The 69,874-nt window shown below is 39.9% G+C and overlaps 4 protein-coding genes across 6 annotated transcripts in view; 3 read left to right on the top strand and 1 right to left on the bottom strand.

The window, feature by feature from the left end:
* Positions 1 to 11,149: 11,149 nt before the first annotated feature.
* arvcfa (ARVCF delta catenin family member a) lies at positions 11,150 to 34,787 on the top strand. 3 transcript variants are annotated; one of them, XM_084935227.1, is made up of 16 exons: positions 11,150 to 11,558; positions 17,954 to 18,130; positions 18,748 to 19,364; positions 22,297 to 22,775; positions 22,848 to 23,031; positions 23,131 to 23,248; positions 24,822 to 24,987; positions 25,776 to 25,793; positions 25,920 to 25,991; positions 26,811 to 26,938; positions 28,244 to 28,394; positions 28,480 to 28,672; positions 28,942 to 29,053; positions 29,384 to 29,471; positions 32,118 to 32,197; positions 33,851 to 34,787. In XM_084935227.1, exons 1-16 carry the CDS (start codon positions 11,538 to 11,540, stop codon positions 33,941 to 33,943), a joined length of 2,697 nt encoding a protein of 898 aa, XP_084791353.1. In that variant the 5' UTR covers positions 11,150 to 11,537; the 3' UTR covers positions 33,944 to 34,787. The 3 variants fall into 3 exon arrangements, with proteins under 3 accessions (XP_084791353.1, XP_084791351.1, XP_084791354.1); XM_084935225.1 differs by lacking the exon at positions 11,150 to 11,558 and adding an exon at positions 11,683 to 11,784; XM_084935228.1 differs by lacking the exons at positions 11,150 to 11,558; positions 25,920 to 25,991 and adding an exon at positions 11,683 to 11,784.
* A 1,597-nt stretch (positions 34,788 to 36,384) lies between these two features.
* Positions 36,385 to 39,098, top strand: LOC146383780 (bone morphogenetic protein 10-like). Its single transcript, XM_084935229.1, has 2 exons — positions 36,385 to 36,756; positions 37,023 to 39,098. Exons 1-2 carry the CDS (start codon positions 36,429 to 36,431, stop codon positions 38,063 to 38,065), a joined length of 1,371 nt encoding a protein of 456 aa, XP_084791355.1. The 5' UTR covers positions 36,385 to 36,428; the 3' UTR covers positions 38,066 to 39,098.
* A 6,776-nt stretch (positions 39,099 to 45,874) lies between these two features.
* smad4a (SMAD family member 4a) lies at positions 45,875 to 53,156 on the top strand. The gene is made up of 11 exons (XM_084935224.1): positions 45,875 to 46,244; positions 47,576 to 47,868; positions 47,974 to 48,148; positions 48,381 to 48,410; positions 48,490 to 48,693; positions 48,925 to 49,032; positions 49,493 to 49,543; positions 49,656 to 49,839; positions 49,940 to 50,108; positions 50,270 to 50,408; positions 51,182 to 53,156. The coding sequence occupies exons 2-11, from the start codon at positions 47,629 to 47,631 to the stop codon at positions 51,391 to 51,393; spliced, it is 1,512 nt and encodes a 503-aa protein (XP_084791350.1). The 5' UTR covers positions 45,875 to 46,244; positions 47,576 to 47,628; the 3' UTR covers positions 51,394 to 53,156.
* A 4,145-nt stretch (positions 53,157 to 57,301) lies between these two features.
* Positions 57,302 to 69,874, bottom strand: part of rfx3 (regulatory factor X, 3 (influences HLA class II expression)) — a 16,253-nt gene continuing 3,680 nt past the window's right edge. The window contains exons 2-17 of the mRNA XM_084935223.1: positions 66,751 to 66,863; positions 66,543 to 66,631; positions 65,103 to 65,361; positions 62,730 to 62,804; positions 62,239 to 62,420; positions 61,982 to 62,101; positions 61,732 to 61,856; positions 61,504 to 61,619; positions 60,128 to 60,243; positions 59,829 to 59,983; positions 59,617 to 59,714; positions 59,013 to 59,162; positions 58,693 to 58,901; positions 58,434 to 58,587; positions 58,228 to 58,270; positions 57,302 to 58,091 (exon numbers count right to left, since the gene is read on the bottom strand). Of these exons, the coding sequence (XP_084791349.1) occupies positions 57,811 to 58,091; positions 58,228 to 58,270; positions 58,434 to 58,587; positions 58,693 to 58,901; positions 59,013 to 59,162; positions 59,617 to 59,714; positions 59,829 to 59,983; positions 60,128 to 60,243; positions 61,504 to 61,619; positions 61,732 to 61,856; positions 61,982 to 62,101; positions 62,239 to 62,420; positions 62,730 to 62,804; positions 65,103 to 65,361; positions 66,543 to 66,631; positions 66,751 to 66,858 (2,280 nt within the window). The 5' untranslated portion in view covers positions 66,859 to 66,863 and the 3' untranslated portion in view covers positions 57,302 to 57,810. The remainder of the gene's footprint in view (positions 58,092 to 58,227; positions 58,271 to 58,433; positions 58,588 to 58,692; positions 58,902 to 59,012; positions 59,163 to 59,616; positions 59,715 to 59,828; positions 59,984 to 60,127; positions 60,244 to 61,503; positions 61,620 to 61,731; positions 61,857 to 61,981; positions 62,102 to 62,238; positions 62,421 to 62,729; positions 62,805 to 65,102; positions 65,362 to 66,542; positions 66,632 to 66,750; positions 66,864 to 69,874) is intronic.

Here is a 69,874-nt window from a genome sequence, read left to right as displayed (position 1 = left end):
AGTTTTCAGGTGAGTTATTGTTGCGTTTGACCTCAGGGCGGACAGAAGTGCAAAGATGACAGAAAGTCTTGAAAGGCCTGAATGATTTAAAGTGCTGGCAGGAACTTCCAGCACTGCTGACAGATCTCTCACCAGTGTGGTAAATTCAAAAAAGCTCACGCTTCGCAGCTTAGTTAAAGACCTGACAACAAAAGACGTGAAACATAACACATACACACACAAAAAGGAAGCCTCTCCATTACGGTGCCAGAGTGCAACAATTAAAATGTAAACAACATTGTTAGGCAGTCATCAGAGTGCTTGTTATTGGCAAAAATGTCTAACACGTTTACAGATTGCATTACACAGCCTTTTCTGTGAAGACTGTGAAGATGACAGTGAGAAACTCAGAGGGGGGAGGATGACAGACAATGTCGGGACCTTAAAAGCAATGCGAGAATCCAGGAGGAATATGAATAAGCTGCAAATTATACGAGTCACTGACATATTCTTGTCAAGGATCTGCGAACCAGTGCTCCATGCCACTTTTTAGAAGTGCGCTTTTATTTATTTGCAGTAGCAACAAATGTGCAGCAGTGAAACGTTGCAAAACTCAACACAACAGTCGTAAAAAGCCATAAAAGACTCAATCAGGTCAATCGTGACGAGGCATTTCCGATTCCTCTTTAAAAGCCTTTTCAGCTTAAATGTAAAAGGATCGGGTTATTAAATATCACTTTTTTAAGATAACAGGCACATTTCTTCTCTAAAGCTCTGATTCGGGTTTATACTTGCTGTTTCCTTGGCTACTAATGTAAGAGCTAGTAGGCAGCGCTCCTTTAATATGTAAACACTGAGCTGGCTAAAGTTTAAAAAGGTGAAGCTTCAGAGTATGTAAAGTAAAACAACCCAGTGAGGACTGGTTGGATGTGTAGCAGTTGGAAAAAAAGAGCTTCCTTGGCAGAACCTCAAAGCAGTTAAAGATGTAGACATGATCAAGACGACCTGCTGAAGTTCAAACAGAGCATCAGAATGGGGAAGAAATGTGGTTTAAGTGACTTTGAACATAGCATAGTCGTTGATGTCAGACGGGCTGGTGTGAGTGTTTCAGATTTTCCCACACAACCACCTCTAGGGTTTACAGAGAATGATCTGAAAAAGAGGAAAATATCCAGCGAGCAGCAGTTCTCTGGGTGAAAATGTCTCGCTGATAGCAGAGGAAAACGATCAGACTGCTTTGAGCCGTAAGGAAGGGAACAGTAAATCAGGTAACCACGTGTTACAATCGCAGTATGCAGAAGAGCATCTCTTGAAGCATCTTGAAGGCTACAGCAAGTAAAGACCACACAGATCCCACTGATGTCAGCTAAGAACAGGAAACAGAGGCTACAATTTGCGCCGGTTCACCAAAATTGGACAATTGTTCAGCTAAGACTTGGTTTCTGCTGTGATATTTGGATCATAGGGCCAGAATCTGGTGTAAACAACATCAAAGCATGGATCCATCCTGCCTTGTATCAACAACACAAATTTCAGGTTGCTGGTGGCGTAATGGTACGGAGGATAGTTTCTTGCAACACTTTGGGCCCAACTGAGCCTCGTTTTAATGCCACAGCCTACCTGAGTGTTGTTGCTGACCACGTCCATCCTTTTATGACAACAGTTGGTTGAGGAATGTTTTTAGCACCTTGTTGAATCGGTCCCATGAAAAATTAGCCAAAAAGTAAGGTACAAGTTGTACCTAATAAAGTGGCCAGTGAGTGTAGACTTTAATTGGATAATGTCAAGATTTTTAAAATGACAGTAATTGAGTTGCTGCCTTGTCTGTTCCAGATGTAGGCTGTGATGCATAGTTTTGTTTGCCAAATGAAAAGAAGATGAAAACAAATAAAATTTTTGTGGCTGAATTGAGATTTTTCGTTCCACTCTGGACAGATGTCGTTATGAAAATGTCTGGGAAACAGCGTGGGCAAACATCACGTTTTTAAAAAATAAGACAGCTCAGCGCTGAGACGGATGCCACGGGCTTAAAAGGGAGAAAACGTTTCTGTTTCTGCTCCATTGAAACTTAAAACAATGGCATCAATCAACACACGAACAAATCTCGACCACGATTTTCACACTTGGTCAGGTTTTCTTCATAAGGATGGTTTAATTTAAAGCGCTAATGCCTTGTACTTGTTCAAATGTACATCAGGGACACAATGAAGCATCACAATCCCATTGTGACAGATGAGCACACAACACATCACATGCATGTGCTATGCATTTCATTTGAGGCTACATATCCAGAAGCATACATCATTGTTGTGGTTTTCATATTTTCCACTTTTCACCCTTTCGACTTCAAATCTTACTCATGCGTGTGCTGTAGAAATCACTCACTTTAATGAAATGCATTTGGATGCCATGATGTGATGTTTTTTCCTCCTTCGCTCTGTTGTTTTCTTGCTGTCTCGCCCTCCTCCCCCGTCTCCCCATCTCCAGCCTCCTTTTTTTTTCTAGCCGGGGGTAAAGTGATAATGACGGTAATGACAGGGATGCTGTGCAAAGACGGGATTGCAGGTCGTTGAGTTAGAGGAAAGGGATCAAAAGTATTCTGTGCAGGCTGTGTTGTCTGGAAAGCCCTCCATCTTACATCATGCTATTTTTACCGTCCATTACAAACATGTCTGTCTAATCTACATTGTCTCAGCTTTAATCTCAAAGTGCGAAACTATTGCAGCTTGGTTGCTGTGCAAAAAAATAAAAACATAAACCCCAAGTATGCATGCTGGCGGATTTAAATGACACATCCAACTTTAAACAGTCATTAAAGGGTTTGTGTGCACGTTGAACGAGTTATTTGTTTCTGTAATTGTTTCCCCAGTAGAGTGAAGAGACGCACAACCCACCATGCGGGGTTTTTGAGCGCAGGCTTTTTCTCCTTTGTGCTTCCTCGGCTTTCTTATCAGAAATGTTTCGGTCTTATTTTTGTGTCAGTCAAAGCAGCAGTAGCTTCACTTTTTAGTGTCCCGAGCACTGCTTCTGCGTTAATCAAAAGAAAAACCCTAATTATATAACAATTAATATTCAGTACTTAAACTATTGAGCTGTACTCTGTAATATATGCTTTGTGCCTCTGGATAAATGCTTCTTTTCTGCAGTGCTGCTGGTCTTCTTACATACATGTTATGGGGAAAAAAAGGAAATCGCTTGCTGGACTCGTGCTAACCTCTTTACATGATCTGATTTGAGCCCAATCAATCCGGAAGTCGCCTAAATCTTTGATGAAACTTCTTCAATTGCAGCTGACTGACCTACATTCGTGCCAATGACTGTGGAGCTGTATCTTCCTCCCTCTCTCTCTATTTCTTTCCACCTCATTGATATGCCTGATGATCAGAGGCATCGCTGAACTAGCTGATTGTCATTTTCAGCTGCAGTGGCACTGATGCATTTCATTTCCCTCCCCGGGCTCTCTGTTGGTGTGATTAAGAAGTCGCTGCAGTGACACTCGACAAGGAGGATTTGGATTAATAGCAGCACTTGCTCTTTTTCTTCGTCAGACGGGGGCACATTTTATAATATTTAAATTTTTTATAAAGTCACTGGGAAGGGGATGCCACGTAGCACCGCTTGAAGCAAAGTTGCTCTCCGTGCAGGTGATGCTGGGAGGCAGCTATTGCTGTTTCTACAGGCTGCCAACGGGGCGCAGCATTTAGTCAAAGTGAAAAGTCAGGACACAAGGTAAAGCTTTGCCATCTATAGTCTGAAGACAGAGTCTCAGTCTGACAGGAGCCCCTCTAGAAGCAGCAGGATTTGCACAGATTTTTTCTTCTTCTTATGTTTCACTAGCTGAAAATAAATGTGTAGATCATCTTTAAATATTTGAATATGAAAATGAAAGCTGACCTTTCTCTCCTGGAGCCGAATCGGTGACCTTTTCTGGTATTTCCAGCGTTATTATGCGCTCTGGGTGGCACCACCATCTGAAATATGAGCAGCATTCAACACTGCTGGCACCAATTTCCCGTGCTTTTTTTTCTTTTTTGTAAACTCTTATAGATGTTTTGTCTCGGTATTGAAATGAATTAGCCTCAGCTGCACATGCCAGCTGAACAGAGCAGAGGTGGGTAGTGTGGGGGTTTAATTAGGACAGAAGTCTGCATTGAACGTGTGCCTCTGTGTGGCTGCAGGAAAAGGTTGTGAAATGCCCCGCTGAGCACCAAAGACTGTGTGGGCATTTCATTGCAATTAATGTATCACAATACACAGTGTAATGTAATATGTTTTCTTCTCTGTGGGTGTTTGTCAGCAGACCCTTCTTGCTGCACTGTACTGCTCAGCCTCAGTGTGTTTGTGTGTATAGATTATGGGCAGCAATAATTACATTCATCTCTGCCATACTGTAGAAGCAATTTAGTAGCCTTCATCACATGCACAGCAGCCACAAACGGCATTATTGAAACTTAAAGGTGGTGTGTGTGACCGCAGAAGTGTGCGGAGTGAACAGTGCAGAACAGGGTTACTATTCACTCTTTACTTTAGAAAACATAGTTTCATGTGCATATTTGCGTAAATGTGTGGGAAATTAATAAAAGATGTGAGAAAATCTATGAGATGAAGATATTTTCTGGTATAACAGTTGGTCGGAGTCTTGGCAAATGCTCATATATTAATAGATTCTAAGCACTCAACAATGACCTTAACTGATACTTTGTATTCGCCACAAAGGGTCCCGGCTTTCTGAGTTTCAAGGAAAGTCTTGTAATTCATCAGTTTGTGACAAAAGAATAAATTGCACTTGTTAGACTATTAAACTATCATAAAAGGCGTGAAAAAAAATCTTTAAACCTTGAATCTGTGGAAAGTTTTAACCCTTTCATGTTGCGATTCTCAAAGAGGGACTTGTTTGAATGGCCTGTTTGTGCACAAAGCTGCAAAGGGTAGAATTAAAAAGGTTTCTGATTTGTCATAGTGCAGTGGTAGTGTTATAAAACAATGCAGCTCAGTACAAACATCTATTTATCTGACCCGAGTATGTAAAATAACGCATTTACCTATAAACACAGATTGCCCCAGTTTTCAGTGATTTGTCTTTGTCTGATAGATGTGCAAACTGGATACAAATTTCTGCATATAGTGCTGGCTGTTGTATTTTTAGCAACAATAGAGTCCAGTTTTACATTCTGTTCCCAATTGCACTCATTGAATAAAGAAATATTGGAGACCATGGAAACAAAGAAGAGAGAAATCTCCTATTTATCAGAAAGTCAGTTCTCACATTTCTAAACAACACAGCAAAATGATGGATTATTTAAACTCTCATAAATGTACTGCAGTCTTTCTATTATGATCTGAGATGTGCTTCAGGTTTAAGAGCAGTGTATCCCTTGGAAACTAAAGTAGAGTCACTGAATACAAAACCACACTGATAGCTGAATTCTTGTCTAGATGCATGGTGCAGTTTTCCACCATGATCCACAGACCCTGAGGGGATACTGCGAGACAGGTTGATGAACGTTAAAATAATGCGGCTGTTTTTGCATTAATCAGGGTCACTGAATAAAGAAGTATAAACATAAAACATGGGAAAAAATGCAAAAAGCATTTGCAAAGTACCAAAGACACATGAATAAATATGGCGAGGGAGGACAGTGAAAATTTCAATCTAGTCCATGCACTAACACAGTATTCAATTTTTTTGTATATAAATATATACCTGTGTAAGGCATATGCAATGTTTATGGAAGTCTATGGAAAATGGGGGATTATAGTTATAATTTTATTTTAGCACAATAACCTACTTTTCCCTCCTTTTTTGACTTTTTGTTTGCATAATATCTAATATAAATACACTGACCTGTCAATAAAAGTTGTACACTTGAATATTTCATTGGACAGGCTTTAGCTTTCATGGTGGCACACATTCGCTGTGGCATCGTTTCAATTAGCTGATGCAATGTCACAAGCTTGTTTTACCAAGATCTGCCATCGACGATTGGAGAATTGGGCCGCTGTGTAAAGTCTTCTCCAGCACATCCCAGATATTCTCAAATTTCCAATCCTCTGAGTCTCTTCGCTTGGCTGTGACTTCGCTGTGATTTTTACAGTTGACTTTTTACAATTTCAAGATTTTTTTCCAGACCACATCTCTTCTTTGAATCTGCCAGTTCAAAATGATTCTTCCAAGTTTTAATAATGCACTGATAAGCTCTTAATCCAATATTTAGTTCTGCACCCTCCTTCAATTTTCCATTTACTTGATGCAGGCTAATAATGTGGCCCTCCTGAAATCGAGTAAAATCTTTTTCAACCCACCAGGTATGCATTCAAACATAATTAAATAATCTGTTGTCAGCAACGTATATTAATAACTCCAGTCATTATTCAGTGGTATACTTTCACTTGCTTAGTTAATTCCAGGCGGTGGTTTTACCACACAACACAAAACAAACCCACCCATTGATGGGTGTGTCTAAAACCCTTGACGATACTGTATATCTATTGAATAATAAGTAAAACAATGAATCATCACTCAAATCATGAGATGCAGGATTGTATATTATTAATGCTTTTCAAAAATAATACCAAATAAGCAACAGGAATGGAAACAACACTAGTAAGCTGTTGATTCAGGTTGTGCTTAACTGGTTCACGTCCTCTCTGATTAAATGAAAAATGTTTATTTAAGCAAAAAATGATCAGTCCAAGCTGGCCAGAGTGAGGCACTAATTAGGGGCAGCTCTGCTATGCTGATGACACCCAGGTTTATATCTATTTAAAGCCAAATGCTGCTCTCCTCTCTCTACCAGCTGTTTTCAAGCAAATTGTAAGTCTTGATGTCATTTTTGACAGTACAGTCTCCTTTGATGGTGTCACACCCCATCTTTATACACCTGTGCCCCTGTTGATCAGACCTTGATTTCTTTTTTTCTTGTCACAAATAAAAGTCTTGAATAAAAGTACCCAAGAAAAAACATAATATTAACATAAAATTTCTTTAAAAACTGACAAATTGAAAGTATTTTCTTCAAAAATCAGCAAGCAGTCTTAGGTGTGCTGGACTTTGCTGTCTGGGTCAAAGCAGAGAAAACTAATTTATTTAGCTCATATTGCTTATTTATTACATCCTCATCCTCATCCTCTTTTTTTTTTTTTTTTTTTTTTTGCTGCTACTGTCATTATGTTTTGCTGTAGTACTGGATATTTATTTGGTGCTTATTTTTAAATGAATGCCATGGTAGATGAATGACACCTGATGATTAAACATGTGGCAAACCCAGCGGAGGAAGGTCTCCAAACACTGAAAATGTCTATGGTAGTTGGTGTGCTGAGGCTCACATGGGTGAGAGAGGGTAAATGGTCACTTGGGGTTTGAATCCAGAAAGGCCACTTAAGTGGATGGACTGAGTAATGAGTTCACTGTAGGAGGGTTAATTCAGGCTGAAGTTAACGGCTGGAAGTTAAAAGCAGTTCAGTAAAAATGAAGGAGCCTGCAGGCAACACATGCTGTCACACTGAAAAGATGTGTGTATATCAGGTGGGTACAGACTCTTTGTGCCACAGCAGCTCTTACTGTCATTCAGCAGTGAAGCAATTTCTCTATTCAGCCTGTAGACAAAATAAAGAAAAAACTCCTTGCGTGAAATTTGCGGTTTAGACTTATTTAATGCTTATGCGCAATCTGTTGCAAGTTTAAGATCTGAAATATGGAAAGAAGCCCACAGAAAAAGACAGATTAGTCTTGGCTCACAGATTAATACAGCTGGCATTCTGTACCCTTAAGTGTAGTAAAGTCAAAGTAATTTCCCCAAATTCACAACCTTGTAAATGTCAATAAATGTCATCAAATTCATTTTAAAAATTAAAAGGCCTCATCCATCATAATTCACATTTAAAGAGCTCAGCAGCGTCATTCTCTCACACTAACTCAAATTCATCTGTCAGTATCAAATATTAAATCTGGTCACTTATAACTTGAAATAGGCCTGAATATATTCATGTTTTTTTTTAAACAAACTGGAACAAATTGAGACAAGGTTTGGTCAAGATGTAAGATTAAGATTTAATAGGTGTTTGGTTTAAAGAGCACTCTCTAGGTTTGTGAGCTTTTAAAAAAATCCATCTCCGTCCCATTCACAAAGTTTTGCGCCATCTGCTAACTGACTAATAATCATGTTTGGATTTGTGACCAAATCCTCTCTGAAATCCTGCACCACACTTTTCTTTGTCATGATCCCTGACGTGGTACCAGGATCTTGTGTTTTTATGGCTTGAATTTTTGTTTACTATTTGGTTCTTAGTTTTGTTTAATATTTTGATTCTGATTCTCATTCATTCCTTAGTATTTCAATTCCTTGATTATCTCATGTGTATAAATAGTCCTTCCCCTGAGAATTTGTCTTGTCATATGGTTACCATTCTGTTTGCTCACTTGGTTTTATGTTCTTTACTTTATTAAACTGTGTGTAGGACTTCATTAGTTTTGTTCATGGATTTTGCAAAATCCACATTGATTGACTTGTACGTTTATATCAGTCTGCCTCTTTGCACTCCTATCCAGACTCAACAGCTGTAATAGTTTTCATATCTACAGTGGATAGTGATAGTGAAGATTATTTTAGGGGGAAAAAAATTGGCAACAAGGCCATGGAGTTCACTAGAGCTTCACAGGGTGCCACTGGAATCCTCTTCCACTCCTCCCTGATGACATCATGGAGCTGGTGGATGTTAGAGACCTTGCGCTCCCCCACTTTCCATTTGAGGATGCCCCACAGATGCTCAATAGGGTTTAAGTCTGGAGACATGCTTGGGCAGTCAAGTACCTTTACCCTCAGTTTATTTAGCAAGACACTGGTCTTTATGGAGGCGTGTTTGGGGTCGTTATCATGTTGGAATACTGTCCCGTGGCCAGGTTTCTGAAGGGAGGGGATCATGCTCTGCTTCAATATGTCACAGTACATGTTGCCATCCACAAATCCATTCCCTCAATTTACTGTAGCTCCCCGGTGCCAGCAGCACTCATGCAGTCCAAACAATGACATCCTACCACCGTGCTTGACTGTAGGCAAGACACACTTGTCTTTGTACTCCTCACCTGGTTGCTGCCACACACCCCTGACCCATCTGAACCAAATAGGTTTGTCTTGGTCTCATCAGACCACAGGTAATCCATGTCCTTAGTCTGCTTGTCTTCAGCAAACTGTTTGCAGGCTTTCTTCTGCATTATCTTTAGAAGAGGCTTCCTTCTTGGAGGACAGCCATGTGATGCAGTGAGTGGCGTACGGTCTGAGCACTGACAGGCTGACCCTCCACATCTCCAACCTCTGCAGCAATGCTGGCAGCACTCATACATCTTTTTTTAAAAGACAACTTCTGGATATGACACTGAGCACGTGCACTCAACTTCTTTGGTCCATCATGGCGAGGTTTGTTCTGAGTGGAACCTGTCCTGTTAAACTGCTGTATGGTCTCGACCACCGTGCTGCAGCTCAGTTTCAGGGTGTTGGCAAACTTCTTATAGCCTAGGCCATCTTTTTTTTCAGATCCTCGGAGAATTCTTTGCCATGATGTGCCATGTTAGACTTCCAGAGACCAGTATGAGAGTGTGTGAGAGCAATAACACCAAATTCAACACACCTGTTCCCCATTTACACCTGAGACCTTGTAAAACTAACTTGTCACATGACACCAAGGAGGGAAAATGGCTAATTGGGCACAATTTGGGCATTTTCACTAAGGGGTGTACTCACTTTTGTTGACAGCGGTTTAGGCAGGAATGGCTGTGTGTTGAGTTATTTAGAGGGGACACCAAATTTACACTGTTATACAAGCTGCACACTGACTGCTTTACATTGTATCAAAGTGTCATATCTTCAATATTGTCCCATTAAAAGATATAACAAAATATTTACAAAAATGAGAGGGATATATATATATGTATGTATATATATATATATATATATATATATATATGGATGTTGCTTTGATTTTTCTTTTGCATTTTTTTTTTTTTAAATTTCATGAAAATGTTGTATTAAGCATAATCTGTTGATCTCTGAGACATGAAAACGAAGGCTCCTTTGGAAGAGCCACATGAGTGATTTTAGTAGATACTCCACTGATGTGTATATTTTAAATGAAATTGCACACGACAGGTTTTTCACTAACAAAGGATTACGTGAAATGACAAAGAGGAAAGGATGATTGCCTTACTGTTAAAAGAAACACACTTCAAAGATGCAGATGTGTTAGATTAGAGAAGGACAAGCTGTAGACTGTGAAAGACTATGCAATATGAAAGATCAATGATAGCGAGGGGTTATCTTAAATCAATAAGACAGACAGCTGGAGAGCACTGGTCTGTGGATGATAGCAAATCATTTTTTATGTGAATTACTGCTGTCTCAGTACAAGTGGTCTGGTGGAAAATTGGAAGATGTCCTGGACTGCTTTTTTTTTTTATCTGAGAAAGTAAGTAAGACAGAGGACTTTATCATGATCTAGTCGAGTGGTGGATTATGCCTCAGATCAGCTGTGATATTCACAAAGGACATCTGCAATGAGTAACTCAAAATTTTATGGCGATGACACCTAAAAAAAAGGTGCAGCATTTACCTCACCTGCTGTTTTAGTGTGCTTTTTCTTTTTTTTTTGTGGGGGGGGCGCATATAAACTAAATGATAATGAATTGAGCAGGTAAAGAATGGGGTGGCTTTGCTGGCAGACAGTGATAGGCTGTGAAAAGGGGCTTGATTTGTTTGTTTCACTTTTCTGAGCTAATCTTTTAGTTCACTAATCATGGAGCCTGTTCCTCTGTCCAGTGCTGCATGCAGTGTTTAGCCATGCTACCATCCCTCCACTGCTCAAATCCCCCTTGTTCCTTGTTATGCTGCACATGGGTGACATAGTACTGAACTAGTGCGGGCTGCTCTGCTCCAGCTGCATCAGCTTGTGAGCCCACAGGGGATGGTGTGTAGCTGCATGTGTGTGCATAATACACACTTGTAAGTGTGAGTGCATGTGTGTACACGTGTTTCCTTGGACCAGAGCTGGCAGAAAATATTGGGGAGAGCACAGGGATTGCGGGGCTCTGCACTTACCTAAGCTCAGCATCACACAGTTGATTCAGCACCTCGCTAATAGCACACACATTAACTGCAGTACAGATCAGAGGAGGAGTGCAGTAATGAGAGAGAGCCCTGCGTTCATTCTCGCTCAGAGCATGTATGCGTGCGTGTGTTTGTGTGTGTGTGTGAGAGAGAGAGCGCATGCGAGGGAACGTCTGTGTTGAGCAAATGTGTGCATGGTGCGTCTAGTGTGTGTTTGTGAGAGAAAGAGTAATAGAGGCAGAGAGAGGGAGAGCGGGAGGGAGAGAGGGAGAGAGAGAGAGAGAGAGAGAGAGCGCGGACGTGTGTTAGTGCAAGCAGGGAGGAAGGATGGCTGCTCATGTCTGAACTGCCTCAGATGCTGAAAGAGAGTCAAGGCAATATTCAGCAGAGGCAGAGAAACACAAGTCTCACTGGGGGACGCATCTTGTTCATCATTTGTGGGGAAGCAGAAAAGGTTTGGCAATGCCTGCTGAAGTGAAAGAGGTAAGTGTGTGTGGTGGAATGGCTCTATTTGCTCTGTACCCTCCCTCTTTTTTTTTTTTTTGCCCATCAGTTTTTTTTCTTCCTGCAGAGAGAAAACTGTAGCAATCCACAGCTTTGCATTCTGCCTCTGTCATGATGAATGAAAGAGGCATCAGTAGCTTCACCTCCTTACCTCTCGCTGCTGGTCGGTGCGGTCTCCTTGCGTGCATGGGGACATGACGCTAAGGTCTTCATCAAGTGTGCGCATGTTTGTGAGTGTGCTCGTGTGAACATGCATGCTTTTTTTTGTTGTTGTAGGCAATATCATGAGGAGGATCATATCTGATTGTATTAAGAGGAAAGGTTGTTCCTCTTGAGGGGTGTGGGGGGGGTGGCGGGGGGGGGGGGGGGGGGGTGATGCTGCACACACTCTGCTAAGTGCATTGCCATGATGTACTGTATCAGTGAGACATTAAATCTGACCATGCAGCATTTAACTATTTGAGGATCAGCCTGTGATCAGGAGTGAAATCTGGCTTCTGATGGAAATGTTGAGGAAGAATTTCCTCTCCCCATTTTTTTCACTCTGGATTGTCATTTTGAATCAGTATTTCTTTCAAACAGAGAAGCGTGGCTACATCAAGCTTAAACATGATGCATTGCATAATGGCCCTTCTGCAGGAAACTAGCCACAAATAAGAGGAGTTTATTAAAGCGTCTGCCATTTCAGTGCAATTATTCTGCACATTTGCGCTTAAGCATCACTGATTCAACAGATAGTAGAGGGCAGATGAGTTGTGACAAAGTTGTGACTAATGTCTTCTGACATCAGCAGGCTGATGTCATGTTTTATTATCCCGTGGCAGCATTACTGTTTCAATCCTCCGTTCGGATAAAGACAAGCTGTCTGTTTAAGCAAATTTATACCTCAGTTTGATCACTCCTAAATGACTTTGACCCTCACATGTAAATGCGATCAAGAATGCCCGTTGTTCTTTTTTTGAAATAGACCTGAGACCAGATTGAATCATGGCTTGTGTCTGTCATGCCCTTGAGCTGGTCACCAAAATCTGAACTTAGTCAGCATTAGATCAGCCTCTTCCTCCCAAAATAAAACCCTGAGTGCTGCTGCTGCTGGCCTCGATTCTGAGAGTTGATGGGAACAAGATTCTAATCATGTCATTCTGTCCCTGCACCACTGCACCTAACATCTATATACTATAACTCGTTTTTTCCCCCTTTAAATCTCAGTCGGATTCAGAATCATCATCTTGACCTATTTGGCTCTGCGAGTATACTTAGTGATGGTGCAGTGAGTTATTTAAATGAGCTTTGACTCACAGGGGCCTGGCCTTCCCTGGAGCTTGAATCAGACAGAGACAGCACACAGGCCACTGTCCAGCCTATTAACATCCTGCAAATCCTTAATCAAGCCTTCTGTAGAGGACAGTAGTACCCCTTCTGTCTTTTGGCCAGGCCTTCATTTAATGCTGCCTAACAATATCCAATCAGCCTCCCCCAGAGGTGTTCAGGCTAGGATCATCCCCTTGCTGCCAGTTTCTCTTGGGTGACCCTTTCATCTCCACTCCCCACTGACACATTTTGCACATGGATATGAGGGGCTCTTGTGAGGTGAGGTGTTTGAAAGCGAATCAGGCTCTCTTTCGCCCTCTCCACACATTCAGTTAGCTGCTCACTGCAGCCTGATTTAATGCAGTGGGTTTTAGTTCTCGCCTCTTGTTCAGTTTAATGTCGCAGCCTCAGAAAGAGGAAAGCTTGGGGAGATTTAACAGTTTATTTTGTTTTATCTCAGTATATTGTGCATGTGCCGTTGAGTGATCACGGGGAAAATTGATTTCGATTAGTTGGAGGACTTGTTGAGGATGGTTCACTGATGATGCAGTTGAATGATTTTCTTCATTATAAAAGATTTTAATTGTACTCTACTGTTTTGATTGGGCGCTTTCATTATTGCCTGTATAATTTTAACTCTTCACTCAGAGGGTCTTGAAGACTCAAGGATGTACATTAGCCATTTATTACAATGAGCAGAGCCGTTAATCAAATTTCTGCAGACACATACTGAAATAAATGTGAAGTTTAAAGTCAGCTGAAAATGTGTTTACAGTCAAAAAATTCCTCCAGTTATTTCTCAGACCAAGATGTTCAATAATTAATCCACTCTGCTTAATGAAACCAGTTTTGTTAAATTGGAGGGGAAATTTAACTTCTGCCTGAAATAAACAAGATTAAATTATGGAAATATCCACATTTTGTACCAGAGCAGTAGCACAGCTCAGGGCTCAGAGATGCTAAACCACGTTTCACCGATTTGTTTTAAGTAATTAACTGTCTGAGACTCGTACAGTGCCATTACAGTGTCGCTCTGCTCAAAGTTTTGCTAATGGGCCATTTCAAGAAATTCTTACTTAACACATTGTGAATAAGGTAGATACAGTTTTTAACAACACAGAGGAACCAGTATTACCTGCATGATGTTTCAGCCAGTGGAGCTGATCTGATGCATACTTAATTCTAGGGAACTCAACGTTATCCCATCCACTTCAGTTTGCAAGCACCGAAGATGGGGCAGTAATAAATATACAGTGCTGTAAAAAAGCATTTTGCCCCCTTCCTCATTTTCTGATTTATTTATTTGCTGCATATTTGTCACACTTACAAGATTCAGAATATCATAGAAAAAATAGTTAAGAATACATTTAGTCTAATTAACATTAGACTAAAATAACTTTAGTAAGCGCTTGAACTGATGGCTGGTGATTCTCCTTCAGGATTTCCTGGTAGAGAGAAAAATTCACGAGTCCATCAATTATAGCATATTATCCAACACAGCCCTAGACCATCACACATGTATATTATTTTTAATATTTTCAAATCAGTCTTGGGGATCATCAAGATGTTTTTTGGAAAATTTGGGACAAACCTTTATGATCTTTTTGGTCAGCAGTGGTTTCTCCTTGAAACTCTTCCATGGATCCCACTTTTCCCCAGTCTCTTTCTTATTGCTGAATCATTAACTCTGAACTTAGCCGATGTGAGTGAGGCCTAGATGTTATTCTGGGTTCTTCTGTGACCTCCTGGATGAGCTGTCCTGGAGTCATTTTGGTAGGCTGGCCACTCCTAGAAAAGTTCATAACTGCTTCAAGTTTTCTCCATTTTTTTGATTACGGCTTTGATTACGTGGTTCGGGAAGTCCCAAAGCCTTAGAAATGGCTTTGCAACGCTTTCTAGACTGATAGATGTCACGACGTTGTTTCCTAGCGGCTCTTGGGTTTCTTTAGATTGTGTTTCCCCAGGTTATCTTTGTCTAATAATAAAAATAGTCTGATGATCTGAAACATTTGAGTGTGACTAGTATGCGAAAAACTAAGAAATCAAGGGCAAATACTGAGGGCAAATACTTTTTCACAGCACTCTATCTTTGCTTAGTCTTTGAAAGCTTCCTTGTAAAATGACTGTCAAATATATATATTTTTTAATATTGAAAGATAATTTAGCTCCCTGAAGTCATAACGTTTTAAGTTTTCACAAGTGCTGAGAAAGTTGGCTGATAACTTTATCAGTTTAAATAAGGGGAGTAGTTTCTCAATTTTTACGGAAATTGAGTGTGAAAGTTCAGGAATTGCCTATTACAGCTAAAACAAATGGAAGCACACTCCAGTGCACATAAGAAAGAAAGCAATTATGCATATATCCAGGGATTCTAGATATTTTTGATTAGATTACAAGATGGCAGAAACAAGCCAACTGATTCTCTATTGTGCACTCTAGTATGCATATAAGGCTTCCTTTTAGGGTTCCTTATTATGTCGCTATGTTTCTTTTACTTTCTCTCTCTCTCTCTTTTTTTGTGCATGATAGGCAGGATCATGGACAGAACTGCCCTGAACCAGCTTGAGTCATTGTTTTCCCAGTGGACATTTTGCCCAATTAGATTACAGTTCACAAAAAAGCTCATACACAGAGAGATTGTTGTGTTTTTTTTCCTCCAGACTTATATTAGTCTAATTTAAAAAGTGAGTATATTTTTCATCAGGAATTCACAGTTTGTGTTTTGAATTACATAAATTACATGATAATTGAAAGGAGATGAGCTCTCAGCACTGACTCTGCTCACAATCCAACATTAAGTGCAGCTTCCTTATTATGTGCAATTGCTTTAATGACACAGTATGCTATCATAATGTTGTTTACTAAATTGCAATGTCCTTTTTAATGTATTGTAAGAATTATGTACATTAGAGCATGGCCAGCAATATATTTCTCATTTTTAGGCAGTTGGATTTCATTATGTACTATCAAATATGTATATGTAAATATATCCTATATATTCTTATGCATACGGTTGTATTTTGGTCAGACGTCTACACACTGTCATCATGGGCATGAGTGTCATGATAATTTGGGGTGTTAAATGATATCTTCAAGCTGTTCCTTTTCCAGGGTGGAATGACAGCACATATCTCTAATCACTTTACAATACAAGAATAGGCTGCACAAGTGCACAAGGTTCTAAGTCTTTTAAATGGACAAGGCCAGGGCTTATTAAATTCTCATTAGTGATCATGATTTTCATGAGTGAGTTTCTCTTTGCCAGCATAAAAATGATTTGTTTGATAGCTCTCACTGGACTGACCAATAATCAGAACAATGAGAAATCCCAAGGAACTCAGTGAAGATCTAAGATGGAAAATTGGAGATTTATGCAAGTTAGGAAGGAGCCATTTCTAAAAACCTGCAGATTCCAAGATCGTTAGTTCAGACAATTGTACTTAAAACATTTGGATGTGTCACTACTTTCCCAAGGTCTGTAAGAAGACCCATCTAAGGAAATTGGTTAGATGTTCAGGAATAGCCAAGGCTCAAGTGAAGTTTTATGGTCAAGAGACAACGGATGAGCTATTTGACAAGACGTATATTTGGAGGAGTACAGATGAAGCTTTCAAACCTAAAAACACGATACTAGCTGACAAGCATGGTGGTGGAAGCCTTATACTGTTGGACAGTTTTGCTCCCAGTGGTGAAGACTAGGACTATCTCCAAATTCTTCAACTTCACCTTAAACCAACAGCTAGATAGCTAAAAGCACTTTAGTTTGGTGTTCCAGCAGGAAACGATCCTCCCAAAAAACAGGTTTTGGAATAGATAGAGCAGGTTAGCATAAAGCTCTGGAATAGCCTTGTCAAAGTCTTGACCTCAACCTGTCATAAGGAGTGTGAAGGTGGAGAAAGCAGACTTCGAGGACTTAACTAAAATAAAGTGGGGCTTTTATTGGGGCCGAGGCAGGAAATTCACATGGCTAGAGTCTAGATATTGGAATAATGATGTGGAGGAAACACAACAGTATGACACGACAAGGAACTAAGGAAAACTGAGGGCTTACATACACACACAAGGTAATTAGGGAGAGAAGACACAGATGGGAAAAAGAAGACACAGGTGAACAGAATCAGGTGGTACAGCAATATAAAGATAAGCCAGGGAATGCACAAACAAGACAACATTGAAAACACTGGGTCCTAGGCCCAGGGACCCAACCATAGTAAGTACTAAACACCAAGCGATTAAAGATGGAGAGCTGAGAAAAAGACATAGGAAAGACATGATAATTAGAACTCAAGAACCAAAATATAACCTTCCAAAAAAACAAACAAACTATAAACTCCAGCACATAATCCAAAACAACATTACAAGAACATAGCAAATCATAAATATGGAAATTCTTAAAAAAGGACCAAGAATTACAAACTCAAACCCTAACTTGAAACTACAAAAATGTATGGACTACGCTTGAAAGCTGGACCAAACAATTTAAATGAATTCTAACACAATTCTGCCAAGAAGAGAGCGGTCAAATATCCACCTAGAACGATCCCAGAAGCTTGTCGTTAGCTACCAAAAGCATCTGGTTGAAGTGCAACTTATTAAGGACAATTTGAGCCAGTATGTATGATTTTAACCTTTATGGATTCCACAGAAACTTCTGCACTTAATTCTTGTTTTTTTAGCATGACATTTGTCCATGATGAGTGTATTTAAGCTTCTGACCACAACTATATATAAAGGTAGAATGCGCTATAGTTAGTATAGTGACAAAGCAAAATGATGGGGCAATTGTTTAACATTTCATAAAACAGCCACTGCCTGGCTCCCCACCATCATCTGCTCAGCTGTGTTGATACACTGCTGCATGTGCTACTGGACAAACTGTTTCACAAAACCTATTCTAAATGACTTTTTCTGATTAATGTTATGTATTTTTTCCCCATTTTTCATATTAATCAATGCATTTCCTAGTAACGCTGACTAATTGATCGGGTCGGGTTGTACACAATACACACCATTAATGTGATCACTGACAAAGCTTTACGTGGTTCTTTTTTTAAATTATTTAGGAGCAGAGTGCAGAGGGGCCTCCTCCACTGTCTTTGTCCCAGGAAGCCAAAGAAGGAGCTCTGGATAACCCATCAGCCAGTGACGAACTGGACACGCCCACTTCCATTGCCTCTGTGATGACCTCGACCAATGAAAGCTCCACAGAAACCGACACCCCACAGCAGACAGACACTGAGGTTAATGACTTTAAGGTCACACTTTGCCACCACCTGGTAACTTAATGCACCTTGTTAATGTAGATTTTGATTGATTGGCAAGTCCACAGACTTAAAAGGTTTATTAATCATTGGTCATAGAATTGAATATGGTTAGTTTAATTTGACAATAAGTTATCGTACACTGTACAATCCAAGAGTTAAAGTAAAAATCAATTTACTACACCAGACAATTAAATTTCCAGCAATTGACTCTGCTTCCAAACAGTGGCTGGGCCTCAACTTCTTTTGCTGGATTCCAATCTGAACTCATTTTCAAATAAGGGGAATTCATTATCCTTTGGCAGAAACAAAGAAGTCATTATTTACTATAGGCTCACTAAGCCAGGGATGTGCTAAAAAGATGATGATTGATCATCGCTATAAGAAATGGGATATGCCGTAGAGTTAAAAACAAAATGATTAACACACTGCAGGTAACAGAAACAATTTTGTGCAACTGTAGTACATCCAGACCAAATACCTCCCGATGTCACTGTAAACATCAATTTTCTGGGATTAAAAGGAAAGAGAGAAAAGTGGGAAGATTAACACAGATTCTGATAAGACTGGGATAACAGCCGCGTCTATCTTTGTAGGAGTCCAAGGCTGTGGAACAAGAGGGTGAAAAGGCCACGAGTGAGACCCAAGAATCTACAGAGATACAGCAGGAGAACCTGCAGACATCAGCCTCACCTGACCTCACATCACCATCAGTGGTTCGAGATGACGCTACCACTGAACAACCTACTCCTGAAACAAGCACTCAGCCCTCTGAGGCTGTTACACCAACCACAACAACCATCAGCACTACCATGGCACCCCCACAACCCCAGCTGATAGTGCAGCCTTCTGAGCCTCAGTCAGCTAACCCAGACAGTCAGAGCGCAGTTTACGCCCTACCTGATGCCTACAGAGGTATCGGGGGTGACTTATGTGCAGGATATGGAAGCCTGTCCCGAATTAACCTCCATGGCTACTGGTCCGCCAAAAACTTCCAGTCAGGGGCTCACTACACCTTACCCTTCCTCAGAGACAGCTACGCCTCTGCAGGCCTGAGCAGCCAGCCAGAACAGGACGGCCACAGTGAACGGGGAGAAAACCCTGTGGATATGAAGACCAACCACCCACCTCTAAATTACCCAACACTGGGGGGAATCCACCAGTTTAGGCCAATCACCACCATGGAGCTTCTCAGGGAGCCCTCGAGAACCAGGTAGGTAATGATACATTAGATGACATGTCATGGATCCCACAGTGTGTTTCTATTTTTTCATTGTGGCCTACAGATGGGGACAAATACAGATCAGTCCTTATGTAGATAATTTGAGGGGAGAATTTGTAATTTGTAATATGTTCGTGTTGGTTTGTCAGTTAGTCTCTACACTACAGGGAGTGCAGAATTATTAGGCAAATGAGTATTTTGTCCACATCATCCTCTTCATGCATGTTGTCTTACTCCAAGCTGTATAGGCTCGAAAGCCTACTACCAATTAAGCATATTAGGTGATGTGCATCTCTGTAATGAGAAGGGGTGTGGTCTAATGACATCAACACCCTATATCAGGTGTGCATAATTATTAGGCAACGTCCTTTCCTTTGGCAAAATGGGTCAAAAGAAGGACTTGACAGGCTCAGAAAAGTCAAAAATAGTGAGATATCTTGCAGAGGGATGCAGCAGTCTCAAAATTGCAAAGCTTCTGAAGCGTGATCATCGAACAATCAAGCGTTTCATTCAAAATAGTCAACAGGGTCGCAAGAAGCGTGTGGAAAAACCAAGGCGCAAAATAACTGCCCATGAACTGAGAAAAGTCAAGCGTGCAGCTGCCAAGATGCCACTTGCCACCAGTTTGGCCATATTTCAGAGCTGCAACATCACTGGAGTGCCCAAAAGCACAAGGTGTGCAATACTCAGAGACATGGCCAAGGTAAGAAAGGCTGAAAGACGACCACCACTGAACAAGACACACAAGCTGAAACGTCAAGACTGGGCCAAGAAATATCTCAAGACTGATTTTTCTAAGGTTTTATGGACTGATGAAATGAGAGTGAGTCTTGATGGGCCAGATGGATGGGCCCGTGGCTGGATTGGTAAAGGGCAGAGAGCTCCAGTCCGACTCAGACGCCAGCAAGGTGGAGGTGGAGTACTGGTTTGGGCTGGTATCATCAAAGATGAGCTTGTGGGGCCTTTTCGGGTTGAGGATGGAGTCAAGCTCAACTCCCAGTCCTACTGCCAGTTTCTGGAAGACACCTTCTTCAAGCAGTGGTACAGGAAGAAGTCTGCATCCTTCAAGAAAAACATGATTTTCATGCAGGACAATGCTCCATCACACGCGTCCAAGTACTCCACAGCGTGGCTGGCAAGAAAGGGTATAAAAGAAGAAAAACTAATGACATGGCCTCCTTGTTCACCTGATCTGAACCCCATTGAGAACCTGTGGTCCATCATCAAATGTGAGATTTACAAGGAGGGAAAACAGTACACCTCTCTGAACAGTGTCTGGGAGGCTGTGGTTGCTGCTGCACGCAATGTTGATAGTGAACAGATCAAAACACTGACAGAATCCATGGATGGCAGGCTTTTGAGTGTCCTTGCAAAGAAAGGTGGCTATATTGGTCGCTGATTTGTTTTTGTTTTGTTTTTGAATGTCAGAAATGTATATTTGTGAATGTGGAGATGTTATATTGGTTTCACTGGTAAAAATAAATAATTGAAATGGGTATATATATGTTTTTCGTTAAGTTGCCTAATAATTATGCACAGTAATAGTCACCTGCACACACAGATATCCCCCTAAAATAGCTAAAACTAAAAACAAACTAAAAACTACTTCCAAAAACATTCAGCTTTGATATTAATGAGTTTTTTGGGTTCATTGAGAACATGGTTGTTGTTCAATAATAAAATTATTCCTCAAAAATACAACTTGCCTAATAATTCTGCACTCCCTGTATAGAGGTGAAGATTTAACAGGACATTCTTAAGTGAAGCAGTTGAGCGGGTTTAGTGTGGAGTGAGTTTATTTAGGGTAATTTATGTGTGTGTTTTGAGGAGGGGCTAGTTGGAGGTGAAGGAGCAGTTAGGTTTATTGAAATATCAAGAATGAGTTCACCTTTTACAAATGGCCTCTACAAACTGAAGCTAATCTGAAAAGCCAGTTGACCTTTGACATTCATAGCAAGCATATATCCACACTACAACTGATTAGTTTTTCTAGCATGATTAAAGCAAAAGGTTATTGACACGTTTTCTAGAAAAATTCCTGACAATTTCCGAAAAAAATATTATAAATCTCACAACCTAACATTTTAAATATGTACATCTAATCTTTTATCAATTCCAACAGGTTGCCAAATTCCAATCTCACAGGACCCACCATGATAATACTATATACTAAATTATTTACCTGCACAAACATCCAGATTCTGTCTTTGCTCCAGTCTCGAGTCAGCCTGGATAATAGAAAGACAGATGGACAGCAGTTAAGTAGCAGCTGGTATCAATCGGGGATGGCAGCCTGCTGCAAAGTTGATAAATAAGGAGGTTTCACCTGTTATTGGCTGCCAGAAGCTTTTCCTTCGCTCGCGCAGACAGGCAGAACTGTTTACCAAAGATACAACACTTGTAAATTTACTGAAGCTCAATCTATTAGACACAGTGATTGTAATGTGAATCTGCTTAATTAAGGCTGTTGAATTTTAAAGAAACAATACGATAGTTTTTGGGAAATGGTTCACTTTCTTGTTGAGAATATGCAGACGAAAGATACCACCTCACATACAGTACTATGAGTTTGAAGCTATGTGATTGTTAGCATAGCTAAGCATAAATTCTGTATGCAGGAGCAAAGAGATAACCTGGCTTTTGTTTAAAGGTGAAAAAAAAGGCTAAAGTTTTAAATTTGTGGCCACTACACAATCAAAATGCACAAGCAAATTTAGGCACATTGTTTATTAAGCTACAGAGGAAGAGGTAAGCGGCTACTGGCTAATTTTGGTACTGGTACTAGCTAAAAAAACGCTTATTAATAATCTCCACTTTTAGCAAGGAAGTAAACACATGTTCCAGATGACTTGATAAATGAGATGTATTGTTATCAATCCTGATACACACATGAATGTGTGTGTGTGTATATCTGTCTCTATAGAAGTGGCTACGACGACGCCTTCATGGCACAGCTGGAGGGGAACCTGAATCCTTTCTTCCAGGCCATGTGTCGAGCGCAGACCCTGCAGTTACCTCACAAACGAAGCAGCATGGTCAGCCTGGACAGTATCCGAAGAGACCCGCGTTGGAGAGATCCCAACCTGCATGAGGTGATCTCCATGCTCAGCCACCCAATGGACCCGGTCAAGTCCAACGCAGCAGCCTATCTGCAGCACCTGTGTTATGAGAATGACCGAATCAAGCAAGAGGTCCGCCACCTGAATGGAGTGCCAATTCTGGTGGGACTATTAGACCATCCTAAGGCAGAAGTCCACCGCAAGGCCTGTGGTGCACTGCGCAACATATCTTTCGGGAAAGACCACAATAATAAGATGGCCATCAAGAACTGTGATGGAATCCAAGCTTTAGTTAGGCTGCTGAGGAAGACCAGCAGCATGGAGGTCAAAGAGTTAGTGACAGGTATCGCTGATTTTTTTTAAAGCAACTTCTTCAACTTTATTCTTTATTCATAATTGTATTCTATCACTGCAGGCACCCTGTGGAACCTCTCATCACACGAGCCACTAAAGATGATGGTAATCAACCACGGACTTCAAACACTGACTGATGAAATCATCATCCCACACTCAGGCTGGAAGAGAGACTTAGCAGACCCCTCGAAACTGCAGAGCGCCGAGTGGACCACAGTCTTCAAGAACACCTCTGGATGTCTGAGGTAACCCCGCCGGCCGTTGTGGAACATATGACAAACAGCTGGTAAACGCTCACTTGTGATGGAGTTTGTGCAGCTTTGCAAACAAAGTTGTTTCTGCAGGAACGTCAGCTCAGATGGGGCCGAGGCTCGACAGAGACTGAGAGAGTGTGAGGGGTTGGTGGCTGCGCTCCTTCATGCCCTTCAGTCAGCTGTTGTCAACAAGGACACAGACAATAAGGTCGCTGCAGTCACTACTCTTATTTCAAGTTTAAGAGTAAATAAAAATCTAAATGTAGCTTCTAATGATGACAGTTATTTCTCAAAGCTGCAGAGAAATGTAACCATGCTTAAAATTGTGACATCATAACTGGTGATGCTGGTGACTCCTAATATACAACAGTGTAGCTGCATATTTGTGACATTATCACTGACTGCATGTTTATACACCATATAGTTTTTAACCTTAATAACCCCTATAGCTACTTACACCTCTACTATACAGTCATATACATTTTTATCAACCACTGTTTACCAACCCTTTAACAAAGTAGTGAGGTACTTATAATTGTGAATCCAAACAGGTCTGTGGGAGTCACTTGATGGAATGATTAATTGCTTGTATCGCTCTTGGGATGAAAAGATGTACTGGACATGCCCAACAAACGTGCCCGACAGATGAACTTCAGTAACTCTTCAACACTACGAGTCATGCTCCAAACTTATTTAAAAATGGCCTTTAGTATTGTTACAATTCATTTTACCCAGCTGACCTGTCAGTGCTTGGGCCAGTTTGGTAAACTTCACATTTACTCCACCATTTGGACACAGAACCTAAACGTCTCAGCCATGTACCCAAGAAATGTAACTAAATATTGAACTATTTTTTCCACAGCTCTCCCAATCTTTGTACAGTTTTAGCCGCATAATTTTGACTTTTAAATTCTATGCCCTTTTCCTTTTAAAAATGACTTTTCATGACTTTTAGCAGTAGAATAAACATAGCTATCTATAGTGTTCATTTATAAAATATTTATCTACTACTTGACTATTACAGTTAGTAAAGTATTTTGAGTTATTTTGAACCTGCACAGCACAACAAGTGCACCATGGGTATAAATACCCCTCTTTATGTAATGCCCATAAAACTTAACAAAGGGGATTTCAAGTGCTGCTCTAAACAACAGTTTGTAGAAATTCCACTTAGGGAAAACTGTTTGCGTTGCTCTCAGTTTGTTCGTTTCAGTGTCAGTGGACAGAGGATGGATGGGGTATATCGGGATGTATTTCTCCGGGCCACAGATTTTTTTTTTCTCTGATCCTGCTATTGGGAGACCGGAGCATAAAATCTTTAAACCCCGGTCATATTGGCTTATTACTTGAGCTCATTGTTTATTAGTGTCTGTCTTTCTAATTAAACCCGTGTTTAGTCTCTCTTACTGCTTAAGTGGAAGTTCTGTTTTTATTAATTTTTTAAAATGTTCTGTCTTTTAGAGTTTAGGGATGGTTTGTGAGTATATTTATTGAAGTACTTTAACTATAAAGTACTTGAAATAGAAAATCCACTGAAAGTCAAGTTGCTTTAGTCTCAAATTTAAGTTAATATTGGAAACAGCACCAGATTCAGACGGTTATTAAACGTCATCAAAGCAATCTAAGTATGGATGAGGTTCTTCAAAGCTCTTGAGATTTTCTCAAAATTCTCCTTTTTATAAGGAGACTCTAATCTAATGTCTCTGATGTGGTATTTAAAGAATTATTTTTCTATACATCCTTTTTTAAACTGCAATCTTTCATCACTGCTCTTCACGTAGTCGGTGGAGAACTGCGTCTGCATCCTTCGGAACCTGTCCTATCACGTTCACAAAGAAATACCAGGAGCGGAGCGATTTCAGGAGCCCCACGGAAATCATCTCATGAGATCCATCGGGCATCCAAAGAAAAATGAACCAGACTGTTTTTCAGGAAAAAGACCCAAAGGTTGGTAAGATACATCATAGCATGTGTGACTCAAATTAGGACTCTATATGCTGTATACAAGGTGAAAATGTCTAAAACATATCCGCAGTAATTTTATGAGGGATGGACAGTTTACTATCAAAATGTTTATTCTCTTCTTCCTCCCTTTTCAGTGCTTGACACACATTTTCTGTATTAATATTCAGCGGGATACATTTTGTTTGTTTACACTTTACAGCTGTAATCTCTGACCAGATCGTTCGTTTTGCCTTTTTTGCTGTTAGGTCTCACATTTCTTTATTATCCCTTTAAGCCTCTCAGAGTCTGAATATTTCATATTCCTGCAGACGGAGGAGCTGATGATAGATTTTACTTTTGGGCTGGAATGCAAGGTTCAGAAATTGGAAAACGCCTAGATATGCTTTGTTACATCAGTTATGCAATTTTTGCACCATGCCACTGATGCAACAATAAGGACAGCGAAGGCTGGACCATTATTTTTAACATTATATACCTAAATAAAAATTAGACATGCTGAGAATTAATAGGCTGCAGCACTCTGTGGAGAAGGAAACAACTTAATGGGGAACCATTAGGGTTTGAGTTAACAGTGATTTAAAGTTTTATGGTTCTCAGCAATGCTAAAGCTGACAAATACCCCTGTGAGCAAAACATTAGTCTGATGAGTTGCTCAGTGTCTCGCTACACGGAGGAGCCATGTGTTTTCTGCTGATGTGTCCGTTTTTGCGGCATAATTACATTGTTCTGACATTGTTCTTTCTTCTTTCCCTTCAAATCACATTAATCAGAAGAGTGGTTCAATCAAGGTCAGTCTGCTTATTCCTCCAGAATCTTTCCGTAGCGGTGATGTTGTGATACCACGATCAATTTGTTGACATTATCTCTGTCTAAAAACTGGTGTTTGTGTGCATGTGTGTATCTGTGATGTGCAGGTTGGAAAAATGGATTTATGGACAGAAAATACAGTACATTGGATTTGCCAAAATGTACAGAGCTAATGAAAGGTATCCAATAATACAGTAATAAGCCTCACACTGCACTTTAAATACAACAAAAGTAGAGTACCTTTGCATCAGGCTTACTGTAAATAGCTGTAAGGTAACTGTATTAAGAAGGACTTCCACTGTCTATCATTATTATCAGTCATCAGTACCTGCTTTCTGCGTTACATTATTTGCTGTGCGAGCATGATTTTGGCATGGCCTCAAAGAGAATTCATTGAAATGCAAAGCCACACATCAGCACCTGCGCCACTTGTGGAAAATTTCATTACTAAAACAAAATAGCCCATCAACTCAAAGACTGAACGTTTTATCTGGCGTTTGCTCAAAACACTGGATGACCCACATGTCTTTATGTGGTATTGTATAAGATAAAAAAAAGAGAAAAGAACAGAAATCACTATTGTACCGTATGCTTGAATACTGTATATGTGGATCTGGCTGTCATTAGAAAAGAGATCAGAGAACAGCTTATGCCTCCCACGCTGCAGTCTGTGAATGCAAATCAGAATGACAAGCATGTTATGGTTCAGGGTCAGCTTTATTATACTTGTCAGGCATCCAGCAGCCTCCGCTCCCCTGGCTTAGTACAGAAAAAAAGTCTCTGCAGTAGGGAGTCAGCTGGAGTAGTAATTTTCTACCACACTCTTCCATTAAACAATATATATTTAGCCCCTGACCTACCAACCTGCTGACCTGAACTGACCTACATAGACAAACGTCTTGAACACAAACATATATTTGCAAACTGGTTTGGGAATTTCTTCTTCTTCTTCTTCTTTTTGTTTTTTAGAGTAATATTTCTCTGACTTTGTGTTCAAGGGTTGGAGCTGCTGTACCAGCCGGAGGTGGTGAGGCTTTACCTCTCTCTTCTCACCTGCAGTCACAACCACAACACCCTGGAGGCAGCTGCAGGAGCGCTGCAGAACCTCGCTGCGGGACACTGGGCTGTGAGTAGATAGAAGAGTTATCTCTTATACGCACAACTACCTGGGTTGCTGTTGTGAAGTGTTTAAACTTTAAATGAATGAAGTTTTAAGGTGACACTTGCTTTGATTATACTCTCTATTGTTATAGAGAAGCTATAAAGAATATAGCTAAAGAAGAGCCTTAAAAAGGGGTGTTGAAGAGGTTGGCACTGTCGCCTCACAGCAAGACAGCTCTTGGTTCATATCCCAGCTGGAACCTTTCTGTGTGGAGTTTGCTCTCCATTGTGCATGCTCCAAAGACATGCATGTTAGGTTCATTTGTGTGCTGTGGATCTGGGTTAGATGAAGTACTGCGTGACTGTAATGCTTCAAACGTGACTTGCTGTCTGAAATGCTTTGAGTGGTCAGTAAGATTACAAAATCACTAAATAAATGCACGTAAATTAGGAGAAGAGAAGAAGATGCTTAAAATAAAGTTCTATCCTAAAGAAATACCGTAAGTGAATTAAACTGGAGCGATCGATTTACCCTCTATTCCAATCACTGCAGCAATCACAATCAAAAGAGACAACCTCTTCAAGTCCTTCCTTGGGGATATGCGAAGCTTTCTTTTCTTGACTGGTTGGTTTTGTTTTTTCAGGCGACATCATTACGCAGCTTACTCTCTAGTCTGACCGTGTCATCGGCATCCAAAATAGCTTTTGCCGCTGTGTCGTCCCCCCCCCAAAGTGGGTCCATAGGTCTTCTAACTAATGTGCTTTGTAACATATAGTGCACCATGAATGTCGCTACCATTAAAGAAGAAGGCCGCACCAAAAATAAAATGACTTTTTTTTTTACAGCTAATCATGTCAAAAGAGAGCAGATAAAAGTGCATAATTGGATTTCTTATTCATTTATGTATTTATTTTTAGATTTTACCAGTGTAGTGGTTGGCACATTCGCCTAACCATGTTGATCCCAGCAGGAGATGCAAATCCCTTCAGGAAGGGCATCCAGTGTAAAACATTTGCCAAATCATGTATGTGGAGCTACCTGCTGTGGTGACCCCCTTGTGAAGGGAGCAGCCAAAGCTAGCTTCCTGTATTTTACCTTACAGTTTCAAAATTTATACACTTAAAAATCTGGTTAAACCCATTCAAGCATATTTTCCTTATTCAGTCATTATTTGAATAAACAGACATTTATTTTTTTTATATTTCAGTGGAATTTCACTGGAAAATATTGCTTCATGTTTATGAGGGCTAAGAATTAAGACTGACCAAACAACCAAAAACCACGACGTCTTCCCTCTGCTATTTTTCATTTCTGTGTTTCCATCTGAAGTGGTCCAGCTATATCCGGGCGACAGTGAGAAAAGAGAAAGGTCTGCCTATTCTGGTCGAGCTCCTGCGCTCAGACGTGGACAAAGCTGTGCGAGCTGTGGCCATTGCTCTTCGCAACCTGGCTATGGACAGAAGAAACAAAGATTTAATAGGTACAGGTTTCTAACGCCTGTATACGTTTGGCTCTATTCGCATGGCCGAGCTAACATTTTCATCTTTGTCTGTCTCTGGTTGCAGGGAACTATGCTCTGAGGGACCTCGTCAGTAATCTGCCGTGTGGGCAGCAGCATCCAGCGAAGAATCTCGAGGGGGATACGGTGGTGTCCATACTGAACACTATTCACGAGATCATCACAGATAACCCAGAGAACGCGCGGCTGCTCATTCAGGGTCATGCTGTGCAGAAGCTGGTGGCCATCAATAAGTCAAGGTTAAAAACTGAATCTTATACATCTACACATTTTTAAATATATAAGCTTAAATAATAAAAAAAGGCTGATCAAATAACATTTTTATAGATAAAACAGAAAAAAGATAGTATCATCGTAGTTTTATTGGCCGTAATATCTTCTTAGACTTCTGCCTCAGTGCATCGTCTCGCCATGTTCCAGTGCATTTAGAGTTTAATCATTGAGACGTTACTGTCTTAGAGATTTCCTCTGCTTTTTTTATACAATATCCAATATGATCCGTTGTCAGCCAATCAGCGCGGGAGACAAAGGCAGCCTCCCATGTGCTTCAGACAATATGGGCCTACAAGGACTTGAGAAACACTCTGAACAAAGCCGGCTGGAACAAGAGCCACTTTAAGGTATCTGTGTTGATTTTGTGCCAATTTAAAACTTCAAGAAAAGACTGATTTTAACACAAGCATGATCATTCAAACCTTTTTACACATGGCAATGCATGCTGCCAAATAGTTATAAGGAAGAAACAAGAAGATCTGTGTGGAAAAAAAGGAAAGAAAGAAGGGTTGAGAGTGTATTTTTGGCCTTGATTTTTATGCAGAAAAGCACTGTTTATAGTAAGCTTTAAGCCACTTAGCAGAGGATTTCAGTGTCGTGCCACTTTATAAAATTAGAACATCACAAAAAGCAAACCATCTGTCATCCAGTAATGTTACGTTTGTCGTCTTTCAAAGCCCACAACTACCGGAGTGCCAAAAAAACCCAAGAGCGGAAAGCAAGGAAGTGATGACATCACCTTGCCTCTCATGGACAAAACTCAAGGTCAGAAAATTGCAGCGTGCATTCCTTCAGTGAATTTTTATTAAATCATCATCTAAATGAGAAAAGTGTCCTCTAGCTCTGGGAATAAAAAAGCTGTCAAACACACTGAGGTTCTTCTCATGTCACGGACAAAGACATAAACATTCGCAGTCCCGGACTACATTCTTCTTAAACACTGCCCCCAAACCAGTGATGTGCCGCCAAGGTTATCAGTGCACAGACTCGGCTTATTAGCCTGAACAGTCTCTCCTGGAGGCAGGACAGGCTCATGCATCACCAGTCACATTTGATTGCAGAAGGACACCCACTTTCCCACGTCAAGAGCGACCTCTAGCTTCCCCTTAAACAGGTTTACTCTCTTCTCTCTCAGGGCTGTTTTGCAAAACATAAACACCACTTAAACATCCTTTAGGGGTTGGTGAAGGGTGGAGGTTTTTGGGCAATCTTCTCAGTGAATGATTGCATTTGCTTGTTTTTCTCTGAGCTTTTTGGTTTTAAATGGCACAAAGCAAATTTGTAAGGTAAAAGTTACACACCTTTTACCTTTTCTTAGCTTGTATGTGCCCCCCCCTCCCCCCCCTAAACAGATACTAAATAAATGAATAACATGCATAGAAATTGACATGAATATAGTTTATCTTAATTGCTTATTAGTAAAAAAAAATCCTGTTGAGTGAAGATTGATGCATTTAAGATGGGATTTTTTAGATTAAGACTGCCACACACTGACTGAAAACGTGTCTGATTAATGGTTATAGATTTTTAGGCTACTTATAAACTCTTATTATCACATCATCATGTCTGAGTGTGCAATTATCTTCACTTTAGTGGCCCCCAAAATGTCTAAGGTGAGGTTAAATTCTAGTGTTTGTGTAATAGTCTTGTCCTTGTTACTACAGGGAGTGCAGAATTATTAGGCAAATGAGTATTTTGTCCACATCATCCTCTTCATGCATGTTGTCTTACTCCAAGCTGTATAGGCTCGAAAGCCTACTACCAATTAAGCATATTAGGTGATGTGCATCTCTGTAATGAGAAGGGGTGTGGTCTAATGACATCAACACCCTATATCAGGTGTGCATAATTATTAGGCAACTTCCTTTCCTTTGGCAAAATGGGTCAAAAGAAGGACTTGACAGGCTCAGAAAAGTCAAAAATAGTGAGATATCTTGCAGAGGGATGCAGCAGCCTCAAAACTGCAAAGCTTCTGAAGCGTGATCATCGAACAATCAAACGTTTTATTCAAAATAGTCAACAGGGTCGCAAGAAGCGTGTGGAAAAACCAAGGCGCAAAATAACTGCCCATGAACTGAGAAAAGTCAAGCGTGCAGCTGCCAAGATGCCACTTGCCACCAGTTTGGCCATATTTCAGAGCTGCAACATCACTGGAGTGCCCAAAAGCACAAGGTGTGCAATACTCAGAGACATGGCCAAGGTAAGAAAGGCTGAAAGACGACCACCACTGAACAAGACACACAAGCTGAAACGTCAAGACTGGGCCAAGAAATATCTCAAGACTGATTTTTCTAAGGTTTTATGGACTGATGAAATGAGAGTGAGTCTTGATGGGCCAGATGGATGGGCCCGTGGCTGGATTGGTAAAGGGCAGAGAGCTCCAGTCCGACTCAGACGCCAGCAAGGTGGAGGTGGAGTACTGGTTTGGGCTGGTATCATCAAAGATGAGCTTGTGGGGCCTTTTCGGGTTGAGGATGGAGTCAAGCTCAACTCCCAGTCCTACTGCCAGTTTCTGGAAGACACCTTCTTCAAGCAGTGGTACAGGAAGAAGTCTGCATCCTTCAAGAAAAACACGATTTTCATGCAGGACAATGCTCCATCACACGCGTCCAAGTACTCCACAGCGTGGCTGGCAAGAAAGGGTATAAAAGAAGAAAAACTAATGACATGGCCTCCTTGTTCACCTGATCTGAACCCCATTGAGAACCTGTGGTCCATCATCAAATGTGAGATTTACAAGGAGGGAAAACAGTACACCTCTCTGAACAGTGTCTGGGAGGCTGTGGTTGCTGCTGCACGCAATGTTGATGGTGAACAGATCAAAACACTGACAGAATCCATGGATGGCAGGCTTTTGAGTGTCCTTGCAAAGAAAGGTGGCTATATTGGTCGCTGATTTGTTTTTGTTTTGTTTTTGAATGTCAGAAATGTATATTTGTGAATGTGGAGATGTTATATTGGTTTCACTGGTAAAAATAAATAATTGAAATGGGTATATATTTGTTTTTTGTTAAGTTGCCTAATAATTATGCACAGTAATAGTCACCTGCACACACAGATATCCCCCTAAAATAGCTAAAACTAAAAACAAACTAAAAACTACTTCCAAAAACATTCAGCTGTGATATTAATGAGTTTTTTGGTTTCATTGAGGACATGGTTGATGTTCAATAATAAAATTATTCCTCAAAAATACAACTTGCCTAATAATTCTGCACTCCCTGTACTGGGAGAGGCTCGAGCCCCTCAGTGACCCTGGAGTGGAACAAAATGGATAGATGGTGTTATTGTAATGCTCACAGCACCATAATGATTAAACACTACAGCTGCCACTGGAGATGCAAAACGAAGCTGATCAGTATCAGTTTCAAGAAATGATACTATTGATATAATGGGATTTTTCTCTTGCAGATGTTTATTCAAGCTTGGAGCCAAATGATAGAATTGGAGATGGAAAGGCGCCCATTGTTGTGGAAAGAGACACTCTTCAGGTAATCCGGCTTTTTAACATTTAACAAGCCCTTGTACCCTTCTGGTGCTAAATAGATGTAATATTGTGCAGAAGTCTTGAGTGACCTGTTAATTTCATTATATTTTGCTTCCAAAGAGCCACAGGGGTCTTGAGCAATAGTTCTCTGGGCTTTCCGAAGGGCCTTCATAGTTTTTCTTTGGACATTGGCTGCTTTCTCACTCGTTTCTAGTCCAGTCCTTGTACCTGACCATTTTCACAAGGTTTTTATTTGGCCCTTCATCAGAAATGGTCTCTATGGAAGGATAACTGTCAGGATGTTTTTCTTAAGGAAGGGAAACAATGAAGTATTCCCCAACTACAGAAAAGTAGTTGGGGAAACAGAAACAGTTGCCTGAAAGTCAGTGGAAACAGAAGTTATGGAGTCTCAACTCTGAATTGGAAATTTCGGTTTCATCTAGCAAACACACTGGCAATGCAGTAAAAACACATACGTGCATAGAAAAACAACAACAATGACACCCTATCAGTCGTGGATTGGCCACCCCAGAGCCCCGACATCAACGTTATTGAAGTTTGATCTATCTGACAGAGAACAGAACAAAAGGCAGCTAACATCTGAAGAAGAGCTTTAAATGATACTGGGCTGTGCATCTTTACAGGATAACAGTGCACAAAGCCTAAATATTTAAGTTCTTCTCATTTTAATGCTTTCATTTAATGCTTTTCTGATGCTTTAAAAAAAAAAAGCATTATTAAAACCTTGCTCTGGATGCAGCTTCGGTTTTTCCATTTTTTGAGAACTATGGGAGTCCTGTAGTTACTAATCAGTTATTAAACAGCCCTGCTCTTATTTTCAGGGTAGCTGATGAAATGTTTAATAAAGCGAAAAAGAGAAGGATATATCATCATAGTTTGAAAAAAGACACGAAAATAAATTCAGGTTACTTGAGTCAGGTGCACACAGTCTATATTTTATTGTGATAAACTGTTTATGGAGATTACAGTAGGAACAATATATGACAACCAACCAGTTTACAGCACCTTACAGTAAAGCTTGTATTCAACAGAGCACAGTGCAGTCATTTTTCTTTTACAGTAAGAAACTTTCACAAATGCACTTTGGACATTTTAGGAAGAATCTCATCAGGATAGTTTATATAGTTGTTCTTTCTCACATGTAACACACAGCTTCGTGGACATTCATACTCCTTGAAATGCTGTTTGTGCTCAATCGGCCGTTTGCATAGACCATTCAGGAGGTTGACCACGTGACAATATAAAATATGTCTGCAGTAATTGCACATTGGCACACTCCAATATCACATTATTTTTTATTATTAGGTAGCTGACAGGTTAAAGACGTGCTAATGTTTGAGATCTCAGCGCTAGACATTTGCATTCTCGTGTGCACTTTCTGTCATGTGATGCCTGGAAGCCTTCTGGGCTGTGGGCTGGGCTACTTGTGTGAACGGTGCTTTATGCAGTCAGTGCACTGAAAAAAACAAAACAAATGGTTGAAGCTGAAAACTGACAAATATATCTGCCATTTTACTGTAATTTAACAGAGTAACTGCTACAGCATGTAGGATTAGCAGATTGAAACTTGGTTACAGAATTTTGTTTTGAAGGATTTCTTTCTTGTGGCTTGTTTTTCTCATGCAAATCGGCCTAGGCGATAAGTGAAAGAAAGCACTTCATCAGAGCTGGCAGGCCTGCTGTGGGCCTCATGGATAACAAACCTCCACCACTGGACTCCTGGGTGTAAACGTAACAGCACGGCCAATCAAACCAGTCAAATCCTGCAGAGACATTTTCCACTGAGGATACCTGGACTCGTGCCACCTGAACATTCTTGTACAGAGAAACAAACAGATCCACTTAAAAATGATTTCCTTTGTTTACATAATAATAAGATGTGCCAAATGCCTACATGTATCCATGTTTATTTGCTGATAGATTTTATGGCTTTTCGGGATGCTATAGGTGTACTGGATTCCTGAAATTTACAAGGGATTAAGTATGACATATGAAATAGCCCAAATATGCAAACTGCGGTGAATCATAACTCCAAAGAATATGACATGTGCAATTTGTATTTTACTCCTTAGCTACAGTATACTTCTTGTTTCTCAAGCTATTCAATTCTAAAATAATGTGGATTTGATGTTGTTCACATCAGTAGGTTTTGGGGTTACAATAGATTCTGATCTAAGTTCATTTCCGAACTATTTTTGTTAAGTGTTTGAGACATGTAGGATTAAGGCTATCACTGACCTAACCATCAAAAATATACTTGGAATTTTGTTTTTCTCGATTAATCTGAGTAGACTGTATGGCTATTTGCCAATCTCTGTGTCTCTATTCCATTTGTTTCATGAGAGGAAAAATGGGATTGTACATGTGTAACAAAGGACTGTTAATATTCTAAATTTAGGCATTTATATTGTAATGTTTATTGTAATACTCATGTTATTAATTAAAAGTTATTTATGTGTATTAGCAAAGAGCAGTAAGCGATCCTACATTCAATACAACTCTGCTTTGCAGTGTTCCTTTTTGCATTGCGATGTTGAATGAAAATGAAAATAAATTATGTGCATAATTTCTCATTTCTGCTTTTCTTTTTATTTTCCAGACTGAAGTTTATGCCGTGTTCTGTTTTATCAGTGTGCACCTGTTAGATTAAACACCTCCCACTAGTCAGACAGATTTTTTCTTTCCGAATGCTTAAACAGCGATTATTGAAGCCGTCTTTCTGAAAGCATTCACACTATGACACTAATTTGTTTACCAAGCATGCCGAAACTGAATGCTCATTGTCTGCTTTGCACTCAGTTTGCAATTTTGCGACACTCTTTTCTGCAGAACTTTGAACACAGCAGCACTCCAGGCGACGCTTATAATCTGCCTTAAGATATCATTACATATGATGGGAATGACATTTGGCTTTGGTTTTCCTTGAGGAAAGCTAGGAGAATAATTTAAGCAAAAAAAGAGTGCCTATAGTTTCAAAGATAGTGCCAAAAACATCAAAGATTATTTAAACAAGCCCATTAATAGCTGTATTAGACAGGTAACAGATGAAAGTAATATATAATATGGACATTAGTCTTTAAAATATCTCATAAACCAGCCTACATACAAACAGTATTTTGAATTTTTTCACATGTGTTCCGGAGCAGGGCTAATTCACAGAACTACTCCGCTGTGGATACAAAAATCAAATAAAACCGTGCACAAACAGGATTATGATTTCATCACCCCTGTAAAAATGTTTAATCTTATTTAAGAGGGCGAATCAAAAATTGAGACATTTTGTGAAGATTGCAAACCATAAAATGCTGATACTTTTTATTTAATATTAATAACAATAATCGATTTTATTTACAGGTGCCTTTCACCACACTCAAGGACACCTTACAAGGACTTAAAGAACAAAATCACAACACAGATAAAATAACAGTAGGAAGACACAATAAAAAATAACTGTCAATACATCAGTCAATTTGTAATCTATTACCTGCATTTAGTGGGTCACAGTCATGTTGAGATCAGTCTCAACATCAGGCAGGAAGTGCTGAGAAAAACTCTCAAAGGCAAAAACTGAAGTCATTTCCAGTATATTTTATTTTTAATTCGTTTTGCAAGTGCAGTCAAAGTCAAATTCAACTTTTCTCTTAATTCTGCAATACGTACAGAATGTACGACAAATTGAAATGTTTCACGCAACCGAGGGGGTAAAGCTTGAATAAATAAATACAAGACATCTATGAGATTATAATAAGTATCAAGTATAAATATGGGTTGCGTGAGTTATATGAAAGCCTATGTGCTATATGTAAAATTCAATTTGTGGTTAAAAAATATGGAAAACCACCCAAATCACACGGAAGATTATTTGATTTTAAAATGGAACATTCTACTCTGATTTTACAACTTTATTTTGCCTAAATTCACTGCATGTAAATGAGAATATCAGTGGACTAAATGTCATAAGATCCTTGTGCAGAGAGAGAGGGCAGCCCATGCTTTAGCGATCTCCAAACATGCACAGCACATTGGTCAGCACAGCCCTGCCCTCAGAACCTAACCACCAGATCAACAAGGGCAAAGCTGTTTTCCCTTTGTCCCCAACTGCAACCTGTTGGCCTTTAACAGAGAAACCTCTAGAACAAGGTGTTTTCTCCAAAGGCTCTCATCTTCCTTTCTGATGTCTACTCTTTGGAATTAAGCATTTCCTCCATTCAGCCATGATCACTTCACTTTTCTCCAACCTTGGGTTTATCTACTTGCTTCTGGTGATCATTCATCTGAGCTTGAGCAGTCCTATCAACCCCGCTGAGAACCATCACAGGGCATCATTTGGTAGTGTTGTGGTTGATAATCCACTGGTTGATGCACAGGACTTTCTAAGCCAGTTTCTGTCTACGCTGAACCTCACAAAGCTGAGGCCCCAGACCCGGCAAATTGCTGCTCACAAAGAGCCGCCAGAGTACATGCTTGAGCTGTACAACCGATTTGCTAATGACCGGACTGCTGTGCCATCAGCCAACATTGTGCGCAGCTTCAATAATGAAGGTACAAGCTTCTTTTTGTTTTGGAAATATTTAAATATTACCACTTACATTTTTTCTTTCTTCACACTCTTGTCACGTTTAATGTTGTGTTCAGGAATTTAAATTATTCAACAGTTTTGACTTATGGAGGGGAAAGTGATGTACTGTAAATGCTAATTATCATTGTTTTATTTCATCCTGACAATTTATGAGTGAGAGTGCCTTAAGTCTGATCACGCGCATTCATACAAAAAGTTTGAAGCACGCTTTTTCATCCTTTAATTTCAGATTCATCCCCCTACGGTATAACACCCAGGGGTATAAGGATATATCCCTTGCTGTTTAATATCTCTTTGCCTCACCACGAACGAATAACATTAGCTGAACTTCGACTTTTCACTTTGGTCTGGAAGGCCCAAAGACCATCTGCTGGCTTTGATTGCAAGGTGACAATCTACAAAATACATGAGGGAGTTGTTTGGACTAAAGAGGTGGGGAAAGAAGGAAGAAGGAGGGGTAAAGAGGAGGTGTTGGAGATGAAGGATCTGGAGGAACTGGTGACAAAGCATATCCATGCAAAAGATAATAGCTGGGTGTCATTTGAACTGACGCATGTGGTTACACTCTGGCGGAAGTCAGGGTGTGCAACTCACAGACTTGAGATTCATCTTGCATGTATGGGGTCAGAGGATGAAGGGGCCACACAAGAGGCCACAGAGGAGGCAGAAACTTTGGTGGACATTGACAGGAGCTTGGACGGGAAACACAATACAATAATGATTGTGTTCTCAGATGATCAGAGCAGAGACCGCAAACAGGACAAACAAGAGCTCATCCAAATGATTAACCACGAGAATGACCTTCCTGAGAACATGGGCAGGGGCCAAGATCCCTTCTGGGAGCATGTTAATCACGGCCATGCTAAACAGGACGAGCAAAACCAACAGTCTCTCATGCAACCGCAGTCCAACCTTATCTATGACGCACCTCCTCGAATCCGTCGCAATGTTAAGAGCGAGTCATGCAAAAGAACACCTCTCTTTGTGGATTTTAAAGACATTGGCTGGGATTCATGGATCATCCAACCTCTGGGCTACGAAGCGTACAAGTGCAATGGCGTATGCAACCCGCCTATGACTTCTGAGGTCTCCCCCACCAAACATGCCATAGTCCAGACGCTGCTGAGTATAAAGAATCCAGATAGAGCACCGCGTGCCTGCTGTGTACCCACAAAGTTGGAGCCAATCTCACTACTTTATCACGATAATGGGGCGATTACTTTCAACCACAAGTATGAGGGAATGGTGGTGGCAGAGTGTGGCTGCAGATAGTCCTCAGAGTATTACTTATTACTAAGACTGTGTTGTCATGGATCTAAAAGTCATCATCTTAGAAACATCTCTATCTATCTATCTATCTATCTATCTATCTATCTATCTATCTATCTATCTATCTATCTATCTATCTATCTATCTATCTATCTATCTATCTATCTATCTATCTATCTATCTATCTATCTATCTATCTAAGATCGTATACATTGGTGTGTAAAAAGCACAGGTCAGGACTTAGTTGTAAATTAGAAATGAACACATGATGTAAATTTGCAATTGTATAAAGATAAATCAATAATCCTTATATTAATGTAGACTATAAGCCGATCGATAATGCTGCAAATCATTAACCACAATCATCTATTACTGTAGCCGAAACAAGAGAGAGGAAACGATTGTCTGACAGCAAATATCTGAAAATCAAAGTATAAATGTTGTTCCCGTCTCATGCCACATCATGAGGAGTGAGCCAAAAAGCTAAATAATGCAGACAACAGCAATAACCTTCTGAATGTTTTGGGATTCTGAGAGAAATTAAACAAAAAACTAACTTTGTAAGTCTCCACATTTTCTTCAATATCTATATTTATTTCAATAATTTATACATATTTTATGCACTACATAAACTGTAATGCGTGTTTTTTTTTAAATTATGAAAAGCCTTATGTGTTATTTGAATAACAATCCTGCTGAAATGCTTTATATTGAGATATTCAGCCACAAATTTCTAAATGACATAATTTGCTTCTTTGCCCTGTGGCATGTCGGAGCCAGATGATTTAAAGACTGACATTTTTTCTCCTATTTGCTTGCCATACTTGCAGAAAATGTATTTTCGATGGCTTTTGACCAGGAGAGGATTTTACGGTGTGTTGGAGCTCTTCGGGGGCTTCTTGTCTGAAAAATGTTATTTCTCTTGCTTAATCTTGCAGTCGACTGCTGTGAAATCATGCTTTATACCAACCATTCATATCTTGCTTTTTGGCTTTTGACATAAATGCTAATACGGTTGGGAAAAAAAATAAAATATCTAAAAACAAATATGTTCACTGAGCAGTTTTTGAGCTTGTGCAACATATTTCATTGTCAGGTAATCACCGCACTCCCCATCAGTCAGCTGTAATCCCCGTCCCTCTAGCGCCACATGCCTGGCGGGCCTCACTCTGCCTGCTTCCATACCAGAGTGATAAAGAGGTGTCAGAGCCTGGAGTCTTGTAGGCCATCACTCAGGATGAGACGCCACTCCAAGTGGTAGCATTTGTGAGAAGGTGGTGTCAGATTCCTGGTCTCGAGCGCCAGCTTGTCCTAATGACAATTCTGCCATCAGGTTCCCTGCTGCCCTCTGAACCCTCCCACTTCCCTTTTTTGACACTGACATGCTTACACTCTTATCAAGACCAAGGCAACGGTACAAATGGAAAAAATACATGTCACATCATCACCTAGCTTTTGCTGTTAACAGTCGGAAGTAGATAACAATAATGGAATAACACTGTGGAACTTAATAGGATCCTCACGCAACGAACAGATTTACATGGGCCAAGTGTGCAGGGCAGAGATACGGACAGGCAGTGAATGGATTAATTTATCATTGTGGAACTTATTTAAAATGGATGTGGGAAATATTTTATTTTACAGTTTTTCTCAGTCGCTTTGGTGCTTTTCTCACATCACTATTAACATTTACACAGCAGTTAATGTATTTCTCAAAACAATTAGTGCAAACTGCAAAACCTAGTGGATAACCTGCAAAAGCAGGTCACTTGCTCAAAATCGATAATCCATTCCTCAAAAGCAAGTATTCATGTCAATGAAACTGTCAGTGTCATCAAAATGAGAAGTCTTGACACCATCTTGATGAACAAGATAATCAAATGGCTTTGTCATGTTTTCATTAGGACAGTGTACAGTATTCTCTCAGTGTCTTCCAATGCAAAAAAAGGTCAGAACTCGGTGACACTACTTGAAAATGCTCAAGAGAGCACTATACACTTTTTGCACAGCCATGTACAGTAAAATATACAGTAAAGTTAGACATTCCTGTAGTTATGGAAGTAAGTGAGTACAAGACACTGAATACGTATGTTTCACATTTTTACTGTGTAGGATTTTTGTAATTCTACAACATTGTGCAAAAGAAAAATACTCTACAGTCACGTATTTAGAATAAACGTGAGAAACACCCTTTTGGTAGAGCTGTGCACAAATGTGAACAATATAACAGTACATATTGTAACTGAACATACGTAAATCATTCTGGCACATTCAGACGTTCCTGTCTGTCTGGCCACATATTCTCATCTACATCACAACGGATATCATCCCTTGCAATGCAGCGAGGAAAGTATCTCCTGGAGTGGCGAATCCACCCTCTGCATGACTCTGCTGTGATGTCGTCACATGCTGCATCCATGGCTAGCAGGGCCATTTGTGCATGTGAATGCCGGTCATAAACCTTCCACCTCCAGGCAGACAAAAACTCCTCCATCGGATTAAGGAATAGGGAGTAGGGAGGGAGATATTCAACAGGTATTCTGTCATGTGCTGCAAACCACTGTCTGACCAGATGTGAGTAGTGAAAAGGGACATTATCCCACACAACAACATACTTGTTGAGTTGACATCCACCCCTCTCATTCTCAGGGAGTATGGCATGAGAGAAATTGTTCAATTTCAGGGACAGGAAAAAATAATGAAAAAAAAGTATAACATTTGCTTGACAGCATTTGAAAACGAATTCACCAATTTTGTATGTAATGACTCAAGCAATGAAATAAAGACTATTACTTTTATTATGAACTACTATTTAGCATCCAAAAGTATAGTTCATTTTGACTGACATGACATAAGCAAATGATAATGTTGTCGATGGCAGAGAATTGTATGAAAGCACCTGATACATGTCCAAGAGCATTTGCAATTTGTTCAGAGGAAGGAGAAATTGCACAAATGACTAAATGTTGCGGAGGTTGCATTAATAGTTTTGAGAATTTTCATTTTGATCTGAGAAAAGCACCAAAGTGACTGAGAGCATAAAACTGTAAGCATAAAGCATGAGCCACAAATATATACCAAGAATGAAGCCAACAGGAGAGCTTCAATGAAAATTCATGACAAGAAAAAGTCTTACTGTTTGTTTTTCTTATCATTAAGAACTTTCATTTCTGCAAAGGGTTTTTTTTTTTTTAAATTATAAACATAATCTCATTAAGGTTAAACATTTTACATGTAAACACTTTCTACTCAGCCTAAAATATCTATGAAACATTCATTAAATAGGCTTTCCTTTCTTCCAAAGCAGCGAAACCCATAAAAGGTCAAGCTCGCTGTTACAGCAGTTGCAGATTAAAGGTACAGAACGTGACATTTGAAAAGCTTTCTGTTCATGTTAGACCATTTCTTTTATGTTTGCTCTCAGCCGCTTTGGCACGTTTCTTGGCCCCTTTTTTAGATTTCTCAGTACTGAACATGCACTTTCCACAACAGTTCATTCATGAAACAAAACACTATTAACCTCCAAAATGTTTTAACTGTCAAAGTGAAATTTTACCCGCTGAGTCACAGCATTACTTTGATGCTGTATAAAACCAGGGTGGTAAAAATGCATATTCTTTCAGAACAATAGTGGACTGTGTAGGTGTATTCTTCACCTTCTAATTCCATAATAATTGTGTACTGCATATGTTGACTGACACTGAGTAGCTGCTATTACAGACTATTAATGTTGTGATGATAGCTGACTGCTGTTGTGTTTTTTATTGTATTGTACTCAAAGAAATACTCTTCAAGAACACGTGGTTCTGCATTCTGCTTTATTCTGCCATTATATTTGCATATAATGTAAAGGACACATCGTTCTCTCGTTCAGTGTAATGCTGGCCGAAAAGCATTGTGTGCTTCAAACATCATCTGCAAGTTTCTATATATTTTTTTGCTCGAGTAGCTTTCGAATATTTCTGCTGAAGTTTTCAAAATATGTAAAATCCCCCTAAACATGTGCTCATAATAAATAATAAGGCAAATGACTAAGTGCAATTGTTTACAGTGTGAAGAGTTACATCCTGCTTTTGTCTGTGTGAGCGAAACAGACATTTATATCAGTTCAATACTTTAATTGTCCAAATTAATGCAGCACTATCGCATTGTGTGAGTCATCATATTCAGAATAGCCTGTTTATTTGTCAAAATCTGCCAAACACACACATTAGAAGTCATGAGTATGAAGACTGTAAAGCATTTTTATAGAGCTTGAGCGCAGCAGAGTTACAGTAATTTGTGGTGTTGGAGGAGCTGCTAAGATAAACATTTAATGTGGGCAACAGCCTGCCAATAAGAATAAGGATATGTGATGATATAGCAATGTAAAGGAAAGTAAAAACAGAGCACAACAGTATAAAGGAAGATGTAGGAGAAAAGATCGTGGATGAAAATCTGCTGCCCAGGCAAGCGTCAGGATCACCCTCAATTTCCAGCACTGATTTGTTACTATAACGTACTATTGTACACAGTAGGCCTGTGCTCTGTGTCGACAGCCATGCCTTACATGTTGCAGATCATTAGGATTTTGTTCTGTGCTGTGTACAATTTCTGTCTTTTTCTTACTGTGTCTGTCGTTTACATCCATGTAAAAAGGTTTTACCAGGATTTCTATGAAAAGCTAAGTATGGCCTGTTATTGTAAAACCACCTTTAGTATTAATAACTCGAGATGATTGTTTTCTGTATGACTGCATCAATTTCCACACTGTCATGGAGGAATTCTGGCCCACATCATTTTTAATATTGCTTCAGTTCATTAAGATTTTCTTGGCAACTGTTTATGCTCAGCTCTCTTAAGGTTGTACCACAGGACTTCAGCCGAGGACTTGTCTGGGACATCTTGATTTGTTTCTTTTTCAGATTTCTTTGTTAGATTTGTTGGTGTGTTTAGGATCATGTATCCATACACACTTAGCTGGTGTATGGATTTGTTTGTGTATGTGCTATTAATTTATGGAAACTATGATGGCACTGCTGTCCTGCTTGGCCAGGACATTTTTAGTCTCAAGAGTTTTTTTCCCCGGTTAAATAAAGGTTAATAATAATAATAATAATAATAATAATAATAATAATAATAATAATAATAAATAACCCTTCCTGCTTCTCCAAGGTCATTGTTGATCTCTTTCCTCCTTGGCTTTGGGTTAGCACACAGCTGAATGTTCTCAAACTTCTTCTTTTATAAAGATGCTCACACTTTCTGATGATCATAGAGTGTATTTGATTAGCAGCACTAAAAGAAGCAATAAAAATCTCCTTAGTTATTCACAGGATTGCATTGAGTCCTGTGAAAACGTTCTTTTTGACATGAAAGAAAATATTTTTTTTTTCCTTTCCAACCTTGCTTTTGAATGCAACATTTCATAACTACTACAAAATGTCAGTCTGTTATAGTCAGAAAATTAACAGTGTGGCACAGCAGGAGTTCAATGTCAGTGAAGCGTTGCAGAACAAAACTCTTAGGAAATTAGACAATGAGTAACACACTTCAAGAGTCATTGTGACAAAATAGCTAACCGTTCCCACCCCCCTGGTTTGCACTGTGCCAAAGGAATTTTTTATTTTGGCTGCACAGACTTATACGCTCATGCAAAAATCTTGATTTTGACACATGAATCACAGATTTGAGATGAGTTGTGGTATTTTGCAGTTTATATATACATAGTGTTATGCTGCATGTATGAGCTGTTTTAGGAAAAGTATATTGTTACTAGGGATGGGTACCGGTATCCGGTGCCATGATGGCACCGGTTCTGACATAAACGGTAGTAACCAGACCGAAAAGCAGCGCACATTTCGGTGCTTTATTTCGGTGCTTTTTTTTCCTGAGCTGTGATACACTTTAGATTCTAACCAATCATTTTACGTTTCCGAGGATAGTAGGCGGGTCCAGGTACGTACGTTCTTTTAGAGCAGAGCTACAGATTAAAAATGCCCAAGGAGGACCGGTCAAATGTATGGCTGTACTTCACAGCAAACTATGCAAACTCAGCAGCCTGCAACAAGTGCTTTAAGCTGATACTGTGATACTGTCAAAGGAGGTAACACCTCAAATCCGATGAAACACCTGGCGACGCATAGCGTTTTTTTTAAAAGCCGAGAAATGCGCCGTATTTGATAGCTTGCTGCGAGACCTCACTCCGTGCACATCTACTGCGGGTGGGTTGCCAGCTATCGGACCCGGAGCAACATCCCCCAAAAACCCGAAGAATAGAGTCCTGGCCCCTAGCCCTGCCAGTGTAGCAGAAATGATGACGGATGATGATGGCAGCAGCAGCCGTTCTTCTCTGCGTGAGTAGCTTAATGTTGTTCGTGTGTAATTTACGTTGAGTAGGCTCACCACGTTATTACATTAATGCATGTAAGGTGAACTAGCAAACACAGTCGTAGCTACATGCGGCTGTCTTCTTGTTTGATGGCAGATACTCCCTTCACCCTGGCCAAAAAGGCTAAAATGACCAAAGAAAAAGTGGAAAACAGTTAAACATGAGAGGTTTTTGGATAAAGTTTGTGTTTTTTCCATTGTTTAAGCACTGCTTCCAGCCAAGAGTGATACCATATATGCCCCATAGCTGCAGAAAAGGCTAACATTGTTATCTTTTTACAAAAAAACAGCTGAACATGAGAGGTTTTTGGACAAAGTTGGTGTTCTCCATTCTTTAAGCACCGGTTTGAGTACCGTTTAAGCACCGGCACCGTTTCAAAAGTACCGGTTTGGCACCGGTATCGGAAAAACCTAAACGATACCCATCCCTAATTGTTACTACTGTAAAATGTTTTACAATACACATTTGAGTTGTTAGGATATTGATTGATTTTTGTCATTTAGATCAGCCAACTTACACAATTGATGATGTCTAATTTGGGAGAGTAAAACTATTCATATGAATCAAAGCAACTGAGAAAAACGTCACTAAAACACTGCTCTGTTAACAGTGGGAAGTAGCTTCATGTTAAAGCTGACTGGGACATGATTGGCCATGCATTTACAGGTAGAAACTAGTGGCATGCAACAGGAAATAAATGTTTATTTGTATGCAGAACCAGAAAAGATCTTCCTGGAAAAACTAGTGTTTAAGTGTCCCGGTTGTTTTTAATCAATTATTTGAAATCATAGCTTTTGTTTAATGATTATAGTTTGATCCACCCATTTAATTTAGCCCAGCCAAAGGTCATTTTTCACAGTCCCAGACTGAGACTCGACTCATTGTCACCAGTTTAACTCTGCATCTGAAATAATGTTAAATACTTAAACTTATATATGTAGCAATGACAGATATTAATGTTAAACATAAAGCAATTTTACACAATAAAGCCAGCATATGTAGCATACAAATAAACCCCAAGACTAATGTTTTTTTCTATGCTTGTATGTATTCTATGCATCTCTCAGGAACAGTTAATTGTGGCTTTGATCACAAAGCCATGCTGTTCAAAACATTGGTTTGCTAGGGGTAACAAAAGAAAGCCTTATGACAGGAAGTCATGGTATGAATAACATAAATAATATCTGATCAAGTACAAAGGAACACATCTTTTTTTTTTTAATAATTTAATATTTGGTGCAGTGTACACGTAGAATATCCCAGAACTCACTGAGACTTTGATACTTGTAAAATGAATAGGTTCGCTGTAACAATTTAGTCACTTTTCGCTCTCAGATATGAGCTTTAAGCTCACAGCAGCGCGGCGATTTTCACTGTCTTTACTGTAAAATAAACAAACAGCACCGCAGCGGCACGCCTGTCATCTCCTGCGTGGGCATGCGCAGATGGAGCGTGGTGGGTGGAGATTTTTTTTTTTTGTTTATTTTCGTGGCTAACTAGCTAGTAAAACGCGTTGTTATTAGCATTTATATTTCCCCCTCACATTATCAGTAAAGTACAAGAAGTCGAACATATAAACGAGTGCGAGTTTAGCGAGTATTACACTGAAACGTTTGACGAGGTTTTTAGGTTTTGGTCCATCACAGAAGACCCTCGCGAGCTAGGCGTGAAGTTGATGAATGTTAGCGTGTGCTAGCAAGCTAGCCGAAAAAACGCTAAGGCGAGCTAGTTAACGCTGGCACTTCGTAGATAAAGTAAACCATATATTATCTCCTGCACCCAGGAACAAGGCTGCAGCTCGGTGGTATCACTGTAAGTGCGCAACATTTCCTCTTTGATTTGTGTTGTGATTTATATATAGAATTAGTTGACCCACTGTTAGCTAATGCTAACAGAGGATGAACTGGAAATTGCTGGCTCTCCTTATTCTGTTCATTAATTGTTCATTTGCTAAACGTGCATTAATATGAATACACAGTTATTCATGATCACGAGCAGTGTAGTACCGACCAGGCTGGGCTGCATCATACTGGGGTATAAGGAATAGAGGAAATATAAAGTTGCCCGCTTCCATTAGCTATATGGTGATTTCATCTTAAATCACCAGTTTTAAAAACAACAACAAAACAAAACATTTTTTTTGCTCATTCATCTCCGATTTGCCTAAAAATGTAATGATCCATAGTTTGTACAGGTATAATTGTGGGTGTGAAGTTTTAGCTTCATATATGTAATACTTTTAAAGACACATATTTTTCAAAAATCTGTCAACTTTCAGCACGTTTTTCCCCACTTTGAAATTTGAGGCCTTGTTTGAACACGAATATCTCAAAAACTATTAAAGATAAAAGCCTGAAATTATCACTAGCCTCTTTTAGCGTTATAGGGAACTAGGGGTTGTAATTTGTGACAGATACCGAAAACAGACAATTAGAAATGTGAACTTTTCTTTTATCTTCGCCCCAAATTGCAGACTCTGATTGGCTTTTATGGTAAGCAAATTTCATGCTCGTATCTGGAGCATGGCTCCAGAGTTCAAAGAAAAAGATATATAACATTTAAGTTCAAATTTTACAAATTGGTCAATCAGAATGTTTACACTGTTTAAGATGGAATGACTTTATTAGGATAAAGGCTAGTTACATTTTTTTTTTGTGAGACTGTAGTAATAAGTAAAACTTTAACTGAGTTTTTTCAGAAACTGAAGTTATTTTGCTCCCAGTACAACATACTGTATTTGTCAATGCAGTGTTGCTAATGGATGAATGGGAACTTTAAAGCAATGGCTACAAATTAATTATGTGCTTTACAACTCAGATGTCAGAATGACAACATTGTTATCAGCACCTGTTCATATGTGCATAAAGTATAGAATCAAAGATACAGAGACAACCTTGAGCAGTCTTCTTTGGAAAAGTTGCCAGAAAAACTCTTCTTTCTGTGGCCAGTACGTTGAGTGTTAGTTAGTTTTCTTCCCCACCTGAGGTGATTCACAGATTGATTTTTACTTTATGAATTGTGGTGTGAAATCCTGATTATTATCTCAACTCTCACTGAAGACAGCTCTCCTCCTGCTTTAGGTTGCTAAATTTGGGCAACAGTGGCTCGACAGTAATTTTACCTTCTCATTTCTTCTGGTAAAGGTAAAGAGGATACAGCTGGAAAGCCTCCCCAAGGTTGAAACCTAAGGAGCAAGATGTCAATCACAAGCACCCCCACGAGTAATGATGCCTGCTTGAGCATTGTGCACAGCCTCATGTGCCACCGTCAGGGAGGAGAGAGCGAAAGCTTCGCTAAGCGAGCTATCGAGAGCCTCGTCAAGAAGCTCAAGGAGAAGAAAGATGAGCTGGATTCCCTTATTACAGCCATCACTACAAATGGAGCTCATCCTAGCAAGTGTGTCACCATACAGCGGACTCTGGATGGACGCCTACAGGTAAAGTAGCAAATTCATACTTCTGTGTTTGTTGGTGTTACACCCTGTGATTGTAAATTGGAAAACTTAAGTACCTGTCTAATTTGATGCACCTCTTTGCTCTAGGTGGCGGGGCGGAAAGGGTTTCCCCACGTTGTCTATGCCAGATTATGGCGATGGCCTGATCTACACAAGAATGAGTTAAAACACGTGAAATATTGCCAGTATGCGTTTGACCTGAAGTGTGACAATGTTTGTGTCAACCCATACCACTACGAGAGGGTTGTCTCTCCTGGAATTGGTGAGTAGATTTTAAATTTTGAGTTATTAATATATATAGAGTACTAATAAAGGGTTTATATAAGAATGTTATGGTTTATTCAATGTGATCATTTTCTTTGATATCATATCTCATATTTATACATAATATTTAGTTAAAATATCCAAGTTTCTTGCCTAATTTTTACTCTGATTATTAAGCCACACTTAGAGTGATGCTGATTAAAATGTCTCGCTGTTAAATGTGTTTGCAGACTTATCAGGACTGACCCTCTCAAGTTCAGGTAGGGTGAGCATTTTCTGTTTGCTCAACATAGATTTCTGTGAATGTTCTTCAGTTCTAACCACGTCCTGTTCTGCTAGGTCCACTCTTAGTAAAGGATGAGTATGACTACGATAACCAGCCATCTCACTCCAGCTCTGAAAATCACCTGCCGACGATCCAGCATCCACCGTCGAGGCCGGGCCCACAGGAAACATTCAACAGCCCTGCTCTACTTCCCCCATCAGAGGGCAGCAGTTCAGCTTCTACTTCTGCTTTCTCGACCATTAGTGCCGGACCCTCAAGTAAGTCACGAAACAGTGTCAGCACCTTCTGCAAAATTAAAATAATGCAGCTACTTTAAAAACACTGTGAATCTAAATGTTGCTGTTTTACACTTGGGGTTTGTTAGATTTAAATAAGCATTTTTTAAGGAAATTAATTAATTTGATTACTTATTTAGCCAAAGTTACTTTTATTTAGCCTTTTGTTTTAAGCTATTTATTAATGGAGCTGTTTTAAATGTATGCTTACAGATCCTACCCCGAACTGGAGCAGAAACCCCAGCTTCACCCCAGCGGGGCCTCAGCACCAGAATGGGCACCTACAGCATCATCCGCCCATGCCTCACACAGGGCATTACTGTGAGTGAATATAAAACATGCACAAGTTCTGCACAGCTTGGACAAGTCAAATCTGATAAATTCATTTGTAATTTTCTGCGTTCAAGCCAGTGGAGACAAATGTGCTATTAGGCTAATTAACCCTGTTAAGTAGTTTAGTTAAAGACTGGCTGCTGTAGCAGAACACATTAGTATTCTACAGAGACGTGAAGCCAAATAGGTGATGGTTTATTTATGAGTTATTGAAGATATTAGAGATAATACTTCTAATGTGTGAGTGGAGTTAAGCTTATCAAATTTACAAGTTGATTTGAAAATTAGTAAAATAGTCTTCACCATCGACGTCTGGTCAGTGCATTATGTTTCTGAGTCAGCCTCTTTTGGTCATTTTTAGCTCTAGCTGCTATGTGTTCAATACTCACTTCTAAATAAAATGTCTCTGTTTAAATACACATGTAATTATTTTCAACATGATTTACAGGGCCTGTTACCAATGAAATTGCATTCCAGCCACCCATATCCAACCACCCTGGTAAGTACTAAGAAGAAGATCAAAGACAGTTTGCTTTTTAAATTTTTTTTTTATCCCTAATTGTGCTATGAGTGAACTTGATTGAGCTCTGGTTGCTTGCTGGTTGTTTCAGCTCCAGAATACTGGTGTTCGATTGCATACTTTGAGATGGATGTCCAAGTTGGGGAGACGTTTAAAGTTCCATCCACATGTCCAATAGTGACTGTGGATGGCTATGTCGATCCATCAGGAGGGGATCGCTTCTGCTTGGGTCAACTGAGCAATGTCCACAGGACGGAGAACATAGAGAGAGCCAGGTACTATGTCACACACTTTAAAATATATCATGATATTGTTTAGTGAAGAAATTCATGTCAAATATGGTTACTATTTACTTCCTGTCCTTCATGTCGTTAGGCTCCACATCGGCAAAGGCGTGCAGCTTGAGTGCAAAGGTGAAGGAGATGTCTGGGTGCGCTGTCTGAGTGATCACGCAGTGTTTGTGCAGAGCTATTATCTGGACCGCGAGGCTGGACGCGCACCTGGCGACGCAGTTCACAAGATCTACCCCAGTGCTTACATTAAGGTGCGAATAGCATAATTATGAGATTTGGACTAATGATAATCTCAGTAGATTATGTGAAGTGTCCCCTTTTCGTTGTACTAGTAGAGAATTTTGACCATATATACACGGAGTCTCTCAATATTTGTAGACAGATTTTTAGCATTTGCCCTGTCCCCTGCCAGGTGTTTGACTTGCGTCAGTGCCACAGGCAGATGCAGCAGCAGGCAGCGACGGCTCAGGCAGCAGCTGCAGCGCAAGCAGCTGCAGTCGCTGGGAATATTCCAGGTCCAGGCTCCGTGGGAGGCATCGCCCCTGCGATCAGTGAGTCTTCTTACTGCCACTCTTAGCCTTGAACAAGTATATTGTTATGATTACTTGTGTTTTTATGACAAGCTCTATTTATGTTTGGTAAATGTTAAATATCAGACAAGAAACTGACCAAAGCACTTTTGAGATGAGGAAAGTGAAAGGTCCTTGAGTGGTAAAATGTATTTATTCATAACCTGTTATGCACAGTTTGTCTTTTTATGCATTAAAGCAAACAATGTTTTCCTTCCTTTACTTGTTGGTTTTGTCAGACTGTTTTGTGAGACTTTTTAAAAACAACTTAATTTTCTTTAACTGTCAATGATAATGATGATGATAATGAAAGAAACTTCTTTATAGCTGACCGGTGGTGCAGTGGGTAGACTGAGTCTTTTCTGTGTGTGTCTTGCATGTTCTTCCTGTGCCTGTGTGGGCTTCATCTGGCTACATGCATATTTAGCTCAATTGTGCATGGATGAAAGGTAGAAAAAGTGCTTGAAGGGTGTAGAGTAAAGCACTGTATGAATGGATGACCTTTAGTCTGCAGTGCTTTGAGTAGTCAGTAAGGCTAGAAGGCTAAATTAAATTTAGTGGAAATGCAGTACAATATGCAACCTGATGTGAGTGGGACGAACAAGTATATTAGTAGTAGTCTCTGTGTGGTAACTGTACCTACTTAGTATGTTCCACACAGACACACGGATTCAGTTGCCTCACGTTTCTCTGCTTTGGTTTGGCCTGTAGTGCCACGTCGATCTAAAAATTGCCGCTTGTAATTTCCCCTGCAGGTCTGTCAGCTGCTGCAGGCATTGGGGTCGATGACCTGCGCAGGCTGTGCATCCTCCGGATGAGCTTCGTGAAGGGCTGGGGGCCGGACTACCCACGGCAAAGCATTAAAGAGACACCCTGTTGGATTGAGATCCATTTACACCGAGCCCTGCAACTACTGGACGAAGTTCTGCACACCATGCCCATAGCTGACCCTCAACCTCTTGACTGAGTTAAAACATATTAGGAAAAAACTAAAAAAATAAATAAATGAAAAATAACAGTTAAAAACAGAACAAAAAAAATCAGACTCTACTCTTAAGAGAAAAACTCCAACTATAAGCCTGGAGTGCCAAAGGAGGACTGCAAACACGGGGATGGTTAATAGTTTCTAGGAGTAGGAAGGAGGACATGAAGGCCAGCAGTATACTCCAAAACACACTTCTTTAAAATCCAGCACTGCAAGCAGTTTCCAGAATTCTGAGAGACTCCAGGTTTGCAGTTTCAGTGACTTCCAAACAGCTGGAGGAACATGTGAGTCACACTGGGAGGACTCGCAGCGCAGTGGAAGAGGACGGCCATGAAAAAGGAGGCTGATTGTTTACTAAGCGAGGCTGCTTAACATCAAACGAACACGGCCTGTGCCCCTCTAACCTCAAGGCTGAGGTTACAAAAACACTCAAGGTACAATAATAAGAATTAAAGAAAATATTTTCACTGAGAATATTAGTGCAGCATTAGTGTTGATGCTGTGTGAAGCCAATTCATCCATTTTCCTGCGTAAATTATTTAGTGAAATATTTGGCTCTCGAACAATTTAGGTGTTTGATCCCAACTCATCCTAAATGTGATTTCAGCTGGAGTATACGGCCGGTCCAGTCCTCCTCTTATGGCTCTCTTATATGGCTTCATGTACATGGAGTTATTTCCCCCTCACAGATCAGGACATTAATGTAAAATTATGTTCTACATTACCCATGCTCTCGTAAACTGTAATCTTGCTTATTTTTCCAGTGCTGGCAGTCTTTGTTTGATGTGCTATGATTTATATTCTCCTTTTGAATTTTTTTTTTGTAATAACAGAGCATTTTGAAAAGCCCATTTTAGATGAACTCAGTTTCTCTTTCAACGCCATAAAACGTTCCTTTTTTTAACAACCAGTCAAGGCTGTTCTAACCCTGAGAAAGTAATGGCTTGGACTGAAAATTTTCCAAGCCAAATTTTCATTGAAATTAGGAAATAGTAAAAATAAAAATCTCACGCCTGTGTTATGTTACTGTATTTCTTTTACTAGCTTAGTGTCTTTTAGCACTTTATTAATTTGTAATTAATTTGTCTTCTTCATAGTCTCATTTGTGGTTACTTGTCGTAATCATATAATCTGTTAGCATAGCTGAAGGGTTTTCATTTCAAACTACTTGCGCTATCTGCCCAAAATCTGTTTTTACTTTCAAACACTCACCCGCAGCAGGTTTGACTGGTGTATTTGGCTGACTTCAATACTTTAGAGACACTTTAGGTGGAGTATTTCTTTAAGATGGCTCACAATTACCCATTTTTATTTTAACGTATTCTAGCTGAGTAACTGAGGGGTGAACTGTGAGAGGAAGTGTAAGCCATATTGATGCCAAAAAAAGCGAAAAGGTTATTGGACTGTAGTCATTTCAGTATTATGTCGCTTGTACAAGCTCGGTTTTAATTATCAGAACCATTCTAGTTTTGTTCAGCATTATTGATCAAACAATATTTTTGTTATCTGGAGCTCTGTTTACCTACAGCTGTTGCAGTATTTTATACTCTTTTTGCTACTTTTACAGTGATGAACCACCCGTTCTAAAAAAAACGATAAAAAGAAAAATGCTGTACAATTTTCAAGAAATGCAACTTCATGCTTTTCTTTACAATTCTGCCATACAATCTGAATACATACAGAGTTCGAATGCTATTGATGTTTATATGTATGCATATGGTTGAATAAAATTTAATGGGCATCGCTCGGTGAGTGGATCAAGCTTGTTAAAAAGGACGCTGACTTTGAACAAGAAAACGTTTATTACTGCAAAGACAAGTCACAAATTTTAAGAAAAACAACACTAAAGCTAGCCTGAGCTGAGATCTGAAATATTCAGAAAAACAAACTACATGTGTCTTTAATAGTTTCTATGATCATCAATACGACACACTAAATGATAATGTCGTAAATATAAAAGCCCCCGAATCATCTTTTTTTTTTTTGCTTTTTTTTTTATGCAAAATACACAATACAAATCATCCTACACACGTTGGTTTGCTTTGCCAATTTTGAAAAATATACATTATATGAAGAAAACTTAACAGCACACAAAAGGAAAGTCACATGAAGTTTGTGTGTATATATTATATCAGATACTATACATTATCCAAAAAAAGAAGGGGGAAAACGTAATCACAAAAGCACTTTGAGCCAACATATCAGATAAAATGTTCACCAAAAGAACAAATGAAATAGTTAAGACACAAATAAATATACCTTTTCTGTTTTTGATATATACACACACTTTTGTCTAGGGTGAAGCCAAATAGAAACCTTCCCTAAACGCCACTCCCAAATGCTTGTGCTTGCATTAGAGGGTGCTACAGATGGCCACGACTCACTAGACTGTCAAATGGCACTTAGAAAAAAAAAAAAAAAAAAAAAAAAAAGGAAAATTACAAATCTCAAAACGGGTCACAGCATTCAGAAAATATTCAAAACAAATCACGATTATGAGAAAAAAAAATTAATGAGAGAGCATTTTACTTACAGTTTTTAATCATGGTTCATTAACCAGTTCTGTACAATAAAATGCAGGCAATCTACCATGAGCAACATGAGCGTGTGTGTGCGTGTGTCAAATCCAGTAAATAATCAGGAGTCCAGTCTGAGGACATCTTTATGCTTCCTCAGCATTCTTAGTGGCAGCACCTGTGCAAGGAAATGTCTGCTCTGTAGCCTCTATCTGTAGCCCACCAGAGACCCAATAGTCACCAAGGCCCACTGCTCTGGCCGGGGTGAAATTAAAGGCACTGGAGTCCGCTATGGGTCAGTGAAGCTGCCATATTGTTCAGCTGAAGAGGCAATTCTCAGCTTTCACCAGGGTCTTAGTTGGAAATTTGCAAACAGTGGTTACAAAAACAATCTTCATCAATCTCAAAGACACTCAGAAATAAAGTATAATAGTGTTGGCTGCATTAACATTGGTCCAGCTTTTGGGAAAGAGGCAGGCTTTGAGATTGTGCCAGATGCTGATTTGGCTTTCTCAATCTGGTAAAAGTAAACTGGGTAAAGAGCTAAACTTAGTGAGAGAGATACAAAAATAAGAAGCTTCTAGCAGCACATGGCAGGGTGTGCAAGACCAGAAAGCACTTTTGATCCTAAAGGAAAACCAGTAAATCCATTTTAAGCCATTTTCACTTCGAATGCACAAAATTTTTCATCTCTGAGTGATGATAACATAATCCAGCTGGAGAAAGGTAAAAATGCCATTGCCAAGCAAAGAAGAAAAGTATTCTGCAAAACCTTTATTCCTAACAGTACACCCAGATTTACAACAAATTTGAACATTTTATAGACACAACCCCATTAAAGGAGCCTGTGGGAATGGTGCATTTCATTTTTTCAATTACGTGAACACATATTTATATAAGGATTTCCACAATATAAAAGAGATTAATAAATTCTCCATTTATTGGACATTTTTCATTACTTTCTCTGTTCTCTTAAGTTGCACTCAGTTTAATATCGAGAGTCAGGGAGGCAGTGCCTCGTCCGACGCTCCGTTTGCTTGGCTCTTTTTGGAGACTTTTCAAGCTGTTCCTATTCAATACAGTTAAAATCTTGGATTTATGTGAGCCTAGTTCTACAATACGATCAGTGACTTTTTTTTTCTTAAGCCAGCAGGACAAGTGCAGCTACTGTTACACGTTGGCAGGGCAAGCAGGGCTAGTGTTACAGATGTAGCATAGGTTTAATTGGTGAGGAAGCTGGGTTTGGAAATGTCAGAATTTACTTTTCAGATATCCTCATCCCCAAAAGGCTGAACATCAAGTAGAGTCCACTGACCCAATAGCTGAAAAGACATTTGCACTTTCCCACACTTCCCTACTGTTAAGCATGTTTTCTACACAGGCACACAAGCAAGGCTAAAAACAAAAAGTACCAGTGTACTGCTAGCATCTAAAGATAGCCGCTGAAGGGCTGTGATAACAGCATTTTTTTTTACCCTTAAATCAACATAAATGACAAAAAAAAAAAAAAAAAAAAAAAAAAAAAATAGAAAAGAAAAGAAAATCCAGCCTTTCTGTACAGGTCTGCTCTTTTTTCAGCGGAATAATCAAGAGTTATCATTAGTACCCATTATAACATATGCATAAGCAATTTAACAAAAACAAAACAAAACAAAAATCACAATAAATATCAATAAATAAACATTTTTGCAGAGAAATTGTACAGAGCATTTCAACAAGCATGAAAAAATAAGAACAGATTTATTTTAGTAACAAAATGTTCCTATTTAGAGGATTAATCTCAATATTCTCCACAACATAGAAGGCTATAACAGTTCAAGTATAGATGTAGTCTAAGGAATCAGAAGTTAGTCACCATGCCTTTCCCATTTCACAGTCTATGAACTAATTACAGATGAGCTACCATAAGAAACATTCACATAGAAACAATCAGATCAACCACGTTAAAAAAAACAAAACAAAAAAAACCCCAACAACAAATATATGTAGTGTATCATCATTATATATACTATACATATATATCTCTCTATATCTCTTTGAATATCAGAAAATATCTACTTTTGGTCCACTGTACAAAGATGATCTTTAAACAGGGAACAAAGAATGAAGCATGTCACGGGCTAAAAATTGAAAGGAACGTGTGTCAGAGGTGAGAGAAAAGCAATGCAGACTTTCTCTATCGCGTTGAGATTTGTGCAGTACAGTGGTGTGTGTGCAATAAGGTTAGGTGACTGTGCTGCACGCGTCAAAGGGCTGGCACCACTGGTTTGAGGTAGGGTGACTGATGGATGTGTTCCAACAAATACACACAAGCACACAGACGCACAGGCATAAACACACACATGCGTACATAAAAACGCAGCGCACACATAAGCATCCATGTTCACAAACACGCACGTTCACACACTTCACACAAAAACGAAGGCTAATAATGCAAGAATAGGCCTTGAGAGGGCAGAGTGAGGGCAGGGGAGAGGCTACAGACCACGATTCAGATAAGTAGCGGGCTAAGTAGAGCTGAGCTGGAGGAAACAACGGGCGTGTCTGTGCCTGCATCCCTTGGTCTCAACACTGATGAGCCAGCCCAAATCCAGCCACGAGTCACCAGAAAAGCCAAATCTGTGGCTTGGACAATGCAGAAGGGCTGTAGGCTCTCTACAGCACACAGTCAGGACTACACGGGCAGCTGCATTTAAAGATAAGGCACTATGATAAAGCCGAGGTACATTAAATCCCTGACATTCCTTCTGCTCTGCAACATGGCACTGTTGGACAGGAAACAACTTCTGTGCGGCCCCAGTTGGCTCACTCTTCAGTTTCCTCGCGTTCGTTTTTGGTCCACTGCAAACTTAAGGAATTTCATTAAGACAGAAATTGCAAAAACAGGGGAACGTGTCGGGTGAGTTGTTTTCAAGATTACAGCTTGTCACATAAACAGAATTACAGAGCATCTAAAATTAACGAAGGCAAGCGTTATGCACAGAGTGCATAGAAAAGCTAGCATTAGAGACTTTTTTTTTTCCTTTTTAACAGCCTTTCTTCTCAATTTCCTATATACAAGAGTAGCAGCAGTGACATCTCTTTAGGGTTTTTTTCCTTAGTTTTTATGTGGCTAAAAGCTATAAGTGTCTATCGGTGGGTGGCTACTAAATCATTCTCAAAGGGAACGGAAAAAACTGCCCCATGATCCTTAATTTAAAATCATATATAAAGTTGTATCTTTGTCAGTTTTGTTAGCTACATACAGAAACATTTTTGTTCAACCAAAAGTGTATCAGCAGTTGGAATGTGTGACAACATGAAATCATACTAAAATTAGGAGGATTAACTAGAAAATTAAGGAAAAACGAAACAAAAACCCAAAACACAATGATAGCACCATGATTTCTTTTTTATGTAATATTAATTGAAATTATAGCAAAACTATTATGTACAATAGGTAAGGTCTTGAGTCAATCAATGCCTTTGCTCCACTGGGACTAGTGACATGGATTTGAGCTCTGAGACATCAGTAGTTATCAGTAGTAATTTGTCTTCGGGATAAAACCCATCTGCATACACAGACAGAGGCAGGAACGGGAAACATTTAACGGGTCGAATTAGTCCTTTTCCTTCAGGTCCCTTCCATCAGCTGCCGAGCACAGACTTAACGAGCACATCCAGAATCTAAGCAGTAAGACAAGGACAGAACAGCGTGGCCAGTGTATCAGCACTTCATTGCTCCTCCACTGACCCGGCTGGAAGAGGAGAGCACATCCACACCGGTGCAAACAGAGACAATGTGTGAAAAAGGACACAAACACCAAGACTTACAAAGAGAAAGATATGTGAAGAGTAACAGGGCAAAAAGAGGCCAGACAAGGTCGGCTGTGCCCCCAGACCCTCAAACAGAGGCATAGGTGTTGCCCGTGGTGCTGCAGTGGCGGATGGTCGGAGTACCAACAGAGGGGGTAAGGATGTGCTCAGTGTGGTCCTGTGGGGGCTGCGGCAAAGAGTGAAGTACACCAGGCTGGACAACACCCACCACAGGGTGGGACCCATCTTCTAGTGCCCCGACCTGGATCACCTGGATTACCTCGTGCTCCGACTTCTCCCGCTTGGCAAGAGGCTCCCCGGACTCCTCCGTGTCCTCTTCTAAGTCACTGTCCATCCCACTTGTTTCATCTAGACAGGAGAAAACAGCAAACACATGCATTAAAAGGAAGCTTTAGAGACGACTGAAGATGCAGAAATCATCACAATTCAATGACATAAAAAAAAATCTCACAATATTTGTAGCAAATATTATCATTTTACATACCTTTGTCAATGTTAGTAAGGGATAAGGTGTTGAGACTGTCAAACTGAAAAGACAAACAATTATCATAAAGAATTTTCTGTTTAGTTGTTTTCTATTATTTCACAGGTTGTTATTTAATATAATGTATGACAATGGCACTAACTATGAAACATAATTTTAAAAAGTCAGAGAGAGTAAAGAGAAAACAAGATATGCAACATCTTTACCTCCCCCATGACACCAATAGGTGTCTCTCCAGTAGCTTGAGCCACACGATGTTCCACCAGGTAAAACATGTATTCGTCATACAGCAGTCGAATCAGGTGGAAGGAACCAAAGCTGGCAGCACTGCGTAGGGTCAGGTCCCTGATCACCATCGAGCTGCAGAAATATAAAACGCCAAAGTGTTTTTGTCTTTTCAAAACAATGCTGCACACTCTCATGTGTGTCTCAGAATACACTTATTTCCCACCCTCTACCACAGACCTGTAGAAGGACCATTTTAGCAGGAACTGTCGAGCTGCCCTGGGGAAGCTGGGCCGGTGCTCGTAGGGCTTGAGGACCTGAGTGACCACATTGTCTAGCCACGCTGCCCATTGCTCCAGAGAGCTTTGCTGCTGTAATGTGGCCTTGAAGTCCTGCTCCAAGTGCTGAACCATTCCTTCCTCACATTGGCACACCCACGATGCCTGCTCCTATGCAACAGTCACACAGGGGTTTTATTTGGACATTTTCAGAAAACAATCGACAAAAAAACGAATAAGTGTCTATTCTTTGACACAGTAGTTAAGATCTTTAGTTCTTACCTGTACATTGGCAAAGTCAACACGATTGAGATCGCTGAGCATCTGGTTGATCTGTGATGTGTTTTGCAACACAGCACGTGCCGCCTGAGCCAGGTGGTTCAGAGATGTATATCTGCGCAATGTTTGCGCAAAGGCACTAACAGCGGCAATCTGTTAAAAGAAACAAGAGCCCAGATGTTATCTTTTTTTAAGTACACATGCATACGTATCGTAAACACATTAGTCTGCTCTAGGTATTCATGTTATCTATTATTAAACCGTAGTGTTATTACAGCCAGGCCTTGAAGTTATGCTCAGACGCAATCCAACAAAATCATTTGAGCTCAGTGCCAGCCACCATAATTCAATTACGTTTTATTTATGTACCTGATAAGCTTTAATGCATCCTACTGCAAATCTTACTTTGGTAGAACTACTTCACCTTATTTAGCCTGCACACAATTGCTATACATCTGCAAGCCACTTTACAAACCACCTCCTTGCTGTTGATCTCAGTCTCTAGATTTCGATGTATGCATACTTAAGGGTGAGGAACACACTCATGCTTTCTAAGTATGTGATCTGAGAGCCATACAGCCAAATACAAACATCTGCAATAACATACCTTGGTCTGGATCATTCTCTGTGGAATGGCATTCATGGCATTAGTGAGCCAACTTTCCAGGCTTTTGGCAAAATTGCGAATGGCTTGAGTCAAGGCACCTGACAAATGATACAGAAAGGGAAATCTGACAACACTGCATTAATGATTGAGCTGTCATAAACATTAACACAAACAAACAAATAAAGCATGAGTCATGTGTGACTGTGGCTCACTGGGAATGGGTCTCAGGACATCAGGAATAAGGATCTCCACAAGGGCCTGGTACATTAAATGGTCACAGGTGCTCATCCACTTGAGTACAGTTTCATTTCTGCACAGCACCAATAGCTGTGATTTGGGGAGCCGCACTTCAATCTCACTTATGCTGCTGCAAAATGAAAAACAAAACACAACAAAACAAAAAAAAACCCTGGATTAACCCGTTTTTTAAAAAAAATTTCTGACATTAAATATTTTAATATTTCTCCTTCAGACACAACATACTGCATGTATATCATTTACTTGACCTCACCTGTTTTCTGTGACAGTAGCACCCTCTACAGTGTCAGGGGGAGAATAACGCCAGAATGTCTGCCACAGCTTCTCAATCAGACTGAACTGGAGGTTGACAACCACATCCAGGATAGCCTGAAATGAAAAGAGAACAGTCATGACTGATACTGCTTTCTTTGTTCTTTTGAAAATAATGACTTCTAAAAACTATTGCCAGTCAATTCTGTTATATTGTCAGTTTTTTTTCATTGCACTTAGTGCAAAATTGAAATTCCATTCCTTTTGTATTAACAAGCGGAAACCTTTAACACGGACATTAAAATACCAAACTATCTGCAAGGTTACACACTACTATGGGTTTGTAAGGACATTTTTTTTTTTGTTTAACTTTTTTTAATTTGGATAAAATGAAAATTTAGAGCTGTGGTCAACACTTGTGGATGATTTGATCCCTAGTTTCTGGGTCATTATCAGAGTTGAGGAGAACGTTCTGTTTCAAAATGTCAGCTGCTGCCATTTACAGATCTCTGTCACACCTGATCTTTTCGAAAGTTCCCCCACTCTCAATCCAAAAAAACCCAACAAAACTTTAAATTCACAGACTTCTTTAAATTAAGCAAAACTGTACTTTACTGTATTTTTAGTATTAGCAGCTTTTTGTGGGGCGGCCGTGGCTCAGATGGTAGAGCAGGTATACACATTTGAAGGTTGGTGGATCGATCCCTGGCTACTCTAGTCCGTGTGTCGAAGTATCCTTGGGCACGATACATCCATCAGAGTGTAAGTGCGAATGTCAGATTAAAAAAAAACATTTTAAAAAGCGCTTACACACAGATCAAAAGAAAGAAAGAAGAAAAAAAAAGCACTGTATGAATGTGTCTGAGATTGGGTGAATGAGACTTGTAGTGAGAAAGTGCTTTGGCTGCTCAAAGTGAGTAGAAAAGCACCATGTAAGTAAGAGCCCATTTACTGTAGTTCTTGATTAAGAAAAAAGATGGTGTTATGATTGATAAAGAGAACAAAACTGACCTTACTTTGACAGAGAAAAACAGTCTTATTAGAAAATAAGTGGAAAACATATGGGCCCTGCAGAAATTAAGTTAAGCCCGGGTTAATTGTCACACACACACACACACACACACACACACACACACACACACACACACACACACACACACACACACACACACACACACACACACACACACACACACACACACACACACACACACGATGACGCATCAATGAAGGCGATAACATTGAAAGGGATTACTCAGCCATCTTTTAGCATGAAAGAGGATCCTGACCCGTTTCCTTTGTGACATCAACTTAAGTGCCCAGTGTGCCATGTGTGTGTGAGACGCTGCATTGAATATAAAAAGCACTTTGTCTAACCTCACAGTGCTCTCTGTAAAGGGACTGGAGAGCTTTCACATCATCTAGGCTGATGTTCTCTGTATTGCTCTGTCCAAGGTCCAGCTCTACAAAGTCGGGGAGTGCCCGCGACGCATCTGTTGGAAGTGAACACAACAGAATCATCTAAAAGACATAATAGCCAGTATATGTCAGTTCATTTTTTTTCTTTTTTAAACAGACTTTTGGATAAAAAGAAAAGCCGCTGACCTAGGAACTGCTGGTGGTGCTGGCTCTGTGCTATAACTGTCTGCTCTGCAGCACCAGGATGGTGCTGCCCTCCACCTGAGTAATTCTCCCCAGAGCCACCATCAAACTTCTGCACTGGCTTGAACCTTAAAAAAACCCAAAACAAAACAAAAAACAATAACAAAAAACCCCCAATACCAAAATCACATTGCTTCCTACCTACTAAAACTACAACTTGCTAATATTGCAGTCCAGGCTGTGTGTGCTCTACCTCTGTTTCTGCTGAACAGGCTGCTGTCTGAGTGCCATGTACTGCATGTCTTCTTGGAGTCTGTTGAGTGGGGAATCTGGTTTCACACGTATACCATAGTAATGATATTTGGAGTTCCCTCTGCAACACAAACCCCAAAGTTAAAACACACTGATAGACTCACAGTGAGGAGGCGGGCATATTTCTAATAGATTAAAATGTCAAATCCCTAATGTAACAGCTTTTCTTTACTTAAGAAGAAGATAAAAGGCGCTAACCTTGTCCCGAGGCGTCTTGTGCGGAGACCCATGAAGATGGAGCGGATGAGTTTGCCAAAAGAAGCTGCATTTACAGGGTCCAATTTCTGCTCCTGGCAATGGCGCAGATAATGATTGTAGAGAGTGGATCGTGGCAGACTTACTCCCTCTGCTGTCTCGTAGTTGTCCAACAGCCACTGGAGCTACAACAGCAAGAAAGAATTGTTTTTGATGACATTTTTTATCTTCCTTTTTAACTTAACAGACTTCCATGTTGGTCCTTACAAAAACCTTAGGCCAACAGTTAGTAAATATAATACTGCTCCATCACTGCTCTGCAAAAGCTTCTATAGCAGCCAGAAAATTTAAAGCGGTAATAATTAAAACCAGCAACGAAAATAGCAGGCACCACACTGAACTTAAATGTACAGAGACTGGAGAGAGGCAGCAAGAGAGCGAGTTTAGCAAAAGTTAAGGTTAGACGTGGGCGAGCGTTCATAAAAGCAACTTACATGGCTGTTGAGCAGCGAGCTTCTCTGACTGGATAAACCCTCAGATTTTTGGAGAGTCTCAATCGCCATTTCAATCTGATAAACCACGAAGCACAGGACAACAAAATGTAAGAGGGGAAAATGAAAACAAAAGCAAGAAAAATAAAGAGTTGATGTACACACATGAATAGGCCACAAGCGAAAATAAAAAAAGGCAATCTAGAAAAGACTCCAAAGCAAGCACCGCTAAACCCAAGCAGAGCAGGACAACCTGTCATTCAGGAAAACCTTTCGAGATGACAATGACTCTGTAATACCAGACTGGCTCTTATTTTACGGGGGGGGGGGCATGAACACGAGGCATAAAGTTAACCATTCTCAGTTCAAAACTTTTTAGTGCTCTTCTGGTAAATATGTGCTGTGTCTCAGCGTGATTCCAATAGTATAAATTAAAGTAAAAACCAAATACTGAGCTCAAGTGAGGGTGATTGCATAGTATGTACGCCTGGCTCTTAGTTCTCAGCAGGTCATTGTAGTGCAAGAACATTTACTTCCAAAGTGAGATATGCAGTAGTTGGAAATATGACTCTTAAAAGACTGTTTGAAAGCTAATCATTTAGATGAAGTGTACATAAAAGTCCAGCAAAAAAGTAAGTAGACCCAGTGATTCAACACCTTGTAGAAACATTTTTAGCAGCAACCGCTTTTCAGTATGACTATCAGTGTCTCTCAATGTTATGGAAGAATTTTGGCACACTCTTCTGTACAGCGTTGGTTTAGTTCTTTCTGCTTTGCAGATATTTAGTTATGCACAGCTCTCTTGCATAAAAGTCCGGATCTCATTTAGACCGAGGGCTGGACTTTGACTAGGCCACTATAACCTCGATTCTTTTCTTTTTCAGCCATTCTGTTATAGATCTGGTGCTGGGCTTGGGCTCATCATTGTGTTGCATGACTCAGTTTGGGGAAGCTTTAGCTGTTGGACAGATGGCCTGACACTTGATTCTAGAGTATTTTGGTCTACAGAGGAGTTCACGGTGAACTCGATCACTACAAACTGCAAAACAAGCCCGAATCCTCAGCCCTCTACCACCGTGCCTAACAGCTGGTATGATGTGACTGTGCTGATATGCTGTGTTTGGCTTTTGCCAGATGTGGTGCTGTGCCATATGGTCAAACATCTCCACTCTGGTATCGTCCATCCACAAGATAGTGAAGAAGAAGTCTTCTGGTTTGTTCGGATACAACTTTGCAAACTGAAAACTAGCCACCATGTTCTTCTTTTTAAAGAGAAGAGGCTTTCTCCTGGCGACCCTTCCCAACAAACCATAGTTCTTCAATCTTTTTCTAATTGTGTGGTAATGAACTTTAACATTTAAAATGCTAACTGAGGCCTGTCATTTTCTTCTTCTTCTTTTTTGCAATTTCTCTGATTATTGCACAGTCTTGGGGTAAATTGCTGGAAAGATTGTGACATTGTGTTAACCCACACCTGAATGCTCCAAACCAGAAAACTTCTGCTTTTATAGAGGTGCTCACACTTGCTGATGATCAATTAATAACATATAATTAGCAGCACCTGGCTGCTACTTAGCCTCTTAATTCCTATGCAAAGCAATAAGGGTGCAGGTAGGTCTTCACAGACTTGCATAGAGTCCTGTGAAACCTGACTGCACATGTTGTTTTATGAGTAGATATTTTCTAAAATGCAAAATATTTTCTTACAGTGAATTCAGATAATCATAGCAAAATAAAAAGGCTACGATTTTCCATAAGCATGCCCTAATTTCCCCTCCTTACTGCACCTGTCTCTTAGCTCTTATCCCTTCCCTGTCTTCTTCCTCAAAGATTGGAAATAGTAGACATATAAAATAAGGGATAAAAACAAACCCCTATATTGCTCAAATAACATTAAAGATGATAGTGAACACTGCCGGTAGAAGTTACACCACTCCAGAAACTCCGAGCCTACACAGTGCATTTCATACATCAGCACCACATAATGACCAGAGATAAAGCACACGCCACACAATGAAGGAAGAGTAGCACGCTAAAATTGTCTATGTATGATATGGTACAATATGTGCACACATGAAAATTTTGCACACATGACATAACTTCAAAGTTTAAATTTGGAACTCTAATTAAGAAATGGCCAATCGACATTTCGGATCAAACTAGTGCATAGATAGATGAAGCATGACAGAAACAGCATTTATGCTAATAGGGAGATTCCAAGCAAACTATTACTGGCCTGGATCTTACCAGGCAAAATGTATAAGTTACCAAATCACAACAAACTACATAACACTACTCAGATCAAGAAACAAACACACAAACGCAAAGAGGGAAAGGTAGACTGAGGACCCACACAGTCGATGCTATGCAACTTACAGTAGCTGGTGAAGCTCGTGCGGTCTGGGTTGCAGGGTGGGGTCCAGCACTGTCCATGAGGTAAGCCCCAGAACTGCTGCTGATTACCTGACCCCCCGCCAGACCCATGCTCATTCCTCCAGTGCCCCCTCCTCCATTGTTGGTCATGCCATGTGACGTCACCACAGTGGACACCTGTGCTGAGCTGCCCTGTGTGTCAAAGTAGTTCCCTCCACTGTTCTGGCTGTATAGCTGTGGCTCTGAGTAGGAGTAGGTTCTTCTGTTTAGAAGAGATGACAACAATCAGCCAGTGTGCCCAAAGTAAGGATATAAAAACTACAAACGTTTATACATGGTAAATTTATTTTACAGACAATTTAAAATAGGTGTTATTGTGGATTTTGTGCTTTTAAGATAATTAAATGCGACAGTGGTGCACTGGTTAGCACTACACACTACCTAATTTGAAATGTGACTCTATTGAAACATCAACCACCAGCATGATATACAGTGACATAGCATAAGTCAAGTAAGCACAAAAGTAGCCTAAGCAGCATTTTCCCTGGACATTAGAAGTAAAATAGGAAAAAAAGGTTCAACACCGATTGTCACATTATATACTGAAAAATATTTTCTATTTGGGATGTTCTATCTTGGGTCGAGCTTTTTAACCAGCCGCTTAAAGTCATGCTTCTCTACCATGAAACCGAATCAATAATGTCCATCCACACTTTGTTCTTCCTGTTCCATGTAGTGCAACTAAAGAGTGCAGATACTGATGCTTTCTTGAGTCATTTGTTTACTTTTGGGTTGCACATGACCAGCTGCTAACAGCTGAACAGCCTGGTTGTGCTCGACAGTATGTTTTTCCGTCAAACGGTGAATCATGTTTGTTGTTTAAACTTAGAGTGGAAAAGGTTTTTTTTGCATGTTTTGCAAAGTATTGTGTTTGAGATAAATCGACATCGGACGCTGAGATGGGCCTCACGCAATGACATGACTGTGCTTGTGTCACTGCTGTACATGCTAGGGAACATTAAAGCATGTAGTTGCTACAGCGACGATGTCATGATAAGACACTTTTATATCCTGTATTATCGCAGCTGATATAACACGGCATAGCCGTACTTCTGCATTTTGTTTGCGTCACATATTGGGCTTGTTATTGAGTGTGCATCTAACTCTATTCCCTAGACTCAAGAGACTCTTGGAAAGCCTCACCATTTAAAAGAAAAGACTACTTCAGGTCATTTTCAGGTGACTAAGCACCATCAAACACAGGTCTCCACACCACAAAGAAAAGAAATCTAACACAAAAACAACCATGCACTCCCACCAACATCATGTGCTTGTGACATGAATGATGGTGTGAAGAGACCGGGGAGGAGAAAGAACAGGCTTCAGAGATTTTACGTTAATATCTGTGGAGTGGTGTATGAGCAGTCTGGCTAAGTGACTCACATGGTGCCATTGGTGAAGACGCCACTGTTTTCCTCGACATACTGCACCTGTGCTGGGTAAACATGCTGAACCTGTTGAACAGTCTGGGCCTGGAAAGATAAATCGCAAAGGTTATTAATTAATCAACTTGTTTACTACACTTCTATATTGAACTAAGTAATACAAACATCCATTTCATGTGCACTGGCACCAGGCAGGCTGGACGTACCTGCTGCTGGACGGGGACCTGCTGGGTGGAGCCAGTAGGCTGGACAGGCACAGTGGTCTGAAGAGGGACAGTGGAGGTGGAGTCAGCGCCTGCTTCAGGGGTCTGCATGGCGCCTAAATAAGAAAGGGAAAACACAAAATCATTGTAGACCTGATAGTCTAACCGGTAAAGCAGCTTTTTACAGACCAGTTTATCAGAAGTTTAAAATTAACACAGGACAATATTTTGTTAATTACAATGTATTTAATCGAATATAGTGCTGAACATAAGAAAATGTGCTCAAAAATGTGTGCAAATTTTGAATTTGGCACCAGCAACACATTTAGAAAAAGTTGCGACCAGAGCAACAAGAGACTTGGTAAGTTATGTAAAGATAAAACCTGGTGAATTGTGTCACTTCACCAGCAGCATAGAAGAATCCTTGAGCGTGAAAGACTTTTATGGACAAATAGGTACAGGTTAAAGCTCATCAATGTAAAATTACAAAGAAACTGGGGGGAGTTTCATCATCTGTGATATAAGGCTTCAAGGCCTTGTGGAGTACTGCATTGAGGACAGGCACAGCTCAGTTGAGGAAATGAAATCATGGACTCATGAAAACTTAATGTCCTTGAACACAGTTTGTTGATGTATTTAAAAAAGAGAAAAACACAATTAAAAAAGAACAAAACAAACAAGAGACCCTGTATAATCATAGAGTTTTCTGTATGGGAGGACGGATTGAGGTAAAGTGGAAAGACTGTCCTGAGGTTTGACCAGGGAAGATGATTTTTGGAAACAGCAAACACCTCTGGAGTGAAAAAAAGAAAAGAAAAAAGAAACAGACCATTCAGCTTTTTAAATGCAAACAGTTCAAAAGCCAAGCACACCAATATGGCAGTGTAATGCACATCTATGGAATACACATTAATGCTGAGTGATATATATAACTTTGAGGGGAAAATATGTTGCGATTTGGGGAATCTTTTTACAGAAAAGGGTTTATTTCCTGCCTAACCACACTGTGATTCATAATAGCATGGTTATGAGTTCAAATCTGCTAAACTGGCCTGTCTGTAGTCTGGACCTGGTGACTCGATCATCTGGACCATTACGAAAGCAAAATATGACAAATAAGGCCCCAAACTGTTTGAGTAGCTAAAATAGCCTACATCAAGAATGGAATACCTGTTTTGCTTGCTCCTCAAATTTAACGTCTGACTTTTCAGTTACCAAACATGTATAGATTGTTGTTAAAAGAAAAGGTAATGTACCTTAGTGTTCATCATGCCTCTGCCCACCCCAAAAAAACAAAAAATGTAATACTCTATTCACAGCTAAATAGGGGGTTTATATTACTTGTAATTATCAGTGTAGCACACAGCTAATGCTAGTGTGCTATCAAAGATCAATGAACACCAGTTCTAATAGGCAAATACTTTTGATGCACCACCCAATCCACATGATTTGGTTAGGCCAGGACATAAAATGTAGGAAACCTTAGGTACCATCACAGAGCCTTGTATGTTTTACTGAAATCAATGCTAATAAAACAGCTCTAGACCAATCCTACGGAAACACCTGTTTCTGCCCTCTGGTACTCAGTGTGCCGAGAGCCTCATGCTTCAGTGACGCATGATCCTGTCTCCATGTTCACAGCCATAAACCAAGTTAATATTTAACAAACTCCAAACAGATGCTGCTTCTCATTTCTCTAACAGGCACTACTTTCACAGGTTTATGTTACTTAAGACTTGCATGAAATAGTATTAACAAAAACCCCCAAAACAAAACAAAACAAAAAAACTGCCAAGAACAAAACACTTCATTATAGGTCTTTACCAGATGGGTTTAGTACTAACCAGAGACCTATATTGTACATCTATATTCTACATCTTAAATTTAAGACTGCATTTATATACCTACTAAGACAGACTTTGTGAAATTAAGGACAATAGGGAGAACAAACCTGATGGTGAACCTGTGTTTGTGAGTTAATAATAGTATGGCTACGCTCGCCTCCATTCCTTTCCTTTCTAGGGAAAGGCCACCTCCTTCCCACCACAGTTTCCATGAACAAGCCTCTCTTGGTTAATTAAGCTGGGTCTCCCAACAGCTTCAAATCTCTGCAGGGACAGCTCAATCTGTCCCTTCACCTGACACTGGCTCCTCTCTTTAGACAAAAATTATCACTTGATTCTTGTTGAGGTGACTAACCTCAAATGAAAACAACCGGGTAGAGTCAACAGTAGTAGGTGCAATGAAAATGAAAGAAATAGCAGGGCAAAAGGAAAATCTCCTTAAGACACTGAAAGTTAGGACAATACGCTGTCATTCTAACAACAGGATTAAACCTTTACATGCATGCTACAACAAACCAGTAACTTGGTTTAAAAGCCGGTGAATCCAAGCTACCAACCCTATTAAAGTGCCACACCTCACAAACTTCAGCTTTTAGTTCATAGGAAAAACCATGATGGTGTCTATCACAGGTGTTTAGCCACCATTTCCTCACACGGCTTCATTGTGTCTTGATTTTATTCCTGCAAGACTCTGTATCTCTAGGACTGGCATTCTCCCCTCATTTGCTGTTTTGGTCATGGTGGCACAGACTGTCTAACACTGTCCATCAGAAATCTACGATAGATGTTCAAATGATCTGGTTATGGCAAACCGCAGTTAATAATTCACATTGTTTTCATACCCGCTGATCTATTTGGTAAACTTGTTTGCCCTTGTGCAAAGGGCAGTCTGATATTGGAAAACACCACTCCCTTCAAAATAGAAATGTTTCATCATAAGATAAAAGGTGACCACTTGGAATAACTTTGTATTGATTTGTAGTGACCTTTCCATCTAAGGGGGCAAGTGGACCCAAATCGCATCAGCAGAATGTCCCCCACAGCATAACAAGGGTCAAGGGTTTAGGTTTTTCCTTTAATCTGTCAACCATCTGCATATGAATGCTGAGAAAGGAACTACTTTGAGAGAGGACGTAGGGTTATATTCCACAATGCAGGTGGAAATCTCAAGTACAACTGATCCCACCTAATCGTAGGAAAATAGACCCTGCACCGCAGCACACTCTTGCTGCCTCACCTCAGCCCCCTCCATAAAGACACACACACACACACACATTCATACA

The sequence above is a fragment of the Perissodus microlepis genome, chromosome 7, assembly GCF_051167445.1.
Source record: "Perissodus microlepis isolate ML-2025 ecotype Zambia chromosome 7, ASM5116744v1, whole genome shotgun sequence".
In the NCBI taxonomy this organism is placed as follows: domain Eukaryota; kingdom Metazoa; phylum Chordata; class Actinopteri; order Cichliformes; family Cichlidae; genus Perissodus; species Perissodus microlepis.
The sequence above is the reverse complement of the archived record's forward strand: the minus strand, read 5'-3'. Positions and strand labels throughout refer to the sequence as shown.

Excerpts from the sequence above, each read along its gene's own strand:
- arvcfa (XM_084935225.1), top strand. The coding sequence starts at position 11,698 with ATGAAAGAGGCATCAGTAGCTTCACCTCCTTACCTCTCGCTGCTGGTC. Across the intron at positions 25,992-26,810 it reads ATGTACAGAGCTAATGAAAG|GGTTGGAGCTGCTGTACCAG; the intron begins GTATCCAATAAT and ends TTTGTGTTCAAG. Across the intron at positions 28,673-28,941 it reads GTGGCCATCAATAAGTCAAG|CCAATCAGCGCGGGAGACAA; the intron begins GTTAAAAACTGA and ends ATCCGTTGTCAG.
- LOC146383780 (XM_084935229.1), top strand. The coding sequence starts at position 36,429 with ATGATCACTTCACTTTTCTCCAACCTTGGGTTTATCTACTTGCTTCTG. Across the intron at positions 36,757-37,022 it reads GCGCAGCTTCAATAATGAAG|ATTCATCCCCCTACGGTATA; the intron begins GTACAAGCTTCT and ends CTTTAATTTCAG.
- smad4a (XM_084935224.1), top strand. The coding sequence starts at position 47,629 with ATGTCAATCACAAGCACCCCCACGAGTAATGATGCCTGCTTGAGCATT. Across the intron at positions 49,544-49,655 it reads ACCCATATCCAACCACCCTG|CTCCAGAATACTGGTGTTCG; the intron begins GTAAGTACTAAG and ends TGGTTGTTTCAG. Across the intron at positions 50,109-50,269 it reads ACCCCAGTGCTTACATTAAG|GTGTTTGACTTGCGTCAGTG; the intron begins GTGCGAATAGCA and ends GTCCCCTGCCAG.